The sequence below is a fragment of the Heteronotia binoei genome, chromosome 12, assembly GCF_032191835.1.
Source record: "Heteronotia binoei isolate CCM8104 ecotype False Entrance Well chromosome 12, APGP_CSIRO_Hbin_v1, whole genome shotgun sequence".
Lineage (NCBI taxonomy): Eukaryota > Metazoa > Chordata > Lepidosauria > Squamata > Gekkonidae > Heteronotia > Heteronotia binoei.
The window spans coordinates 46,567,612-46,621,530 of NC_083234.1; the positions used below are offsets into that span (position 1 = coordinate 46,567,612).

General features: G+C 44.8%; 1 protein-coding gene across 1 annotated transcript; it reads right to left on the reverse strand.

Moving 5' to 3' along the window:
- Positions 1-2,091: 2,091 nt before the first annotated feature.
- Positions 2,092-34,401, reverse strand: ARID5A (AT-rich interaction domain 5A). The gene is made up of 7 exons (XM_060250977.1): positions 34,271-34,401; positions 20,712-20,854; positions 11,514-11,703; positions 10,265-10,317; positions 5,641-5,738; positions 4,938-5,100; positions 2,092-3,919 (listed from the first exon to the last, which is right to left on the reverse strand). The coding sequence occupies exons 1-7, from the start codon at positions 34,272-34,274 to the stop codon at positions 2,393-2,395; spliced, it is 2,178 nt and encodes a 725-aa protein (XP_060106960.1). The 5' UTR covers positions 34,275-34,401; the 3' UTR covers positions 2,092-2,392.
- Between the last annotated feature and the right edge of the window lie 19,518 nt (positions 34,402-53,919).

The window sequence follows — 53,919 nt, forward strand, 5'->3', positions numbered from 1 at the left end:
TCAAAGGTTATGGATGACCTCTCCTCCATGACTGTGTCTGATCCCCTTTCAAATCTACACAAGATAGTGGCCATTACATCTTGTGGCAATGAGTTCAAGTTAATTATGCCCTGTGTGAAGAAGTGTTTATTTTATCTACTACCTCTCTGTTGTACTGACAGATCCCACATTCTAGTAGTATGGAAGAGTGAGAAGGCATTTCCCCGTACCTACTTACTTTCTTAGGAGGCGAGGATAGAGAACCAGAAGCCTGCCACAGACATAGGAAAATGGCTACTTACTGCATTGCTGCTGCATTCAGTGGGACTTTGCTCCAAGTAATCCTTGCAGGATTACAGCCAGGACAATGACTGATTCTTCACTGGCAATTGCTCCTTCCCCAGGCTTCTGCTTGAGCTGGGTCAAGGGATCGATTCCTCACCAGTTGCTATGCGAGCGCCTTTTGATCTGAGGCTACTTTCCATTCCCCTTACAGTAACTGGATTTGTTTTGGGGGGGGGTTCCAGTCACCGCAAGGAGAATGGGAGTTACCCATGGATCAAAGTCACCCCCACAGCAACTGTTGGGGAATCAATCGCTTGAGCTGGCTCAAGCAGAAGCTCCGGAACAGAGCCATTGCTGGTGAGGAATCAGTCTAAGTTTTGGATGTTTAAAGTCTTTCTAAGCCCTCTTAGCCAATTGCTTGTCCCAACCCAATAATCTCCAAATTGTGTGCTTAGCTACAAGGGAAGCCACCTAACTTGTATCATGGGAAAGGAATGAAAAGCAACAGTAAAGTGAAGGACACACTCACAGAAGAGGCACTCCTCTGGGCATTCTTCTTTCCGTATCAGCCTGTTAATTTAGCTGGGTGTTTTGCACTGAGTGAACCAGTCATGCTCACATGATTACCTGCCCTGAGAAGAGACTTCTTGCTGTGTCTGCTGGATTTGCCATTTGGCGCTTGCCTCCCTCCAGTCAGAAGGGGTGGCCAGCAAAGTGATTCACACAGAAATAGGACAGGGGTGGAGATGTCCCCTCTTACATGTTTGGAAGGACAAAAATTAATTCTGCCACAGATTCAGAAACATAGGAGCTTCTGCTATCCAAAGTCTGGAAATCTCTGCTCATGGTCTCATGCAAGCACCACCAATGAGCATCTCCCACCCCAGCCAATTAAAGCTGGAGGGCCAAGCAGTGAGAGTCCGGCTGACTGGGGCTACTTTCTTAAGTGGAGCAAGAGCACTAAAGATAGTGAATTTTGGAAGCTGCAGCAGAAAGGATGAAGGTCCTAGAGCACTGCCTTGGCAGCCAGGATACCAAATCTACACTGAACAGCAGGAAAGGCATCTTCCCCTAGTCCCAGGAACCATCACTGCCTTCTCCCCACCTGCTCAGTGATGCATCAGTGAATCCACTTCAAATGTACCTCACTATATCAAGCCTTAGACTTGTCCTTTTATCTTCACGGATTATTTTCTATATGCATCTTCATCTAACTGCAGGGTTTCAGAATGCTCTTCCCAGATGGGGAGGGGCTCAGGCTCAGTGACAACAGTATCTGCTTAGCATGCAGGTTCAAACCCAGGTTCAATCCCTGGCATCTGTAGTTAAAAGGATCAGGAAGCAGACAAAGTGAAAGACCTCTGTATGAGACCTGGAGAGCCACTTCCAGTCTGAATGGACAATGCTGACCTCAGTGGACCAATGATTTAATTCAGTGTAAGGCAGAATCATGTGTATGTTACCTACTTTGCATTCAGGTTTTCCCACTGGCTTGTAACTTCTCTGTATACATGAAGCTGCCAATATGGAGTCAGGCCACTGATCTATCAACATCAGTACTGTCTACTCTGACCATCAGCAGCTCTCCAGGTTCTCAGCTAGAGGTCTTTCACATCATCTACTACCCACTTATTTTATCTGGAGATACCAAAGACTGAACCTGGAAACTTCTGCATAGATGCTCTGTCACTGAGCCTCAGCCACAGCCTAACAAATGAGGCCACTTTCTGCTCCTGCAATTCTGAACAGCTACCTTGAAGACTGGTCACTGCTGGCAGCAATTGCTGTCCCTAAAAGGTATCAAACAAACTGAAATGGAACTGGATCCAGTGTTACCACAGATAAAAATCTCTGTTTATATGAGCTTTGTTCCCTACAGGGTTATTTTTTTTAACACAATATAGTTTTAAGTCATTTGCATACCATACCAGATACAAATATGGGTCAAAGTCTAAGAGTTTAAAAAAAATAGTACATGGTCCTGACAGTAGCATCTTGCCATCACTTTCCCAAACTGAATAGGACAGTCAAAAAGCTGAAATGCAGCACAGCTGCAGTTCAAGAGTTCATGTGTGCCTCAACCAAGATCTTGTGAGAAATGGTCTCTCCTGACATCCATGCCAGGTGGCTACAGCTTGGTGTTTCGGTGGTAGGAAGGTACATGGGGAGAAGCATACGCTGGCTGACTGTGCCATGTTGAAACTGGATACAGCCTGTGTCGTAGCGTGCTGTCGTAAGATGTGGGGTAGTGGACCAGACTCGTACCCAGTGACTGGCAGAGGTCTGAAGGCTGGACAGAAGCAGTTAATAATGGAGTTGGAAAGGCAGGGATTATAAATGGGCTGACTGACAATGAGGGGATCAATGAGGGCAACTGCCCTTTTAAATGATCCCCTGTGCTGCTGAAGTTCACAGGTAGCCTCAACATCGTCCCTTTGTACATGTCCTGAAGCTGAGGAGCAGGGGCAGCTGGGAAAACGGAACTTGACACACCTGCCTTGGGCTTAGCAACCCCCTGTTGGCCACTTGGGGAAGTGCCACGCTCCAGCCCATTGTTGGATTCCACTTCCTTGACAAAAGGGGAGACAACCTTCAGCTTCTTCCCATGAAGAAAGCTTTCATCCTCCAAGGATCTTTTGTTCTTCTGAGTAGAGCTGCCTATTTGGCTTGGAGAAACAGGGTGTCCTCCATTCTTAGGAGCCTGAGGACTGACTTTGGCCAGGTTGACAAAAGGAGGAGCCCAAGAAGCCTTGACATTCAGAAAGGGGGAGGAGCCTCTCTTACCACTGGGGTTGCGCATCTGAAGGGCCAAGTGTTGCTGGCTGTCCCCTCTCCAGGCAGCAGATGGCTGACTCAGTTTCCTACGGAGGTCTTCTGGCTGGTCCTCCATGTCTTCCTGCCCCTTCTGAGACACATTGCTCGATGACAAGTCTTTCCCAGACTGCTGATAGGCAGAGGAAGACTCTGTGAAATCCCTTAAGCCAGGATAATACTCTACCGGTCCTCGAAGTGGGTGGCAACTTATGGGTTTCAAGACATCACTTCGATATGTGTGGAAATACCCAGTGAAGACTGGAGGACCAGGTGAGGGGTGGGTCCCAGAATTTCCATCTTCTGCTTTCTGAGGCACCTGGCTCTCCTTGAGGCTTGGAGATGCCTTTAATGCGCCTTCATTTGCTTTTGAGGCATGAGGAGAAGCAGCAGGGTGACTGGAGCCATCCACTTCCAGCACAGAGTTCTGTGCTTCTTTGTGATGACTGATCAACGGATTCTTAGGGCTGGCCTCTGGCTCTGAACCCAGGACTTCTCTGCTTCTGGCCTTCTTATACTCTGGACAGTGGCTGAGGTGCTTCTCATGGCAGTACAAAGATTCAGCCTTGCTCACCTGAGCCAACAGCTTCTTTTTGGCCAAAGGAGACATGATGCCATGGTTCCCTTTGAAGTAGAAGCTGGAGAACAGCCGCTGGTAGGCCTCAGAGCAACAGCTGGCCCTGCAGTTGCAATGGCAGCCCTCGGGGGGCTGGCCCTCAGAGGGCTCCTTGCCATTTGGCAGGGGGAGAAACCTCTCAGTTTGTTCTGCAGGCTGATTCTGCTCAACACCGTTGGTAGGTTTGGAGGCAGAGATGACATCAGCCTTCAGTTTCTCTGGCAGAACCTGCAACCAAAGAGAATTTGCCAGGTGAATGGAGATCTGGCAACAGGAACTTGTGGGAACACAAAAAGGTAACAGGAGTTAAAAAGAACTGCTTCCACTCATGTGGGGAAAGCCTCCCTTTTCTCACTCTGTCAGATTCACCTTCAGGCATCTACATGCAGGGCCCTTCTATCCTACAAAATGCACCAAATGAATTTGAGTTTTATGCCCAAAAAACATGACTTCCACACCCCATGTCATTATGCATCTCTGCAGTGATCTTCTTCTGCTTGTGGGAGTCATGAGGAGGAGCCAGGTGCTGGGAGGAGTCTGAAACACTGCCTCCCAACCAGTGTTTCCTCTAAGCTTTTAGTATGAGCCAGCTCAGTTTTTTAGCCTCTTGTCTCACACATTTTTGTTTTAGCTCAAGAAAAATGGCCCCAGAGCAAACTGATTTATGCAGTAGCTCACAATTTTAATGCAAGTGGCTCACAAAGTAGAATTTTTGCTCAAAAGACTCCACAGCTTAGAGGGAGCACTGGTCCCAACCAATTGAAGTGTTCTTCATAGATTTCAGCAGGCATTGCCTGCTCAGTGCAAAGCCATAAGGTCTAGACTCTTGCTTTTAAAAATGGTGTGGGTGAGTGATTTTGCTGCTCAGGAAGCACAGTTCTACACCCAGAACTGCATTCTGTGGAACAGTTCTGACTAAACTTTCCCCAGATGCTCCAGCTTCTAGGCAATCTTGTCCAAGTGAGCCCAGTGGCAGTCCTCCACACTTCTTCTACCCTGATCTCCACCTTTCCAGTTTAGACCTTGTGCTGCCAGGATTTTTCAGTCTTTTGGCCTGGATCTTCATAAGCTACCAATTCACCCCTAAAAGTATGGCAATGATATTCAAAGGTGGAATTAGCTGCCACCACAAAGTGTGCAGGATATGTGATAGCGCAGAGGCTGGACTGCCCAACTTCATAGGCTATGTAATGGCACCTGAGGTTTGTGAAATGGAACTTCCAAACGTGACTGAGCATCGCCTTACCTGGTCCCTACTCTTCTCCTTCTTGGATCTCTTTTTCTCCACAGCACCATTCCCTCTGTCTGCCTTGGGCTCCTTGGAAACCTTGTACTGTTTCCGGGGCTTCACAGGTGGCAAAGGTTTGTCATCTTCACCTTTCAGGTGCCGCACATATGGGAGGACCAGCCTGCAAAGAGGATGCAGAATCCTTGAGATAAAAGGTTGTACATGCCAAAGACAAGCTATGTCCTCCTCACTAACTGCAGCACCAAGATGCCCCAATCCCTAGTTACAGGCCTGCTTACTGGGGGGAAAAATACACATATAGAATTGCACACAGAATCTGCCCTCTGCTGCAGAGTTTGCACTCCTCAGAACCTTAGCAGTCAATTTTTAATAAGTTACTTGTCCTCAAGGTTGTGAAAGGGGAAGGACCTTCAGTGGCATAGAATCTGCTTTGCATGCAGAAGGTCCCTGGTTCAATCCTGAGTATCACTAGTTGAAAGGATCAGGTAACAGTTGCTGTGGAAGGACATCTACCTGAGACCCTGGTGTGTTGCTGCTGGTTTCTAATTTTAGCCATGAAAGGAAGAAAATGGAGTTTGCAAGCCTGTGTGGTGCAGCAATCAGTGTGCTGGACCAAGATCTGGGAGACCCAGGTTCAAATCCCCATTCTGCCATGGAAACTTGCTCTCAAGCAGGCATAATAAAGAACAAAGTCCAATACCTCTCGTAGTGTCTCCGGGTACAAGTGGCAGCACTGGTGCTCCCAGGACTGCCCCCCAGCATGTCATACACATTCTTCCAGAGACGTCTTCCAGTGACCTGCAACAAGAACAAGTTGGGAGAGACTAGCATGAGGAGAGGTGGAAATTGTGTATAAAAACAAAGATAATTACAGAATAGTTTGGGAAGGATTATACCACCGTGTGTAGGATGTATGATCAATTTCCTGCACATTATTTACCCTGCTGTCATTTCATTGTTCTCTGCTGAGGTAATTCTTCATTATATCCCCACTCTGTACTATGCCTAATAAGCTGTGCTCACTCAGATTTTGGTCACTGTAGTTCTAGTACTTTGCTCATTTGATGTTATCGACCTATACTGTGCTTATTAAATGTGTCTTCATATGGAACATTATTGACTTATACCATATAATCTGCTTTGAGCCTCACTGAGAAAGGCAGACTATAAATACAGTAGATAAACATTAACAAGTACAAATTTAAGAAGGAGATAAATATTCAGACTTTCAAAGCTCAACATTTCAAACTAGCACTGAGAACTTTCTCCACCTATCTGCCCTTCAGGGGCTGAGGCCTGGACTAGACATGCAGCAGAACTGAGGTGGTCAGGTGACAGGTTGCTGAGGGGGGCAGAATGGACTGTACTATGTCATATAGCAGAGGGAGGGATGACATTTTTCAAAGCAGATTAATTATTCCCGCTAAGTGGAAAACTAGCACAAAAGGAAGGATAGAACCTTTCTTCCTGATGTGCTGGTTTTTAATATGCTGGGAGCTTTCACTTGAGGGACTGTTATACCCAAAACTTAAACCAATATAGTCCAATTCTTCCAACCCAGAATCCCATCACCTCATACTACTGCTTGTGCTGACCAAGCTTGAATTATCACTTCTCAAAGGAAGAATCAAGCCAGTGGCATCCCAAAACCATGGCTGGTATTTGGATAAGAACAGGAAGATAGAGAGGGAGTAATAATAGTACGGAGCTGTAAGTATTTATTATTCAGCTAGAACCCAATGTACTGCCCAATATAAAACACAAACAGGGATGCATGAAAAAAAATTCTCCATGTATGGAGGAGCAAAAATGTCCTCCAAGATCAATTCATCCTCATCCCAGCCTCGTGTATCCGTAGAAAAGAAACTGTACATAAGACTGATTTGCATTATCCATTTTCAGCTTCAGTTGTAAAAACTTGCACCCATGCACTTCTCTCTGCTGCCTCATTTGCTGGCAGCCTGAGGAATGCACACACACACAACCCTTGGCCTGGCTGGTTTTAGAGAAAGGCAAAGAGATCCTTGCCTCTTGTAGGAACCAACCCCTTTCCCCTCTCTTCCATGAGTTTTTAGCACTGTGCATCCTCGTGAGGGAATGGGGGTGAGGGAGAGCAAAAGATCCTACCCACATGCTTATAACACGAATAAATACAGGGCTTTTTTTGAGCAGGAATGCACAGGAACACAGTTTTGGCTGGCTTGGTGTCAGAGGGTGTGGCCTAATATGCAAATGAGCTCCTGCTGGGCTCTTTCTACAAAAAAGCCCTGTGCAAAACAATGGTGATGTCGGGGTGTGTGGCCTAATACGCAAATGAGTTCCTGCTGGTCTTTTTCTACCAAAAAAGCCCTGAATAAATATATATCAAAATGGAAAAGGGGGAAAAGGACAGAGGGGCACATTGACTTAAGAGAAGTTCCACCCAAGCTATAACTCTGTTTTGCAAACAACATTCATCTGATACTGTGTAAACTGCAATCTACTTCTCCCATTTCTGATTTAAGCACCTAGTTGGATAAACACTTCTATGCCATGCTGTGGCTTTCACTCCTGGCTGAGTATCATGTCACATGTTTCCCTAACTGGACACTACAACCCAGAATTTGCCAAGTTAGATACCCAATGGCTAACAGGCAGCAGACGGGCACTCAATTCAATGCCTGCTTTGAGGTTGAAGAGTCCCTGAAGGAGAAGCTCTACTAAAACAGACAACAAAACCTTCCTAAAGAGAAACCAACACAGATCAGACAGCCCCAGATTCTCCCTCAACCCCTCCCTGGGACAGTGATTGAAGTAAATTTAGGTCACTGAGTTTCCACTGTCAGAGCTGGCAGGAACTTTGCTGACTTGGAACTGAGAGATGCACAAGTTCCCCAGGAGCCGCTTGCAAAAAGGCTGCAATGTTACACCTGCCTTGATAGCACTGCTTCATTCTCACTGCAACATGCTAGGAAGCCAGCTCTTTAAATAACCCACTGATTTTTTCTGTGCTGAGGGGCATTGTCCAAAGGAGTCAATGCAGGAAACTGGTTCCAGCAAACTCATTTTTAAGCAGGCCAGAGCCTGGCAGAGAGGCTTGCAAACAATATTGTTTTTAGTCAGAGTTGCTGAAAATGCCACATTTTTAATCCTTATTCTGATAAGGTGCCATGAGATTCTTTGCCCTTTTACCTGCAGTAGACTAAGCTAGCTACCCCCATGATACCTGATCTAGCAGCTCCTGCCCTGGGTTTCAGAGAGTTTCCCTTTGCCCAACGAGGCTGGCCTCTCTGCTTTCCCAGCCCTGCATTCTACGTGGGTGCTGGCACCCATGACTTCCCTCAGTCTTCTATTTGCATGAAGCAGATGAATGGAGAGAATGAGGAGCACATGAGTTGAGCTAAGAGCAAAACATTACAGCCAGAGAGACATCTCTTTCAGTAATGGATATACCCAGGGCTTCAATTGAAGCAGGAACTCCTTTGCATATTAGGCCACACACCCCTGATGTAGCCAGTCATCCAAGATCTTACAGGGCCACCTGTAAGCTCCAGGAGGATTGGCTATATCAGGGGTACGTGGCCTAATATGCAAAGGAGTTTCTGCTACAAAAAAAGCCCTGGATAGACCCTTCATTCTGCTGAATCTCCCAGGGATGAGAACAAGCCAAAGGAAGTAGCTTCTGCTAAGGATGATAAACAACTTGGTACCCAAGGAATAGCCTCCATCAGCAGCCACCTTTCAAGGAGGGTTAGGTCCGTCCATGCAGCCATCCATTAAGGCAGACTGCTTGTAGTTAAAAAAGGGTGCCAGATTTTACTCCAGATCAGTGCGTGTGACACAGCTGCAAAGTGTGTAAGCTGGAACATCTCCGGTTAAATTCTTCCTTGAGCCAGGCAGCCTTGGGCAAAGCAGCATCAACCCCTGTCCTCATCTGCAATGGAGGGAGTAACAATACTGGCCTACCTTTGCAGAACTGCTAAAAGGACTTTCAAGATAAATGTGCCCAGCCCTGCACCACATGCAGCCCACCACGTCAAATACAGCCAGGCAGCAAAAACAGAGACCGATTCCTCACTAGCAGTTGCTCCACTCTTGGGCTTCTGCTTCCCCCAGCTCAAGCAACCAATTCCTCACCAATTGCTGCTTCTTCAAAAAGCAAGAGCAGGAAGCCACAAGGGAAATTGGAGACCACAAATCAAAATGTGCCCACCCAGCGACTGGTGGGAAATTGACTGCTTGAGCCAACAAAGCAGAAGACCAACTGCTAGTGAGGAATTGGTAAGAAAGACAGGAGAGCTTGCCTACCTGCACAGGACAGGTGGACAGTATTCAGACAGGTGTGTTTCAAATGGTGTAGGATTGCATTAGATATGCTAAGCATAATCATCATTGGGGATTGTCTGGGAAATTACAACACCCTAGAAGAAGCTGAGTCCATTGGGCTCAGCCCTGGATCGTAGTGATGACAACAGGCATAGGTGAGCCCTACACCCACTGCCACTGTTGCCATGATCTAACTCCAAGCCAAGAGGAGTCTGTAGGACAACTTGGCTCAGCTTTCTCCTGGGCACCAGCAGCCCTCCAGAAATGCCCCCAGTAACTTAAAGAGCCAACCTGCACCAGGATCATGATCCTCGACAATTCTCAGCAAGTTCCCCTGAAAACCTAAAACACAACCCAGATATCCAGCCAGGAAGTACCTCAATGAGGTCCCAAGTCCTCATTTATAAGGGAGCCTGGGTTGCAGAATCATTCAGGCTATGATCTTATCATGGAAGATGTTTTGATTCACCTAAAGGCCTGAGTTGAGTAACTGGAACCATCCCCCCCACAAGTTGCTTTCCAGACCAACGTTTTAAAGACAGATGATGGATAAAGGCTTGAAGACTCTTATCTCAGTTACTTCTACAACTGTATACAGTGCATGCACATCAAACCACCCAAAGGTTTGTTGGTAAGAACTACAGCCAAGTCATGCATCTACCCCATCAGAACATCCATAGATGTTAAGTCCTTACTGCTTCTAACTGCTTTCTGGTTTGCACACCACTTCCAAAGCTTTCACACTGATTTTGCATATAGACTGCAATGCCCTTGGGGCAGATTTTATTATTATTCTGTAAAGTGCCACATACAGTATCAGTTGAAATAGCCACCACGCAAATCTTTATTGTTCCCATTTTTCAGATGCGAAACTGAAGCTAGGAAGCATTCTAAAGATTAGACCCTCAATATTTATTTACTTGACAATCTATGCTGCCTTTCCATTTGAATAAGGTCCCCAAGGCCCAAACATCAAGGAATTAAAATATAAACTAACATTTATTTACTTTTTGCCTTACCAATTCATAGGCTCCAAGTTTTTCCACAACTTTGTAGATCCTGTACAGGTTAACTGGAGGCAGAAAGAACAAGAAATATATCAAGGAATCATTGAATATATCAATGCAGACCATTGGTCTCAGGTTGGGTTCCATATATGATGCTATTCTTTAGAAATGCCGATATCCTGTAGAATGGTGTTGGGTGCTGGACTCCGCTTCCTGAGAATTAAACTTTCAGTCTAAGCTAGCTTCTAGTCCCCACAGTTGCACAAGTGTGCATGAAAATACACAGGCAATACATGCTAAAAGACCCAGGCAAGGAGGCTGCAAAACAGGATTTCCAGTAGTTGGGGGTGACACATAGGTGCTAGTCCTTCTCCCCCCCTGGACAAGCAAAACCAGATAACTTGTGAAATATGGGGAAAATGATGCAACTTGTGTAACCTTCATAATTTAAAATTCTGAAACTGAGCATTTCTTAGTATACAGTTGCAGTTTTCTTAAGCCCAGTGACATACACAGCCCTAGTCTAAGCTTTCATGCAACTGTACACACTGAACCCTGTTGCATAAAAAGTGCAAAGTGGATACCTACTCCTCAGTCTGAGAACTGCTGGTTGAAATGTTCTGCAGAGCAGGGAGGAGTCCAGCTGTGCTGGCATTTGAGTGAGTCAGTCCAAAAACTTGCTAGAAGCAATTAAGCAATGCAAGTATTCTTGTGAACCAGACCCAAGAAATCACAAGACGACACAAGAGAGAAGGCAGTATGCCAGTGTGTGCACTCTATTACCACTCCAGGGAATAACCTTTCTCTCCCTCTACATTAGCCATATCCCTGCCCTTGAATTAACAAAACTGGCCAGCCTAGTCTTGGGGGGTGGGGGAGTGCATCACCTGGGACAACAGTGACAGCATCATTTCCAAACGGAAATGGATGATTAGTAGATGGAGCAATTGCAAATTGGCAGGTGCACTATTTAAATAATAACAAGGCCTTACCACATGCCTAGCAATCACAGCATGGACACCAGCCAATAGGTGTTTTTGCTATAAGTCTCACTTCTATTCCCAAAGGAGGGGGGGCACTATAACATCATGCCTGCTAGGTTACACCACCCACAGCTAGCAGTGCTCAAAGGCAGTGATTTACTGAAAATGGGAATGTTTGCTTTAGGTAACATTCACTTGCACATGTTACAGAAAGCAAGCCAAAAGGTCAGGGACCAGGAAAGAAGGAGCCCATCCCAGAAAAAAGATAAATGCCGTACTCTGTTTGAAGCCTAGATGAGGCACCCTCTCAATTGGTGTATGACGCTCCTTCATGAACTTGTACAGGTTGACCAGGAAAGTTTGTTCTTCTTCTCTCTCTTCATTCAGCATTTGCTCATCTCCAGATTCCTCTGTGAGATTCTTCTGCTCCACCTTGGAAACATCAGCTGGTTTCATTGCTGGGGCTTCCTGGGGGGAGGGGGGGGATACACATATCCAAAGAGTCACTAACTGCTATGACAACCTTGAACAGTTACACTGGGGACAATATGAAAACCCATTATTAGAACAGAACATATATTCCAGCAGAAGACCAAACATATTTGGCTCTATGCTAACCTTTCTCTCAAAGTACAAAGAATTCCAGTAAGATCTAACTGCTGCCCCCTAAACCAAAGCAGAAGGGCATAGTTACAATGCAGACTTAAACCAGCTTCCGTAATTTCCTTTCTCTTGGGGAACTGCTATTCTGTGTAGGACATTCTCTTATTAGAAAATTCTCTGCCAGTTCACCAAATTGAAATTCCAAGAAGTCTTTAGGGGAAGCTAAAGGACGGTGAAGGGGAAGGATGGTGGCTCAGTGGTAGAGCATCTGCTTGGGAAGCAGAAGGTCCCAGGTTCAATCCCCAGCATCTCCAAAAAGGGTCCAGGCAAATAGGTGTGAAAAACCTCAGCTTGAGACCCTGGAGAGCCGCTGCCAGTCTGAGAAGACAATACTGACTTTGATGGACCAAAGGTCTGATTCAGTATAAGGCAGCTTCATATGTTCATATAAGCTAAAATAATAAAACAAGTTTAGACTGTAGCTTTCCCCTGGAATGAGTGAAAATATGTAGAATTTTCAGGATTTCATTTAATCAGGATGGGCTTGAAATGATTCGAGCCCCATTTCAGCAACTAACATGGAAAATCTGAATTAATCTGATAATGCACATAATTTATACCACATCCCTTCTTTTTCACTGTAAGGCATCCAAAGCCAATTTTACACAGCAAACTTATTACACTTTTACAGATCAAAGTACATGGTGCATATGTGCAACTTGTAACAACAACAGATAATTATGCTGTTCTTAAACAGTGCTCAAAAGTTTTCCATTTGGGGCAGCTGTCTCAGTGCCAGTCCTGTGTTGCCACTAGACAGCATTCTACCAACCATCAGCTAGAAAAGTAATTTGAAAGTCCTCTCACTTCCATTAGGAGTCACTCTGCATATGGAAGACAGCTTCAAAGAGCCAACCTTCAACCAGTTTCTATTTTAAAAAAAAAATCTACTCCTTATGGGACCAAAATCATTAGCTCTTGGAGGAATAGAAAACAGATGGAATGCTGCTTTGGTTTTGAACAGCTGCATTAAGCCACAGAGCTCAAATCCATGACCTGCAACCCCGGAGTCAATTAGCAAGGAAAGGGACTCTTGTTTACTAAGCAAGAGCTGTGCTGGTTGCTTAACAAATTCCAGTCTCTGCCTTCCTTCTCTGCAACCTCCAACACATCTGGGCTACTTTACCTCACTTAAAAGGACCATGCAGCTCAGTGGTCAGGCATACAGAATGTGGTACTGGGTTGAAAATTCAGCCTCCTGGGTAAAAAGCGTTGGGTTTTGAAAATAAAGCAAGCCCTTATGGCTTTGAAAATGCATACTTAAAAGTGTGTAGGAAATGCCAGAGGTGGTGCAGAACAAAACTTCCAAAAGCTCCAGCAAGAACCATCATAGTGCTGTGCATGGTGTCAGACTATATCTGGGAAGACCTCAGTTCAAATCCCCATTCTACTGCAAAGATCACTGGATAATCTTGGGCCACTCACTCTCTTTCAGCCTGACCTGCTTCACTTACACGTTGTGAGGCGGAGTGAAGAAGAGTTGGATTTTTTTTTAAAGAAATGCTAGAACTACAACTCATCTACAATCTGAAAAAATTTACCCTAAAACAACAAACGCAGCCCAGAAACTGAGACAGATGTTTGCATACCAACATTTGGAGATCATTTGACTGTCGTAACACTAGATTTGCTTATTGTGTTAGCAATTACGCAAGATATGATAGATCTACAATCAGAACTGTAATTTCAAAGACATAGTTGGGGGAGGGCAACTTGAACTGGAACTGTGATGGGGGGGGTGCAGTTAATCCTTGCCCTCCTCCATAGTTTCCTGAACAGAAGCACACACAATGGCAGCTATTAGCACCATAATTACTCTGGGAGAGGGGGTCTAATCTATGAAATGGTGCAAGAGAAATACTTTATCCTCCCCTGCCCTTGTGCTATGGCCCAGATCCACCCTCCCCACGGCTGCTTTTAATTAATATTGAAGATGTTGGGAGATCCAATAAGAGTTGTCTAGCTAATATATTGATTTTCATTGTCAATGAGCCTCATGGTCCATTGCCTTTAACATCCTGATTTATCCACTGGAATTTATTTTTCTTTTAAATACTTAAAGCTATAAACTAATATTTATCGATCCAACAACTGCAAGATTGGGCAGAACAAGCAAAAGCATGTGGATTTGCTTTCTGCTCTTAATTTATACTGGTTGCAGAATTTAGCTCAACTCAAAGCAGAACAAATTCTTCCTTGGCACAGAAAATTAATTATTTTTAGCATAGAAGGCCTCAAGCATGGTGCAAGCATCACCATGGCTCTTTCTTCTGCATTCTTGCCCCTTCTGTTACACTCCTGCTCATGTAGGCACACGTAGCTACCCAATTGTGTGTTAAATCATGAGTCCATCAAACCCACGAATGTCTGCTCTGATGGGCAGGAGGTCCCTGTGGGTTCAAGGCAGGAGTCCTGCACTGCCAGCTGATATCTTTTCAGCTAGAAATGCTGGGGGTGGGGGGTTAACAATTGCACAACGTGTGCTTTACTGCCGAAATGCCTACACGGATTGGATTGCTTTGCTTTCTCCCTCTCCCCCCCTCCCCAGCTCGGCTGTTCAGTCCCATCAAGTGTTGTTTTGTGGTCGGAGGCAATTTATTAGCTCCAAAGAGTTACCAGCTTGTTCAGCTAAGAGAGAGAGAAGAGAGAGAGAGACGCCGAGTTTATTATGCTTGGGACTGGGAAGGAAGCCAAGTTGGTCAGAGTGCCGGAGATGTGTGAGAACACGAGAGGCTGTTTCCAGGAAAACAGAACAGCACAAATTCTCACTCTCACACCCCCTCCCTCCCTCTGCTAAAAACGCTTTGCGTTTGTTTGTTCTAAATTTTCCGGAGTTATAAAACTTGTTGCTATTTTTGGTCAAAGCAGCTGCTCGGCTCTCAGTGCTTCTGCTCCTTCCTATTCTTTTCTGCTCACGATAGACGTGTTATTTTAGCTGCAGCGCTATTTATGGGACCGGTTTTCTTTTCCAACGAAGCTCATTCTAAACTAGCAAAAGTGCCAGCCTGACAGCGTTGGGTGTCCTCTCTCAAGGTGTATCGGCTTTTAGCAGGATGGGTGTACTGTTTATCCAGCTTCTATTCTTAAGAAAGCTAAATTCTACAACTTGCAACAGATTATGAAAATTAAGAATGATTGTGTGTAGGCTGGAGGCAGATGATAGGCTTGTTTGTTTTCTAGAGACTATTGAATTCAACAGCACAATACAGGCATCACTTCTGGTGTAATGGCCTTCTCTGGTGTAATGGTCTGTCACTTCAAGAGTAGGGACAGGGGAGCAGACAGAGGAATAAAAAGCTCCCTGGCTGAAGGAGATGGGGAGACATCTGGCTGATAGCTGGGAAGGAGCAGTGAGCAGTTAGACTAGGGGTCTTGGCAAACAAAATACTACCAAGCCTCCTGGAGACTTGGAAGGTGACATTCCTGGCCCAGAGGAAAGCCAGATGGAACTCTTCCTACCTGACTCAAGCAGACCAACTTTTCCCCAGCTTAACCCTGCCAAAAGGGTGCAGTAACCAGAACCGGGTCTTAATGAACTGGAGAAGGACTCATGGTAGCAAAGTACCCCTTGCTCCTAGGTGTGAGCAGGTGGAAGGGATGAGCAGTGAACTAGCCACACTACAGGGTGGCAGCTAGCCTCTACAACTGTTACTGTCAAGGAGCCAAGTAATTAAAAGGCAACCTATACATCTCTGATGTGTGGACTTGTCTTTGGCACTGTGGAAAGAAGATGGCACCTCCTAAGGGAGATGAGGCCCCTGGTCTTGGGAGCTTCACAGGATGTTATGAGGATAAAATGGAGAGGAAGGGCACACTGCCTTGAGCTGATTGGAAGAAGGTGAGATACAGATACGTCTTCCCAAAGCCACATAGAATGAAAACGTCATGCCCACCTTCTTGTGCTGGGATGTTCAAACAGGTTTAGTCTGGATATGTGGCATGACAGCTGGCCAGAAACAGACAAAACAATTAGGAAAACATCCCAAGTGTTGATTTGAGTTGGCCAAGCAGATACTGGTTCTTGCACTGCGCCCCCTCCCCCCCAATCATGCCTATTCAAAGGAAAGTTGTATTCTGTTTTTGGTATTTCTGTTTTCAGATCATTGGAGGGGAAGCGCTGTGACTAAGGAGAGGAGGTGATGATCATCTGGAAAAGACAGTCACCACTGGAAAGGAAACAAGAGCTCTGATCTGCAGGAGCTTGGTTCCAAAACAACCCAAATTTTATGCATGGGGGAGGAAGGGGCAGAAAACAGGATTTTCCCCATTAACCTATTTCCCATGAGCAGTGCTAATTTCTTGGCAACTGAGAGTTCATTTCAGAAGTTCACACAAGTTTCTTCTCCAAAGCACACAAAAACAATTTGTTTTCAGTTTCTCTTGCTCTTGATTTCATCATCTCTGGTCTGGAAATTTTGACACCTTTTCTTTCTTCTTTCTCTCTTTCTCTCTCTCACACGCACTTCTTGTGCAAAATCCTCACTACAAACACAGTACTGTCTATTTGTCTGGCGGGGGGGTGCAGAACCCAACCCCCAATTCACTGACTCACCTGCAACTTATTTCAACCTCTTGAGTCAACATGTCAGAAGACAAAGTGAGTGAATTAGTCATTTTCCTTGGAGCCTTAATCAAGTAAGCAGTCCCTGGAGCATTAATCAAGTAAGCAGTCCCAAATGAAGAATCCAGAAATTAGGGCAGAGTAACCTCGAACATCAAAATGGTCCAGTGCAGAACTGATACTGGCATCACACACATCATAAATTTAGAATCAGGAGCTAGGAAGGCACACCCCCCACTTAAATGTACCCCCCTTTCCAGGGCAGGACAGCCAACTAGGCGAATTAGGCCATCACCTAGGGCACCCTGGGATGCAATAGCAGGAAAAAGATCTCCCCCCTGTGCTTCTCAGTCTCTGAGAGGCGCGGACTGACAGGGCAACCCCTTCACTGGGATCGGGTCACTGCTGATCTCTCCATTCTATCTTATGGGCCTGTGTGTGTGTGTGTGTGAGAGAGAGAGTGAGTGTGAGAGAGAGGGGGGGGTATCAAGTAGTTAGCCTTGCCTAGGGTGCCAAACAGTCTAGGTCTGTCCTTGCCCCTTTCCTATTCTTTGTCCTTTTTCACCAATATTCAACATTGTTAGCACCAATGTTAAGCATGCTGGTTGCTAACCAGGGTCCGTATCTTAACCTTGGTTAATATAGAAAACCTTGTTAGCATTAACCATGTTAGTACTGGTATAAGATGAACCATGGTTAAAGCCAACAAGGGAAGAGAGAATGCTTTGCTGAGGCTGGCTCCTGATTTGCCAATGACAAGTTGTAAGAAGTTAGCTTTACTGGACTATGCCTATCTTCTTGCAAATGCAGCTTGTTTCTGATTGACATCACCAGTTTTCCACCCAGTTGACCTCCAACTAATGAGCCTTTATTTTTTTTTTCTGTTCACCAGGTATCACCAGGAAATAAACAGGGTGCAGAGAAGATGCAAAGGGGGTGCAGGAAGAAAGTGAGGTGCAGAAACAGGCATCAACCACAACAGCAGCTCAACAAGGGGTGCTGGGGTGCCACCTAAGGCCACCACATTTGGCCACCACCAGTTGCCACTGCTGACCTTCCCTCTCACTGCACCATAACATCCTCCTTCCCCAAATAACTTTAAATACAGCATGGTAAGCCACACGTGCCACACAGGGCTTCCCAAACTCCTGCAAGATAGAGAGTTCAGAAGACCTATTCAGCATGCACGGTGTTTAGTAAGTAAGTAAGTAAGTAAAATTTTATTTATATCCCGCCCTCCCCCGCCACGCAGGCTCAGGGCGGCTAACAACAGCAAAACAACAATACATTTAACAAAACATTAAATTAACCCCAAACCGATTAATACATTAGTTAAAACAGTTACTAAATCTAAAAACATTAAGTTAGATCTGACAGTACCGTTATTAGTCGACGCTATGCCTGTCAGTTTGTGAATGATGGCGGATCTCCAGACTGGACCATTTTGATGTTTCTCTGTGGACTTGGTCAGCCGTTCATGAATGCCTGTTTGAAAAGGGTGGTCTTGCAGGCCCTGCGGAACTGATCAAGGTTCCGCAGGGCCCGCACCTCCTCTGGGAGTTGATTCCACAAGGAAGGGGCCGCGGTAGAGAAGGCCCGTGCATAGGTAGTCCGAAGTTTAACTTCTTTTGGCCCAGGGGTGGTCAATCTGTTTTTACCTACTGACCTCAGTGCTCTCTGGGGCTCATACGGGGAGAGACGGTCCCTCAGGTAGGTCGGTCCTCGGCCATATAGGGCTTTAAAGGTAATCACCAGCACTTTGTACTGGACCCGGTATACAATCGGCAGCCAGTGCAGTTCGCGCAGCCCCGGCCGTATATGCTCCCATCTTGGGAGGCCAAGCAGCAGCCTGGCCGCCGCGTTCTGCACTAGCTGCAATCTCCGGGTCCGGCACAGAGGCAGCCCCATGTAGAGGGCGTTACAGTAGTTCAATCTTGAGGTGACCGTCGCATGGATCACCGTTGCTAGGTCCCGGCGCTCTAGGAAAGGGGCCAACTGCCTCGCCCGCTTCAGATGAAAGAATGCTGACTTGGCAGTGGCTGTTATCTGGGCCTCCATTGATAATGAAGGCTCCAGTAAAACACCCAAGCTCTTTACCCGCTGCGCTGCCTTCAGCGGCGCACCGTCAAAGGTCGGGAGAGATATTTCCCTCCCCAGAGCGCCACGACCCACACAGAGAACCTCTGTCCTCGCTGGGTTCAGCTTCAGCCGACTCAGCCTAAGCCATGTTGCAACAGCCTGCAGGGCCTGATCCAGGCTCCCCGGGGCAGAGGCGGGCCGGCCGTCCATTAGCAGATAGAGCTGGGTGTCATCTGCATATTGTGTTTAAAGAGACCTGAGGAAAGAACGTTATCTGCTCTTGGGTTGGATTGTGGGGCAAAGCAGCCCCACCCCCCAATCCCCCACCCAAGTCCACTGCCTCATATTGCCTCATTGAAGTATGGGCCAAGAGCATCAGGAATATCTGTCAGGTGGGGAAGGACTGTATAGAGATACAGGACTCAGGACTGCTGGGTCTTAATATTAGTTATTTGTAAGTTTCTATAATATGCCAAGAGCAGAAGAATAGATGCTTTTGAGATGTGGTGCTGGAGAAGACTCTTGAGAGTCCCTTGGACTGCAAGATCAAATCAGTCAGTCCTAAGGGAAATCAATCCAGACTGTTCACTGGAAGGTCAGATGCTGAAGCTGAAGCTCAAATACTTTGGCCACCAAATGAGAAGGCAGCACTCCCTGGAGAAGATCCTGATGCTAGGAAAGACAGAAGGCAAAAGAAGAAGGGGACAGCAAAAGATGAGATGGCTGGACAGTGTTACTGATGTAACAAACACGAATTTCAGCAGACTTCAGAGGATGGTGGGAGACAGGAGGGCCTGATGTGACTTTGTCCATGGGGTCACAAAGAGTTGGACTCGACTGTGCGACTGATCAACAACAACAACATGATATCACTTCTTCCTGCATGGAAGTTTCCCCGTATTTAACAAGAAATGGATAGCACTTCCCTGCTTGTCTCCAAGTAAATTTCTTAACCTTCCGCTCCACATCCATGCCAGCACTCAAGGAGGTATATTGTTTTTAATGTCAAGCTGAAACTAAATTTAGGCATGGTTCAAGATGTGAAACTGGGATTTTCATATTTTTGGAAGTCTGAATGGCTGACAACTCCAATTCTAATTTTGACAATGCTTTAGTCCTCATTCCTCACCGTTAAAATCACATCTAAGCCAGAGGTGTCGAACTCATTTGTTATGAAGGCCAGGTCTGGCATAAATATCACTTTGTTGGGCCTGGTCATGTGGGCCATAAAATGTAACATGAGGTACCACAGATATAAACTTTATAAAGGTGATTTCAGATGTTGAATGGCAATAGCAGGTGAATGTCAATAGCAGGCTTGATTGGATTAGGTGTAATATGCAGAGGGGTAGTAAGCATGGAGATAACCAGTGTTGGTAATGAGACAGGAAACTTAGGTCTCATTCCATCCAGGCCAATTCAGTCTAGGAGGATGCAAAGAATAAATGGACAGAAGTCAGACATTAGCAACCACAACATTTGGCTGCTGACCTAAAAGTAGCACTGCTCTTATGAAGGAATTTCAAAGGGAGATTAGATCCCCAGTTGCTGGGGAAAAGCAAGCTATGGTGCATCTGCAGCAACAGCCTTGGAAAAGGAAGCAGGAAAAGGAAGTTGCTTAGTGGCAGGATTTGAGCCCTGCATGGGCCAGATGCATCCCATGGGCCACATGTTTGACACCCCTGATCTAAGCATTTGCAATTTAAATTCTGGACTTAGACTGGGAAACCCCAGGATCAAATCCCCACTCAACCATGACACAAGATGACCATAGACCAATAATTAATCTACTTCACAGAGTTGTTGTGAGGATTAAGAGGTCAAGGGTGGAGGTTACTCCCTTCCTTCTAGGGGCTCAGGTAAAAATGTATAATTATTATTAACCACAACAACTTAAAATACACATATTCTTTCAGTTCTTCTCCTCCCTTTTCTCTGTTGTATCCTCACCAGTGAAAATTTAATTTGGAATCTCTCTACCTATCTCTTTTTTAATGTACTTAATTTTTTGCCAATTTTCCTCTGAAAAATGCCATGGACATTCATATCTCTTGCTAAATATCTAGAGTTATTTCTGAAGACTAAATTTCAAGGTTAAAATGTGAGGTGAAATTTTAATTAGGATTCAATTCTTCACACTCATGAGGAGTTTTTAATAACTTGATTCACTCACCTCTTGATCCAGCTTCTCTGGAGCACTCTGACTCTCTTCCACAATGGGACTTGCTGCTGCCACCTCTTCTTCCGGAGCCTTCTGGGATTCACATGCAGCCATGGGCTCAAACTTCTTTTTCCTCTTCACTTTAAGGCTGGGTGCTGTGGTGAGGAAGGAAAGAGAAATATCATTGAGAAAGGCATCAGCAGAGGAAGGGTAGAGAGACCCAGGCTGTTATTCCTGTAGCAGTCAACCCATCCTCTGAGAAGAAGCTCCCAAAGACTCTCCAAAGCAGAAGGAAAAGCTGTAGGGCTGTTGAAATTGGGAGGGGTGGTTTAAACTTTAGATCTTTTAGTCAATACTCTGTTTCTTTCTCCTAACAATCACAAAGCTGCCATACTGAGACAAAGTAATAGTCATAACCCTGAAGGAGTGGGTGTCAGTAAGCATATGGGACCATTTCAAAACCTCCCTCTCCAATAATATAGATGTTTATTAGGCCCAAGCCAGATGTCACAAAGCAGTCAACAAACTTTGAATTTCTCTAGAAGTCTTCACCAGTTCTGGGGAACTCAAAAGCTTGCTCAACTGCTTTGTAATAACCTGAAAGATCCTTTTTGGGGAGCATAAGCCAGAGTATGCATGCACCCTTTTCAAATTCTTTGCAATCCCACTTAAGGAGTGAGGAAAAGTTGCTGCTGCAGCTCTCAAAATTGTTCCAGGGGTTAAAACTGAATATATGGACACCCAAATCTCCCTTTATAGAGTCAGATCAACCAATCCAAGATCAATGACCAGTCTGGCAATGGATTATCCTGCCTCACTGCCCAAGAGCCTTTTAACTGGAGATGCTGGAGAGCTGAACCCAGGACCTTCCAGAAGCAAAGCCCGCACTCTGCCAGTAAGCAAAGTCTCTGCAATTCCTAAAACACAGACACTGAGTGACCTTGCTGCGTTGCTCCACTGCATCAATCCAGCTAAGCCCACTGTAGACCTTCTTCTGCATGTTTGTGACCTTGGTTGGCAATTCCAAATACCACCCACCTGGGATGCAACATAGTCTAATCCATTTTCCTGATCAACAGAAGATCTTTCTTGTGTTGAACCCGGTGAGCCTATCAAAAGAAGTAGTCTTAAAAGAAATCTGCAAAGATCACCCAGAATGAAGTTTCACCATCCTAGCAACAGGAGTGGTTTTCGTAGAAAAAGAGGCACTCTTGTGACATAGTTTCTCGTTTGGAGACACAGCTATGAACACATGTCATAAACCATTAAGTCTGTCAAGGTTTCACTTTCTCTTTCAAAGTGGTTTCCTGAAGGGTGTGAACTTGGCTCCAGCAGCCACATCCTTCCCTCCTAGACTTTGCTCAATCAACCACCTTAGGCAATCCTCTGAGGCCCACTCTCAAAACAAGCTTCTGTTTGCATTCAGAAAACATCAGCATCCTCAAACACCTATTCCTTGTACCCATTCCTTGTAAGGTCAGACAAACGTGCAAAATGCACTAATGGTGAGAAATACTGCCAGATCCAACTTCTGAGCTGCTGATGGCACAGTAAAGCAATGGCAGAGGTATCAGAGGCACTCTAAGGCCCTGTTCACACAGCATGTTGAGTCCGTGTTAAACTGACTCGGTTCTGTTCCAAATATCTTTGTTCTGGATATTATCGATCAGACTGCCATACTGCAGTGAAACCGTCTTCTGCAGACCACACAACGGCACCATGCAGTTTTTTTTCCTCCACTATTATGTGCATGCGCGCATTGTGCACATGCACATAGGTTAAAACATTATGTGGTTATGCACATATCACTAAGTAGTAAAAAAAAAATGGCGGCCGTAAACCGGATGTCTGAGGCTCCTTTTGCTCTGGGACAGCCTTCAGACATCTGGAAGTTGGTTAATATCGCAGAAGAACTATCCAGACAGAGAAAACGAGGTGAAACCGGAGAACTCAAAAAATCACTGCAAAGGAGCAGGTAACAAAATAATCTGGTTCCGAGATGGATTGGGGGGGCTACCATGAGTTAATACCGGGTGGCAGATGTTGCTGTCTGATCAGCCACTTTAAATCCGGAAGGAAACAGCCACGGCATCTGATTATACTGTGCGTCTGAACAGGGCCTAAAGGTAACAAGATCCAGGCATACTGCTGCTCAAGCCAATTATGAAAGAGTTAGGGATCTGACCACCCTATAGTCTACAGGTCCAAGGAAACTTCTGTAGTTGGATTTCTTGAAGTTCTCTCCCAATCAGGTGATAGCACGTAAACTGAATTCCCCGGACACTCACTGGCTAACTCCTGCAGGTGATGACTTACTCTGCTCTCAAGTCCTGCACAGTCCCCATTGGGATCATCTCTGGCATTAAACTGCACTCGTTCTCAAGTGTCCATTCCAATATTCTCATCTTCCATCTGGGCTTTTAATCCCAGTCTCAGAAATATGAGAATATTTTGCTGACTGAGCAAAATACTCTCATATATCCAAAACCCACACCAAAGTTTCCAATTTCCTTATTTTTTAAAAAATGAGAAAAATACAAACATGAAATTCTACCCCAATCTTCAAGTGCTTTAGAACTGTTCTGGGTTTAGTAGGTGACAAATGCAAGTGTCTCATTTGTCACTGCCAAATGCTAAAGCAGAAATATAGTCAAATATCAGTTGACAAATACTGAAACAAAAAATAATATCATGTTATCATTGCAAGCTGAAAAGAGGCATCCAATTACTGAATGAATATTCATGTACTCAGAGGACATATGGAGAATGTTCCATGTCAGAATTTGTAGGGGGCATCTCAGGGCCCTAACTTCATGTTATACTGCCCATGTACACCGGGTTTCAGTCAGAAGGCTGCTGTGAGTTCCCCACTGGTAACTCACATTTGAATAAAAATCCTCAAGGAGGATCCAGGAAAGACAATCTCACTAGGTGGCCTTAGAAGAGCTACAAAGTGAGCCCTGAGAAGAACCATAGCATCATCTCCAGCTTCCCACCTGGGGTACAAGGGACCAAATACAACCCTTGCTTACAGGCTGGTGTAAGGATGAATGTTTATGAAAATCTTTCAACAAATGCAAGCCCATTAATTATGATCATTATACTCCATCATTCTCCCAAACAAAAAAGGTACTTATAATGCACTTTTCCTAACTTCACTCTCCAACTGACTCATATTGAAGTAAATATAAAAGACTGACCACACTTAACATCCATCTTCAAGACCACCCAATTAAGATATTTTGAGAGAACATCCAGGGAGCTTCAAAGCTATCAAGCTATACTTTGAGCTTTCCAACAATATGTACTTTCCAAAAGAACCCCAAATCACATTGGTTACTCATTCAGTGAGGCTAGATATGGGGATTTGCCCAGGGAGAAGGTACAACTGCTAAAGCAGATAAATTTGAAGGAATCTATGTCATTTCAGGGGAGACTAAACATCTTATACAGACCTAGGAATGTATGATACTTTATATGTGCAAGCAAGACAGAAACCTTTCTCAAGGAGCTAAAAATCTAAATGAGTATCATCCCAACCACTGCTGGATATCATAGGCTGATGAAGAGTGGGGGCTGGGGATACCAAATATGCTCATCACCACCCTAGCCCCCGCCTCCATTTTTAACTATCCTTGTCCCAGCTCCCAACTTTCCATCTTTTATTCAAGCCAATTACAAAACACCCACCAAAGCTTAAAGAATTACATGCTCACACTAGGGAAGATTAGTAATGGGGCACAGGAGGCTTTAATCTCTCCAGGTCATCAGCTTGCATCTTGCATGGGTCACTAGAAACTGGAAGGCTGAGTTAAGGGGGGGGGAGGGGATGACCATCCAACAGAGCATGTCTTATGCTGTGTTACTCCAGCCTAAATTCACTGAAATCAGCCTGGAATAACTGCATAGGCTGTGAGGCAAGTCTGGTTTTTCAAATCTGCACCTCAGAAGTCATTGCTGACTTGCTTTCTCTCCCCCAACCTTTTGCTGACTGCACAACAGAGAAACTGAGAACCCAATGGATGCTGGAAACAGAATCCTTTACTCACCGAGGTTATCAGAGTTAGGGCTAGGAAGACTACATCCTAGACCTGCCTCTAGCTATATCCACTGTTATCAAAATTAAATACAAACATTTCGCATCATAATGTAAAGGAGAAGGAGAGATTTCCAGGTAGAAGGTAAGGAAAAAAAGATGTGAATTTTAAAGCACCATCTGAACCCCACCTGACCACTGCAGACAAGAGAGACTTGTCCCAGGAATCAAAGCAAAGTTGTAGACTGACATTGGTATTAAGGATGAGAGTCTAAACAGACCTGGCCCATGGGCATAGCCCAATGGGAGATTCTTCTATACTTCTTGTGAGAAACTTGAGTGGTAAACAGTTCAGGCATTTGGAGGATGGGCACAGGAGTACAGAACTAGAAGTCACACCCATTAAAAATACCACTACCTTTATCCATCACAAGGAAATTTGGGCTGTTTGCTTCAAACCTGTCAAACAAAAATTTCTCTAGATGGAGTAAGATTATTTTAACATAACTGCAATTATCAGGGCTGTGAGTTAAGGAAGTATACATTTTTATTTGAACCTCTATTGGCCCTGCCATTTTATCCTAGCATCAAATTAAAATTGAAGCATTAGAGTTTCAAACTGTTTCTTGGAGTCTCAAGAAAACAGAGCAATGACTCAGGGTGAGGGGCCAGAATCCACATGGGTGACTATTTCCTGCATACAATGAAACAACCTTTCAGTATTACCCACCTCATGGCCCCTCATCAAGTGCTATACTTGAGGCATCCAATACCAGAAGCTTCTTTCTCTGACTTGCTAGGAACCACCCAAGGCAGGGGCCTAGGGAACCACCAAGCACCACTGGCTTTATCCCTGTCAGACAATGGTGCCTTCACTTATAGGCTCCTCCCTCTACGACCCATCCTCTCAGCTGGCAAATCTGACCTTTGACAACATTTGAATCTCCTTCCTGAATGTTTCTGTAGCTGATTCTTCCCCTACGCTCACTCAACTCCATTCCTGAGTCACCAAGCACAAACTGACTGCCCCCTTGACCTGGCAAGCACCTTTCCTTTATTTCCATGAAATACCACCTCCCCCCCTTCCTACATACACACACAAAAGCTCCCCCCTCTTTCATCTTTAGGTCTGACCCTCAGGGAATCAACAAGCCTAACTATAATAGGGAACAGAGAAGAAAACATTTTTCAAAGGGGCAGCCTTTGTACACTTTACCACAGTGTAAATTCTTCATTACTTCAAAAAGAGCATAAACCCTGAGCATTTGTTAAGATGCCCATTGCTCTAAAAGGAAAACTGGCCTGAAACTTTGATTAGTAGGCTGTGTAATCAAACAAAAGGCAGATGATCAATCAAAAATCCTCAACTCATTTCCCAGACATACTTCAAAGATGCCTAGCCCTTTCAGGCTGGTCCCAGCACACACCTCCAACCCTTTCTGCATTCGTGGGATTAATTCCACACTGCATAATTTGCTTAATATAGACACAACAAGGAAGGCAAGGGGGGAAAATAATCTGCCGTCTCCACTAAATTCTCTACTTGAACTGCAAGGTACCAGCTTTCAAGTTCATAACTCCTGTTGCAGCCGTGAGCCCTTTTAAAGGCAATCCAGCAGGATTGGCACCAACACAGATCATTTTGCTATATTAAAAAGAGGACTCTTCAAACTCTTGAAAACAACAAAACACCAAGCCCTGAACTGTTGCCAGCCATCTCTACCCCCGCATCCACTTCCAGCTCATGTTTGCTCAAACGGTTTGTATGTCAGTCTCTTCCCTGCGGGGTCAGTGAGCTCATACAAAACACTAACATACTGTACAAAGAGAGGCAGCGAAGGGGGGCAGGGAGGGAGGAATTTTTTTTAAAAAACCCTTCCAGTTTAATGTTCTCTGAGTATGAGATCATGGCACACGGCAGCCAAAACAAGTCCAGCTTCTGAGAGGATTACTGGACATGATGACAAGTTCGGGAAACAAAAGGGGGGAGGAACCAACTTTGAGCCCCTTTCATCGGACTTACAGCAGAAATTAAGAAGGGGGGGGGGGACACAGGCAGGCGCCTGCAATACACGGGACTCAGCAAAAAGACAACAAAAGAACAGATGTGAATAGACTGAGGGAGGGGCAACAAGAGAGACCCACAAAAGCCAAATAATCTACACTGAAAACAGAGCTGGTAGAAAGAAGAGACTCCCTCCGGATTGACCCTTTGGATTTTTTTTGGCTCTGCTTTTCATTTGCAAGAGAGAAGGAAGAAAGTTCTGCCTGCCAGCCTACTCCAAAATAATTTGCCTTTCTAATGACACTTTTATATAACACAGAAACCTTCCCAACCCCTCCTAAATATACTGGTTATGGACTGACCACTAGCAACCAATAAAGGTTCATGTTTTTAAAAGCATAATAAATTAACCACTATCTGCCAACATTGATGGCAGCCAACAGAGTTGGAGGTTGCCCCAAATGACATGTTCCCATTGGTATGAGACAAAAAAAATCTCTCTCACACAGGTACTTTCATTCTTGAAGTCTAACTTTTTCCTTCGGCCACATCCATTTAGCAATGCTTCTTTCCCCATCTTATGCTGTATCAGACTCACACAATATACAGATTAGGTTTTGTCGCCACCCTTTATGTAATGATCAGATGTAAGCTGCCCCATGCCATGTTCCCATATGGTGGGGAATACTATTTGACTCACTGGGAAAACCCATGTGTTTCCAGTGGGCCAAACAGCATCACCCCAGGCTGTTCCAGATCAGGAAAATGGGGGGGGGGGTTGTTCCCTCCACCTTTTCCCAGTTGTTTTGAGACCATTTTTACCCCCAATCTCTTTCTAAAAGCCAATGTTGAGTTGACTTTTTTCATCATGTGTAATGTAAGAGCTCTGTGGCGCAGAGTGGTAAAGCTGCAGTACAGCAGTCTGAGCTCCCTGCTCACGACCTGAGTTCGATCCCGGCAGAAGCTGGGTTCAATAGCCAGCTCCAGGTTGACTCAGCCTTCCATCCTTCCAAGGTTGGTAAAATGAGTACCCAGCTTGCTGGGGGGAAAGTGTAGATGACTGGGGAAGGAAATGGTAAACCACCCCGCAAAAAGTCTGCCGTGAAAATGTCGTGAAAGCAACCTCACCCCTAAGTCAGAAATGACTGGTGCTTGCACAGGGGACTACCTTTACCTTTTTTAATGTGTCTGTGAGTTTCCTTTGACTCACCCACCTTCAGCCCATTTTTTCAATAATTGGACTGTCATCATCAAACCACACTCTCTCCTCCTCCCCTCACCTGAAGACAAGCGGTTTCTTTTTCTATTCTTTTTAAAATCAGAACTGAAATATCAATATATATAATTTGCTATGATAGTTTAAGCAGGTTCGCTGAATTCTCAGCTTTCTTTTTTTCTTTTAAGTAAGCCTCTAGCCTTGTAGATATATAAGGAAAAATCCACAAGGGATGATGACAGCACCCTCACTTGAAAATCCATATTATTTAAAACATGTTTAGAAGAAAACAGACTCCACAACTATGAAAATGCAGAAGAGGAACCATGCTAAAACTGATTGCAGTGCTTGTGGATCTACTGCCAAGAAAATCAGGAGTAAATAGAACATCCGGAAAAGTCCTCATAAAGAAAAGCAAACTATAAGTGTGTGCTCTCTGATATGTGATGTGGCATGATCAGTCACCCACAGTCTTTACCTGTTTAACCTAGTATGGCACATAGCAGTTCTGAGGATGGGTCAAGTCAGGAAAAAGAGGGGTGAAAAAGGGATAACCCCCTCTACCTTGAGCCATGGTCCAGAATGAATCAGGACCCACACAATGATTTAAGAATGAACTCCTGATCATGGGACTCCAGCATCACATACAGGCTGGCCCCAAAATGACCACTTTCAATAATCCCTCCCATTGCTGACCAAGTCATTTTCTCAAAGAAACAATAAGAAAACTCAAATAACCCCTAAGTATGTACAGAGCTCTTCCTGCCCCTGAGTAACTGCAGCATGTCCCCACACCCTTGACATGAAGGAACAGGGCAAGGCCTGCAGCCACTCTTCTCAAAAACAAAACACTGCCCCAAACCGCCTTTGATGGGAAAGCCTTGCCACTAGCTTGAAAACTCAAAAACTGGACAGTGCAAGACTCCTGAGAAATCTTAGACTTGTCCTCAGCTCCCTTCACAACTCCTCCTCATTGCTTCACCCAAATTCAATGAAGGAACACACGTGCACCAAAAACCCAAACACACCAAGAACAGAAGCATGTCCCTTGCCTGGAAGAACGTTCCCCTTCTGCCATGCATGGGTTATGGAGTTTGTTTATTGACCCATGTGAATTAATGTGCAGAGGCAAGAGAAATAGCTCTTCAATTCTGACTTTCGTGCACCTTCCCTATCTAAAGATTTCAAACTCAGAGCATGGCTCTGCATTTCATGCTTGTTGGGATGCCTCGGATCTCTTTCACGGTCCTGAAAACACCTGTTTTGACAAAGGGGGACGTTCCCTTCCCCCTCCCCTTGCAAAGCAGCTGCCTGCAGGAATCTCTCTGTGGCAGTTTGCTGGTTTCTTAGTGAAGGCAATGAAAACAATTAGGTTTTTTGTGCTCTGCTAGTGAACAGGGAGGGGCAGGACACTCTCCAGCTCCTCCTCCTCCTCCACCAACCCCCAGCAAAGAGAACGGAATGTGCTGACCTCAACCCAATTATTTATCTATCCATCTCACAGAGATTCACAGCTTTCAGAGCAATTGCCCCCTAAACACCCTCCAGAATTGTGGGTAGGAGGGTGGGGGTGGATTATTATCATGCCCATTTTAAAGATGGGGGAAAGCATCAAAATAGTAAAAGGAAATAAAATTGGGGTATGGAGAAAGATCATGTTTTTTTCTTCATCTCTCATAATAAACAGGTCACTCTCAGAAGCTGGCTGCTGGTCAAAAGAACTAGCTTTTGCATACAACATGTAATTAATGTGTGGAATACACGGCCACTAGTAATGGCGAGAAGCACTAGGTTAGAAGGTTTTATAAAGCAGATTAGCGGGCAAATCATAGAGAATTAAGTCCACAGCCCAAAGCGTTTAGTGAAACCACCATGGTCAGAGGCAATATACCTTTAATTTTGATTATCCAATATAGGGATGCATGATGGGGAGGGATGGTGGCTCAGTGGCAGAGCATCTGCTTGGTAAGCAGAAGGTCCCAGGTTCAATCCCTGGCATCTCCATTTAAAAAGGACCCAGGCAGGTAGGCATGAAAAACCTCAGCTTGAGACCCTGGAGAGCTGTTGCCAGTCTGAGTAGACACTACTGACTTTGATGGGTCAAGGGTCTGATTCAGTATAAGGCAGCTTCATATGTTCATATGACAAACATCTCACATGAAGCTGCCTTACAGTGAATAATACCCTTGGTCTGTCAAGGTCAGTATTGTGTACAAAGGCCAGCAATGGCTTTCTAGTGTCCCAGGCAGAGGTCTTTCACATCACCTGCTACCTGGTCCTTTCTACTGGAAATGTCAGAGATTGAACTTGGGATCTTCTGAATGCCAAGCAGATGCTCTACCACTGAACCACAGCTCCTCCCCATCATATTCATGCCCTGCTTTTGGGTTTCCTGGAAACATCGAGCGAGCTGCTCTTGGAAAAAGAGAACACTGAACTAACTACGCAAGATCTATACAGCCCCAGCAAAACAATTTCTTACAAAGTCACTTGTCTCAGAAATTATCCCACAATAGCAAGTCCACAGAGCTCTCCTCTGCGGTCTCTTAAAAAGAAAGCCGCTCTGTCTTTCCAGAGAAAGCCATTTTTGAAACAAAGAAAGTCCCCAGCAACTTGCCAAACCATCAAGTGATAAAATGGGGAAACAAGATTGTCAGTGCCAGTAAATTTTAAAAATACGCAAACACACGCACATAAAGGAGAAGTACAACAGATCAGTTTCAAAACTTCACTGTGAATCATAGAAATCAGAGCAGGCATAAGAGCCATGAGCTCACTGTGTTTGCACTTGGAGCTAGGAGAGGGAAGATGCTCCTGTTCAGATCAGGCTCTGGTCACTAGAGGACACCCCACCCCCCAGCAAGCATATCCAGCCTCTCTAGTGAATTTTAACCAAAGAAATGGCAAAAAGTTATCGCTCACACTTTACCTGAGAGGAAATGAAGAACATACAAGTCACAGAAACTGTATGTCACAGCTGCCTCATAGCATTCAAAAGACAATCATAGTGCCAATCTGTCCTTAAGTAGGGTTGCCAACCTCCAGGTCAAGCCTCAAGACCTCCTGGGATTATAACTGATTTCCAAGCAACAGAGATCAATTCACCTGGAAAAAATGGCCCCTTTGGAAAAGGGACTCTATGGCATTATGACCCACTGAAGTCCCTCCCTTCCCCAAACTCTGCCTTTCTCAGGTTGTGCCATCAAAATCTCCAGATATTTCCCAACCTAGAGCTGGCAACCCTACCCTTGAGGTGAGAGGCACATTCATGACTCAGTTTCCTCAGGTGCTGACTTTGTACCTTCTCAAATCCACACATTATGCGCAATATAGGAGACCCACACATTTCTGATGAGAAGGTATAATCCATCCTTGCCACTTCCTCAGTCTAAACTAAAGCAGCTATTAGCTCTCTATGGGAAGGAGATATAGCCCCCTTCCCCTGCACCACTGCTGTCATCCAGTTCAGACGACAAATGCCTCCAACAAATGAAACAAACAAAAAAGACAAAGACCCAATCGCAGATTTCATAGGAGAGGGCAGTTTAGCTTTCAGTTCATACGGAGTTTAGCCTTCACCCTCATATGGAGGGTGATTAACATGTGGAATTCACTGCCACAGGAGGTGGTGGCGGCCACAAGCATAGCCACCTTCAAGAGGGATTTAGATAAAAATATGGAGCATAGGTCCATCAGTGGCTATTAGCCACAGTGTGTGTGTGTATATAAAATTTTTTTGCCACTGTGTGACACAGAGTGTTGGACTGGATGGGCCATTGGCCTGATCCAACATGGCTTCTCTTATGTTCTTATGTATTACTGTGATTCTGCACCTGCAGGAGCACAGTAAGAGTACCAGATGTGAGACCAAGCACAGAATTCACCTTCCTGAGAAACTCCATTTCCATTTCAAAAAAGCAATGACTTTAAGGCCATCCTTGGAAGTGCTAAGCAATGACAGCTGGATTCTCAGAAGCCAGAGAAGGGGGCTGAATAAGATTTTCAGCCACGGAGAATGGGGTTTACAGTGTCCTTGTCCTTTCAGTTAATAGCAAATCCAGAATAAATTATGCAAAAGAGCACCAATGCAAGAATTAAGCAAACTTCTGCAATTCTAAATTTGGCATAATTATGTGGGCTGCAGAACTCGCCTGCCTGAGATCCTCAGTGGAACAGGCTTTCTCGGGAGGTGGTGGGCTCTCTTTCCTTGGAGGTTTTTAAACAGAGGCTAGATGGCCACCTGACAGCAATGAAGATCCTGTGAATTTAGGGGGAGGTGTTTGTGAGTTTCCTGCATTGTGCAGGGGGTTGGACTAGATGACCCTAGAGGTCCCTTCCAACTCTATGATTCTATGATCAGAGTTTTAATTCTAGGGTGAACTATGCACAGCTCTTACTGAAAAGGCTAGCCATCTATTGAGGACTTCATACTTTGGGGTTGTCAGGCAAATGTTCGCAGAACTCCTGAGAATACAGGGCCACCCTTGCTCAAGGGAGAAGAGCTAAGCGTGTGAACAAATATAATTCGTTCAATAACCTCCCCAAGGACTGCAGCGCCAGTCTAAACTAGAACAGCAAGGCCCAGTTGGCATTTTAGAATTTTCTGGCTGCCAGCCAGCTCTAACTTTGCCAACAATGACAGTATGTGATTATATTTCACAGGGACTTGTATTCTCTCTCTCTTTCTTTCTCACACAAGCATCAAATATTTCTCTCAGTTCCAGAGTCTGCTGCCCTGAACAGAGGAAGAATGTGTGCACATGCTCAGTTCCTCCATGCTGATGAGTTGTTCATAAAAATTGCTCTAGAGAAAGGGGGGGGTGTCAACAACCCCCTAAATATTTCTTGGCTCATGCAGAAGCTAAGAGCCCGTTTGCATCTTCAAAGAATGTACATCAAGCCACATTCAGGAAATGATCGAGCACAATGGAACCAGACCTGCCTGTACACTTCATTCAATATTACATTTTTAACTCTTTCAAGGGTGCCCAAGCGGAGCACAGGATGAGGCAAACAGCAGCTCTGCTGGGAACTGGCGGGGAAAGGGTGCCTGTTGTTAACAGTTGACACAATAAATTAGCTGAGAACACTGAGAGATAAAAAACCACAACAGGAAGAGGAATGACAAAATCAGCAAAGGGTGCTGAAATTTACCTAAGGGGGAAGGAGAGAGAAAACAAGAATGAGCTCAAAATTATTGGGAAGTCCCTACTAATCAAGAAGGATTTCGCTGTTCTTTTAAGTGCCGGGAAAACACACAAAAAGGAAAAACTTCAGACAAAATTTTAAGCTACTTCTGGCACTGCTAAAAAGGTCGGATCACGTGCATGGAACCGACACGCTCCATGTTCCGAATACCAAGTGTGTGTGTGTGAGTGTTTTGTGGTGGGGAGGATGGGAGGGCTGTTTTGTTTGAACAGTAAACTAAGACAGTTTCAAAAAAAAAAAAATTGGGCTGCCTTGCCAGATTACACTCCCTCTCTCCCCTCTCCCTCCCCTTCTTCCACCTGCTCAGAAATGCAAACTCAATGACTTGAACAACTTAATCGCAGATCATCCTTGCCAAAATTGACACGCTGAGCCACATAGCGCTGGAAAGGCGAGCATTTGCATAGAGACCGGTTAGATCGTTTCCTCTTGAAAAATCAAAGCGCTTCACTCCCCTCCCCCAAATCTTACTCCCAAAAAGCTCCCCCACAGAGAGAGATCGAGGCAAAAAGACAAAATGCACACGAATCTCCTTAAATTCGGACGATTTGTTGTGAAACACGAAAACCTCTGGAAAAGCCTAAAAGGTCTGCAGAAGAAGAAAACAACTCCCCGCCCCCCCCTCCCCCGCAGATCGAGGAATTCTGGACAGCTGGTACATTACTAGATTTTAAACGTCCCCGTCCGCTGGCCTGGCTGGACAGACAAGGCAGAACAGCTCCAAGAGACAATGAACAAATCAGGGAGGGAAGCGTGAGCTCTTCTTCACTCACCTCCGCCACCCCCGTCATGCACGTAAGATTACAGGATCGGAGAGCCCTACCTACACTAGTTTGTGCGCTTTGATGAAAGTTTGGGCAAACTTGGCGAGGAAGCCTCAAAGGCACAAACACAATCCCAGTTGACCCCTGCCGGTTGGCTTCCTCACTTCCAAAGCCGTCCTGTCACTTCTAAAGTCCTCCACATTAAAGAAAACACCTGCAAGCAAGGTTCTAGTCCGCTGGGCGTCCCGTCTCCCCAGATCCTGGTACCCAATTGGGGAAAGCAGAGCACACAGCTTAGCGCCCAACACTAGGTTCTTTTCCCCCCTCCCACCTCGCGCTTACCCATTGCCCGGAGCGCAGATCCTACCCGGCTTAGCAGCAGCCAGCTCGGCTTGTCCCATGTGATCCCAACTCCACGGTACAACTGAGCCAACAACTCTCTCACTCCGCTAAATTCTCGCCTGGCCCCAGCACCCGGTGCCTCGTTTGCGCTCTGATAGGGCTGTGTAGTGCTCTGGGCTCAGACTATTAGCGAAAGAGGCCATCAGTCAGAGGTATAGTCTCCGCCTGCTCTGTCGTGATGGATTCTGGGAAGGGTAGTTCTGTGGGACATCTCCAGTAATTCTTTAAAAATTAATTTCCGTTGACCATCAACTATTGCAAAACAATGTCAATTAAAACATGAATGGAAGAAAAATTAAAGTAGCCCACCTCAATGGTGAAAAGGCAAACAATGTCTTACAGTAGCACCCCATCCTTTCTCCAATCTCCAGTGACTTCAGGCTTGTTTTAATGGTACAGGCTTGTTTTAATTGTACACGGCTGCCCGCTTGGATCTTTGTACAGGTTATGTTTATTGTTTTGTTGCTTGTGGTGAGGAGGACTGATATGTGGGAAACCGCTGTCTTTTACCACAGTCTTTTAAAACATCTTTTATTTTACTACAGCCTTGTAAGGTAGGCCCATAAACATTATGGTCTCCCAGGTTGCTAGGGTTGCCAGCCTCCAGGTGGGTATACAGCCAAAGGCATCCACGTCAAGAGAAACCTCAATAATTTAAATTATTTATATAATGAAAAATTATTTGTAGTTAAAACACATATTAAAAAAGCATCAATAAAGTCCAAGTAGAGACCACGCCCATATACAATTCAAGTACTCATAGCCGATAGTCCATTCTTTCAATTTCAAAATCCGGGATGTGATATAAAGAGCTGTAGAGTAGAACAGAGTCCAACGCTCCAAGTCCTCTTTTAGCCAGTGGAAAGGATGAATGCAGCAAGGCAAAGGGATGCGCTATATGCCCTGTTTCACATAAGGCTTCTACGAGCTTCAAATAACACTTAACAATTCATAATGGTGACCAGTGCTCCAACCATTCTGCAGGCAAGAAATGGCTGTAACATCAATAGCGTAACATCAACTTGCTTGCATTCTGGTGATAGCAGGTGGCGCAGTGAAGTTCATGAAATTAGTGCCTTGCCTTAGGCCAATCATGATTTCATAACAGATGAGAGATCTGAACTCACATTCTCAGTCACCTAGGGTTGCCAGCCTCCAGACAGGGCCTGTAGTTGTCCTAGAATGATCACTGATCCTCGGACTACAGCATTCCGCTCCCATGGAGGAAACAGTGGCTTTGGAGGGCAGGATCTATGGACATCTCATTCCCTCTAAGCTCCCTTCTCTTCCCAGACTCTACTCTCCCCAGGCACTGCCCCAAATCTCCAGGAAATTCCCAAGACAGACTTGGCAATTCAGTGTTTCCATGATCATACAAAGATTCAGAAAAGAAAAACAGACAGCGCCCTCCTAAGAACACATTCAGGTGAGTAAGTACGCCCCATTGAATAAGCTTGAGTAGAATTCTGAATACACCTGATTAGCATTGGTCTCAGAGCTAAAGTTGCCAACTGCAGCCCGGGAAATTCATGGAGATCTGGGACCAGTGCCTGGGGGAGTTTGTGGACAGAAAAGAGCTCAGCAGGGATGTGATACCATAGAGTTCTCCCTCTGAAATTGCCATTTTCTCCAGAGGAATTGACCTCTGTCATCTAGAGGTCAGTTGTCATTCTGGGAAAATTCCAGGCCCTGCCTGGAGGCTGGTAACTCTATTCAGAGCCTGAGAAAAAACTTCTGGAACAGCTGTTTCCAGGGCTACATGTTGGCAAAATCCTGGCTCCCACAGCTGTCAAGGCAGGAAATACCTAGAGCAGGGAGAACACCTGGGCAATAGCTCCTGTTATAGTGGAGAAAATGCAGACTGATAACCAGAGAGGCCACAGAAACACCATCAGAAGCGGTCGCAAGTCACCAAGCTTGGTTCCAGCTGTTGGCATGTCCTGGTATCATCCAGTGTCCTCCCACCCCCACTCTGTCTCTTGCATCCAGCATCCTTTCTGCTCTTCAACCAGACCTTGGCTGCCTCTTCTCCCAGCTTCCAAGAAATAAACAGCAACTGCCCAGGAAGGCTGGTGAGAAGGCCAATAGCATACAGGAGGATAAAGATGCAGATCTTTCTCATTCCTAACAGACCTGTGGGGAGAAGTGGCTCCAGTCAGCCCACCTCTGCAGCAAATGAGGGCTCACTACTGGTCTCTTTCCTGGAGTCCCGGAAAACCTGAAGCCAGCCTTGGCTACTCCATACATACATATAACTGTCAGCATACATAGGCTGTGATCACACACAGTGGCGGGGGTGGAAGTACATTAAACAATGCACTTTCAATCCACTTTCCAACAGTATTTTACTGGGTGAACTGGCAAAATCCAGTTGGAAAGTGGATTGAAAGTGCATTATTTAGTATGTGTGATCGCAGCCAGAGAGTCTCCCTTCTCCAGAAATACAACAGAGATGCAGCAACTCTCAGGAAAGATGTAGAGACTTCCCACACAACAGTAATCTTCCATGTGGTAAGAAATTTTAATATTACACGCATGGGGGTGAAAAGCTAACTACAAGGATAAGCAGAAGCTAATGGCACCTTAAGGACTAAGATAACCTTATTCTAGCATAAGCTTTTGTGGGGTAGAGCCCACATCCTTGAACGTTATGAGTGTATCCTCATCACACAGTCATTTTGTGTAGGAGGTATTTAAAAAAAACAGGGAGGCCAAGGGACCACCAACTGCAAGAAGTTAAAAGTGAAATGTAAATTATGCAAGATTCAAATAATCAGGCAATATACAGAGACTAATTATGCTAAGAATCAATATCTGCAATGGGTGGGCAGTTGCAGGCTTTAATAAAGCAGCCAAGCCCCATGGCCCCCTCACCCAAAATTGTATCCCCTGCCCCCCCCACCCAAAAATTTCTGACTACAGGGCCGGCTTTATTCAGACAACCAGCTATAGTCAGGTAAAAGTTCTAGCTCTGTGTTCAGGCGGGGGGGAGTTCATCCATTTTACACAAAAGTCACAAAGATGGCATTTTCAGCAGTAGACAGAAAAACCTGTAGGAGAAAAATAGATTGTGTGACTTTGTTGTCCATCATTATGTGCCCAGAATTGAGTGTTAGGTGCTGTTAGGACTGGTCTCGGCATGGGATGACAGTCCTCTTTCTGGTACCTGAGACGTTCAGGGCTTTCTGCATACAAAATGTGTGCTCTCCCACTGCGTAATCACCTTCCCATTAAGCGCCTGTTTCTTCCTTTAATATCCAGGGTTGCCAATTCCCAGGTGGGGACAGGGGATCCCCCGGTTTGGAGGCCCTCCTCCCCGCTTCAGGGTCATCAGAAGGGGGGGGGGGAATGTCTGCTTGGCACTCCATTCTTCCCTATGGAGACTTATTCCCGTAGGAAATAATGGATAATTGATCCATGGCTATCTGGGGGGGAGACTGTTTTTTGAGGTAGAGGCACCAAATTTTCCATATAGAATCCAGTGCCTCTCCCCAAAACACCCCCCAAGTTTCAAAAAGATTGGACTGGGGGGTCCAATTCTGTGAGCTCCCAAAGAAGGTGCCCCTATCCATTATTTCCTATGGAAGGAAGTCATTTAAAAAGGTGTGTGGTCCCTTGAAATGGGATGGCCAGAACTCCCTTTGGAGTTAAATGTTGCTTGTCACAGCCTTGCTCCACCCCCAGTGTCTCCTGGCTCCACCCCCAAAGTCCCCAGATATTTCTTGAATTGGACTTGGCAACCCTATTTAATATCTATGAATCATTTTTCAACTGAAAAATGCCCTGGGCTTAGTTTCCAGTGTAAAGAAAGAGGAAGTTTACTTCTCACAATTTTTTTGACCCATCCAGGCCCCACCATTAGATGCGAATAATGCCTATATTCAGCCCCTCCCCATGGGGGCGACATTTGGACTTTAGGCCTCCGCCACCAAAATGCCTTGGCTTGGGCTTCCTCGGATTTCAATCGTAAACAGACTACATTTCCCATAATGCATTGCCACAAGCTAGGGCGGGGTGATTCTTTGAAATACATGTGAGCGTAAATTTCTCGGGTAAAAAAAAAGTGGCGGGGGTGGAAGAGAAGCGGGAGAAGAATCAAAGCCTCAAGCGTCATGTCTAGGAATAGAACGGGAGTGCTGCCAAGTTATTACAGAAGATGAGTAATCCACTTAAGTCATTCCTCTAAACACCATTCCTTGTAAGAGAATTAAAATATCAGCTTACATCACCAAAAGCAGCTCAGAGAGTGGATGAAATCCGTACAAGCATTACACCCGGATTGCAAACATGAGTAAGATTTGGAGGGCAAGCGAACAGACTGTCCAGGACGCAGATTCCAGAGCGGAATGAAGAGGGTTGAGCGCTTTCCAAGCAATAATAACCGGGCAGAAAAATACTGTCAAGATATCACAGCGAGAAACTAGAAACAGAGGCTGGAGAAAGAAAGTCTGCTCTAAAATTAAAACATAAAACTGCACCATATATCATCGTTGCCTGCCCCATTTCCCAAACTCCTGACATTTAAGGCACATTTCCCCCCCTAAACTTAGAAGCTGGAGGATCATGTCATTCTTGTACTCCAGGAAGATTTACTACCTCACCAAAGTAAAGTACATTTAAATCCCATTGATTAAAATTGAAATAACTTCCAGTAGGGTAACCAGATAAATCTGTCCTGTGCCATCCTAGATGAATGGATTGATTGTGGCACCAACATTCATTGGATTGTGCTCCCTTCATCAGACACCGTGAAGTCAATTCCAATAGGAAAATGACATGTGTGTGCTTTCTCCCACTTAAATTAATGGGAGAGCTCACAGGGACTGGACTAATCGTAGCATGTAAAAATGCATCGCTGGCACTCAGGAGGCTACACACTGTGTTTACTTTCACACACACTAAATAACACACTTTCAATCCACTTTCAATACACTTTGCAACTGGATTTTACTGCGTGAAATGGCAAAATCCACTTGCAAACAGTCTCTGAAGCGAATTGAAACGGCATTATTTAGCATATGTGAAAGCGCACACATGTTTCTGCATGAATCACTAGTTTTGGTGCGCTTCTCAGTAGGCTCATCAAATGTCATGATGCTTGGATACTAGACTCGGGCAGAGCCTTCAGGTTCAACAGCAGAGCTTGATGTTGCTCAATGATCAAAACAGAAAAAAAATTGAGTCTCTTCTAATGACTCTCCAGTACAAGATTATTCTCCAGTTGCCTATTTCTATTCCAGAAATATGGTGTTTTTTAAATTATATTGTTTTTTCCAGATCAGGGATCCAAAGTGGCTCTTCACATAATTTCCCCCTAATTCTCACAACAACAATAATCTTGTGAGGGTAAATTAGGCTGAGAGATTGTGACAGATTCAAGGTCATTTGGTGGGCTTCCATGAATGAGTGAGGTCCTCTAAGCCAGTTATCCCAGTCTGCATTCTAAGCACTATGCCACACCAGCCTCACATATATTTGATGTTGATATTCACACCTTTCACTCATTCTCATCCATGGAAAGTGAGAGAGATAATAAGATTAAGCTAGCAAGAAGCTGTAAAAGACAGTAGTTTAAACTTTAATATGTTGGAAAGAGAGGTCATGGCTGGTACGTGAGAGTAGGCCAAGTAGGCAGCCGTCTAGGACGTCATCTGGCCTAGGGGGTACCGCCAGGCACTACCTTTCCCATGTGAAGCATATGTGCTCCGTGGAGCCTGCCTTCCCCTATGGGGCACAGACACAGCCCGGCCAGTTTCGCGAAAGTGGACAGCACCTGTGCAGTGCGCTTCTTGGAGCCCAGCAGGGATAAATTAACCAACTGTAAAAGCTGAAGAAGAGCCAATTACAGTTTCTAAAAAGTGGCTCCTGTTGAAGTTGTATGCTTTCACTCATCCTTCCTACTCTATTTTGACAGAGCCATAGCTCAGTGGTAGAGCATCTTTCTCTCATGCGCAAGGTCTTGTCCCTGGCCTCCAACTAAAAGGATTGAGTAGAAATGGTCATGTGAAGATCTTCTCCCTGGCACCTCCAGCTAAAAGTATCAAGTAGAATTCTCACAATTTTTATTGCTTAGTCTCACAATTTTTTCTTTAAATTAAAATTTAAAATAAAAAAATTGTAAATTAAAAATGTAAACAGTTTCAAATTTCTTCATTTCTCCTACAATTCTCTGGTTTTTTTAAATTTCTGGGGGTGGGGCGCTAGCGGGCAGCTCGCCTAAGGTACCAAAAACCCTATCACTGGCCCTGAGAGAGGCTGTGCATGCCCCCTGCCCAGCAGCCGTCTTCCACTTCAGATGGAGTGGGCTGCTGGGTAGGGTGCGTGGCGTTGTTTCTTCACTCTGAGCAAATGGAGTGAAGAAACAACGCCCCACACACACCCTGTCCAGCAGCCCTCTCCCACTTCAGAAGGAACTGAGTAGGGGCCCTGGAGAGCAATAGTTTCTTTGCCCCAATTGCTCAGAGTGAAGAAACAACTGCGGCCCCTGCTCAGCTCCCTCCGAAGCGGGAGAGGGCTCCTGGGCAGGGGGCATGGCATTCTTTCTTTACTCCAAGTGACTAGAGTGAAGAAAGAATGCCGTGCAATACAAAGGTCAGTGTGAGCAGGGAGGGGGTGCCCACCCCTGCAGCAAAGTGGTGCCCTAGGCGGCTGCCTACCTCACCTACTCCCACACGCCGGCTGTGGTTGTGAAAAATACCTTGCTTCTGTTCCTTTGGTACCTCAGCTTGAGAGTAACACCTTCCCCTGGGACACCCTGAGAAGGAGGCTAACATCTTGAAACTATAATTGTAACTGGAAGACAAGGTCAGAGCAGAGACTCAGGTAGGGACTCAAATGGCAGCCTCTTCTTACAGTGATCGCACAGGATTTTGTCTTGTCTCCTATGCCATTTAACTGATGAAAGCCCTGGGAAAGGCTATCAGGAGCTTTGAAGAAAAACGTCATTACACCTGACTGTAGGGTTTTTTTCCTCCAGCTAAATTACATGAGACTATGGTTGTCGTGAGTAAGGAATATTTGGAGGCAGTAAAATGCTAGGATTAGAGCCAATTAACTGAAGGAGACTGCACTGAATGAAGTGTGCTGTTGATCAACAATATGGCGATTTAGGGGCTGTACTTACAGCCTGTCTTCAAAGAGGTTGTAGTGTCTCTAAAAGAGAAGGCTCAGAACTTTGGGGTGCCATTAGATTCAGGCTTATAAAAGGAGGCTTGGGTCTCCTGTATAGCACAAATTTTCTTCAACTGCAACCCTTCTTTGACAGGCATGATCTGGCTGCAATCATTCATACCCTGAGCACATCCAGTGGGTTCTTTGTAGAGCTGTCTCAGAAAGGTGGGCCTTCTTGCTAGTTGCTCCCCAAATTCAGAATTCTTCTTCAGAAGACTCCCAACCTTGGGGAGGAAGTAAAAGATGGACCTGCAGAGGCAGTGTTCCCTCTAAGCTGTGTGTGTGAGCAGCCACTCATTAACACAGGAAGCCCCGCTCAGCAGCAGCAGGGTCTTGCTGCCCGTTGCCCGTTTTAAGATTGCAGCAGTTATATTCTGTGGAAAAATTGTAGGGAATATTACCTGCAGGTACTCCAGAACATCTAAATCATTCTTCTGAATACACATAGTGCACCACATAGCATTTAGATATTTCTGCCTCTTGCAGTGAAACAGGACAAGTTGCTATTTCAGCCACAAACCATCTGTTAGACTTACCAAGCTGGCCTGTCTGTCACGCTGGCACTTCCAGGTGTGCTGCTGAAGCAGCGATTCAAATAAGACACCTTCCCACTAATTAACTTGGGCATGGGCTTTCGTACAAGGGACAAGCCCAATTTTCAGTTATCATCTTAGACAGGACAAGATCTCTCTTTTACCTTTGGGGCCCACAACTTCTTACTTATTTGTCTGAAACATTTATACCTCCCATTTCTACCATTTCTTGTCTCTGTAGCTGCTTGTGATCAATATGTTGAAAACAATTCATGGCAGCTAATTGTGGTTTTCAGTATATAGGAAAGGCTTGTTATCTGGCGCTCATGGGGAACAGGGGATGCTCGATAATAAAATGTGCCAGATGCTCAAACATATTGCTCTGCTCTAGCACCTTCCCAAAGGAATCTGCAGTGGCCAAATCTCATCCCATTGGGAGTGCTATGGCTTCAGCACCAACACCTGGCTGGATCATTCCCTTTTCTTAATAACCACAAGCACACCTTACTCAGCAGGGAAACAAATAAGCCAGAAGCCCTCCAGCAAAGAGGGTCCTGACAGCTCAAGGAGGAAGAAGGCACTTGAGGATGATGTCACCTCCAAGCACCAACTGTTAGAAGCCCAGCAATGGCTAGAGAAATCAAGCTTGCTGCATGGAGAGGCAGGGGCGGCATGGCATGCACATTGAAGATACAAGGCTGTAGCGGCTGAGGAGAAGCTTGCCTCTGGCCAATGCTGGTTAACTGCACATTCTGAATAATGGAGTGCTGGTTAATAAAGTGTTTACTGTAACACTGAAAGTTCAGGTTCTGTATGATAAGAGTCTTTTTCTCCTTCTGTAAGTAGCTCTAAAAAGTTATTCCAAGCCATTTCTCATTCCTGTTCAGTTGTTCTCCAGCTACAAGTTTTTAATTCATAGGAAAGTTTCTTGCTGTTTCCAGTGCAAAGTTTCCAGGTGGGGCCTGGAGATCTCCTGCTTTTACAGCTGATCCTCAGAGGGTGAAGATCAGCTCCCCTGGAGAAAATGGCTGCTTTGAGGGTGGATTTAAAGGTGTACTGATGGGTTCTCTTGATTGCAATCTGGCAGTTTTAAGTATGGCCACAATAACCCCCTTGATGATCTACTTGTTTGTTTCATAGATGAAGTGAATAGCTGGACTGTTTTGTCCAGAATTTGCTCAGTTAAATGATAGAGTTCCCAACTGACCAGGGGAGTCTACTGCTGAAGCTTTCCATAGCTAGGGCCACTGATTTTTGAGCTGAACTTCTAGCGGTCCCTTTAGTATCAGTTTGATCTGCAGCAATTGTCAAGTAACATAATGTAGCTTCCTGCCATGAAAAGCTTCAGCTGCCCATTTCTGTATATGAAACCTTGTTTAGAGAGACAGGACATTTTTTTGGCTGACATGTTGCACACCCTATTCATCCTAAAACAAGCTTGAGTAGATTAAGCTTCTGCTAAAAGGGGCTATTGAAAAGGAAAGATTGGCAACCTTACTGAAAGGTGCCTGGTTATAAGGCTGTGATCAGCACAAATTACAGCTGCCTATAGGATATCTTGGGCTCAGCCTAACTCTTAAGAATCTAGAAATTTCAGAAGAAGCAACTCTGTGGTCTGACTGTATTCTCTCTTGCCTGGGTCAAAGAGATTGGAATATGACTCATATCTGAAATGTTTCATTTCCAGAACTGCCTGGGCTTTCCGGAGCAATTTTATTGTGGTTTGAGGTGTCTGACCAAATGAGTGTGTGGTACTTTCCAATATCAAAATGAAAGCTCTAGTATGCAGGTAGCAGAAGCCACTTAATAATATTGAGGCTCTTGTACAAGGTGCTTGGAGCAACATTATGGGTGCATCCATACATTGTTGGATATTGTGCGCAACAGCAGCCAATGTTTCCTGTGTGGACAAGGCAACCTAATTGCAAATGGTTGCAATGCACAATTGTGGTGAAATATCCAGCCATGTGCAGATGCAGCCTGTGTGTTGCAAGGAAAGGAGAGCCTTTGCACAGGTGCATCTCAGTTTCTGCATCTGGTAACTGTAATTTTTTTTTTTCACTAGCCTTACTCCTGTGCCTTTAATAGTAGCCTGACATATGGAAATTCAGCATGAAGAGCTTTCCTCCATCTCTTTATTCATACCAGGAACAGGCAAAACCTTTCACTTCCTAAACTTCTGCACAGCAGATTAATGAGAAAGAAATTGGAGCAGGGGGGTTAAAAGAGCTGGCAACCCTAACAGAGGCTTGTACTCAAACAGCAGAATATGCCACTTTGATCAGAATAATGTTGTCATTTCTTTTTATTGGCCCTTGTTGTGTATTGGTTGTTTTGACTGCTGGTTTGTTATGTTTATTAGTTGACCTTGAAGCATAGTTCATTTTCCTCCAGGACCCTAATGGCAACATTCTGATTGGAAATGCAAATAAAGGATCCTGGAGAGACCAATAGGGCGGATTGCTGCCCCCATAAGGGGGAATGTTTAACTCACGCCAAATGTATATAAGGAGTTGCCTGTTTCTGTTCAGTTCTGTTCTTGTTCAATAAAGGTTGTTGCTTACCTCAAGCTGGCTGAACTCACTATGTAATAGCCATTCTCCCCTGCTGCTTGACACAGAAATTTAGCAATGGAAGTCATTCCTGGATTGGGGGGACATGAAAGAAAAAAGCAGCCCCTTCTAGGGCTGCCGTTAAAAGCTAAGGAACAGAATTTAAAAGACATGATCACCCAAAGTTAAATGTTGGGTGAGAGATGCCAGCTTTTACCAGCTCTTTCCTCTCTATCTAATAGTATTCCCAACAGGTACAGTCTGCTGTACAAAGACACAAGAAAGGTTGTATAGGATTTTTTTTTTCTGATCAGTTGGCAGCCTTAAGTGGAAATTGTTTTAGTGTTACAGTTTTAAAAACTTTTTCCTCAATTCTAGTCTCTAGACAATAGGAAGCTTGCAATTTAGCAGCAGTTAATTGGCTGTTCCTTGGTTCCCATTTATTCAATGAGGCTTGTGCAGGAGAACTTCCAAATGGACCTGGGAACATTTTCAGGACAAGCCTAAAAAGGATATCAAATGTTGATGGGAGCTCTCCTTGGCCATGGGACACTGTACTCATTCTCTTCTGGACTTTTTTTGTGCAGCATTGCTACTGAAATTTGTGAAATGCTGAATTCTTTGCCAGCCGTTAAATTCAGCTTTTGCGTGTTACTCTTCTAGACCTGAGACTTTAAAAAGTCATAACTTGAAAACAGCCACGCCAGTGCAGCCATGGCCCAAGTCAGCTACTTGCAGCATTGGGACAGAACATGAACTGTGATTCTGCCAACCTTTGCTTCTGTTACTGGAGCTTAATCTAATCCCTTTGTTCAGTCATTTCTTACCTTTGCTTACTGCCTTTCACAAAGCAGGGTTTTTTTCTTCAGTTAATTTGCTAGTATGGTGCTTTTGACTTTGAGTCACACATGGGGATTTTTTTCAACCGTTTCAAAAACATGGTCAGAATATCAAGGGGATTCTTAAGTAGAGCGATAACAGAGTTCTGTGTGTGTATGTATAATACCATGTTTTGCACCAGATTAGCCAAATTGATCTACTAGAGCTTCAGAACCCACACCTTAAAAATGGCCTCCTACAAGTTAATCAGCTGAAGCTTTTGTTGACTGATCTATATGGATTCTGCCTACCTGTCCATCATATCCCCTTAAGAAGGCTCACCAGGGGCTTCTGGTAGCCTTTTACTCAGGTAGTGATTAAATACACTGTGAAGTCTTCAGCCTGAATCCCATCTGTTAGAAAGTAGTGGATTATCTGGGTCTTCACTAGAATGCTCTATGGGCTGCTGTAGAACAGAATGCTAGACAAGATCGGTTGCCTATTCCTTATTTCAAGCAACTGTGCAATATTTATATCAGAAATACTCATTGGAAAAAGAGAGGCAACACAACTGCAAAAAGTGTTGCAAGTATAGTATGTTTTCTTGACATGTAGGTGATGTTTAGACACATTGAAAAATGTAACTTTCTTATAGTTGTATAGGATGTTTTGCTGTTCTTTGCCAGGCAATCTTAGCTTTGGAAATGATATCCAAGCCTGTGAGGCCCTTCAGCTCTAGGATATTTCCTTATGAGAGAAGCTGCAACTTCTGACTTATGGTGACCCTATGAATTAATGCCCTCCAAAACATGCTATTGTTAACAGCCTTGCTCAGGTCTTGCAAACTGAAGGCTGTGGCTTCCTTCATTGAAGCGATCCATCTCATGTTGGCTCTTCATCTTTTACTGCTGCCTTCAACTTTTCATAGCATTATTGTCTTTTCCAGTGACTCCTGTGTTCTCATAACGTGACCCAAGTACAATTAAATTCAGTTTAGTTCTTTTAGTTTATTGAGACTGTTCAGGATAGATTTAATCTGGAACCCACTAATCAGTGCATGTGCCCCAGCAATTTCCATTTGTCAAAGATCCTCCCAGTTTTCCTCCCCGTGTCCCTGGTTGTTCTTTTGGGGGAGATTTCTGAAGAAGACTTTTCAAAATGTTGTTAATGTATAGTGGTGTTGGTAACCTGAAGACTTCAACCCCCAAGCCATGGAAATTAAATCTCTGAGAGGTAAGGATAGGTGCATCTTGTGTAGCATGTACATGCATGGACACTAAGTCACACGTGTTGTGCACTGTCATCCATTTCACATGCTGCAGCGGGGCGACATTCATATTGAAGCACCAACAGCATGCAGTGGAGCATGCTATATTTAAACAAGAAGGGACAAACACCCTGTTTGTTTTTAAATTAAAGTCAGACAGGTTGTTGCAGGTGAAATCAATGCAACAAGCAGCAGGCAGGGAAAAGCCTTCCTCAGTGTGCAACAAGATAAGATGTATGGGGAGCTGTTCAGTAGTAATTCTTGGTGTAAGAATAGGGGAGTTGTGTCACTAGTTTCATCTACCAAGAGGTGTAAAGTATATCATTAAGGCCAATTCATAAATTACAAAGTTCTCTTGTCCCCCATATGTTCTGTTGGCAGATACGTTCTGCAAGTTCCATGCTCAGAACTTAGTTCCTTGGCACATGGGGATCCAATTTGGATCAGGAGGACCATGGTGCATGGAGACAGATGCACAGATTTAGCTACCCTCTTCCTGGTGCAGTTTTCCTGACCTGAAACAGCTCCAGGGAGTTGCTATTTGACCTGCCAGGGAAAATTAGATGTAAGCCATCAGTACATATTTACTCAAAGGCAAGACTAGGTTTTTTTCCCCAGGTATGCCATCCAGAAAGAAAATAAAAGAGGAAGTCTCTTTTGCAGTTATGTCCAGTAACATATTTTTGTGTGTATAATGGGGGATGTGGGGGGTTGTCTTTCATTCAGGGTTGTCTTCTTTTAGGCTTTAAGACAAGAATCAGCATTTTCAACTCAGCCCAGAAAAAAACTGACCACCAATTACGGTTAAATGTCCTCCAAAGCTTGGGACCTATTGGGAAGTGTAAAGAATTGGATATTTTGGATCTAAAGAAATGCCTTGTCTTGAATGTGAAGCTTAGATGAAGCTTTCAGCAAAAATGGGGTCTGAATCTTCTGGAGGTACTTGTTTAGCTGCGTGTCTGAGAATTATTTAACTGCATATCTGAGAATTAAATTTGGACAGGTCATCTTCCTGTGAAATCTCATTCTTTTGCTGCTGGAACTGTGGATGTCTCCCTGAGGAAATAGATGAGCAATTGGATTACAATTTTGAACCTTACCTGCTGGACTTTTGGGTTTGACATTCCACTCCTTACTGTGATTGTTCCATTTTGTATTTATTATGTACTCTCTATGATCCTTAAAATGATATGTATCCTTATGTTCTAAGTAATTGTAGTGGCGTAGTTACCATAAGAGAACTTTTGAGACATAATTGCACAGAGGTGGTACCTTTTCCCTCTTACCTATTCTTCTTTGAGTCTCACTTTTGTTGCCAAACTTCCAGGTGATGGCTGAAGATCTCCCAGGATTACAACTAATTTCCAGGTGAAAATTGCTGCTTTGGAAGCTGAACTGTGTGGGATTGCATCCTGTGGAAGTCCCTCCCTTTCTCAAACCCCACCTTCCTCAGATTTCATCCTCAAAATCTCCAGGTATTTCCCAATCTGGAGCTGGCAACTCTACCACCAATGATGTTATTTTGATCCTGGTAAGATGTGTTTCCTGCAAGCAGTCTTTCGGTTGCATTTTGAGCCAGCTGCAGTGTCCAGACTGTCTTTAAAGACAGTACCACACAGAACACATGCCAATAATCTAGCCTGGTTTTAACCAGAGCATGGATAACTATGGCAAAATCCCTAGTTTGGTGCAGGATAGGGCAAATATACATTCTTCACCCCAGCCTGGCCCCTCTCTAGTCTTGCTCTGGGGATCTTGAGCCTACAACTGACAGGGATGGGAGTCTCTGTTTGACTCAGGAGGAGTTTCAACCTCCTTTGATAGCAAAAACGTGCTTTCTTCGCATACCAGGGGCTTTGACTCAAATCTGACTGCCCAGTCAGAGTGAAAGAGAAATTTCAGTTGCAAACAATCAGAGATTTCAGTCTTGTTCAAAATTAGAGGAAGGAAGGGCAAATATTTACCCAGGAGGGTTGCTGTGGCTATTGAGTGGTTGTCAGGATTGCCAACTGTTTTCTAGCAAGGCCTTTGCACATGTAGAAATTGCCTGGTGAGCCAAAACTGGGTGTGTTTTCCCCCCTGTCATGGTAAGGAAGTGACAGGAGAAGGTTCAACTGCTAGATTTCTATCAGGCAACTGTTACAAATACAGGAGTGTTGCCAGAAAAATCTAGGCAACTAAAGGTGCAGTGTCTCCTCATGCACAGTATTATCTCACTATAGATGGCTTGCAGGGTTGCCAGCTTTTTGAAATGTCCTTTTATGCCTTTTGCATACAGTGCGGTTTCCAGTGCAGCTATTAGCAAGTGGTTCTGCTTATTCCAGCTTGCACTGTGAAAAGCAATAAAGCATAACCTGATTTCTGCAGCTCAAGCTGGTGTTAAATTCTAGTCAGTTTGCAATCTGACCCCACTCCCCACATACACACTGCCTCATAATTGCAAGTGCTTCTAAAGTGCTTTCCTTTGGACGTCTTATTTATTAATGAATGATGGGTGGTTTTGCTGTTAATTACAAGGCTCAAAGGGTTGAATATAAACTCATGTTCTATATGGGAAGGCTGAATCTAAGAGAAGAGCAGGTTATCTAAGGCCACTTAGGGATTTTGAGAAGAAGGCAGCATTTGAACCAGGGACTCTCCAGCTCACATGGACTTGCCAGACTTTGAATTATTCCCTGTAGTTGTGCCTTTAGCACCAGAGGAATCAGCAATAATAAGCAAGGAACCATATTTCTCTCCAGCCAGGGAAAAGCTTCACCTGATTTCTGCAGATCAAGCAATTGTTAAAGGCACAAAAGCAATTAGTTGGCAACCCTCGCCACCACACTGCCCCATTCTTTATTACTCCGCATCTTTCTATCTGACGCATTGGACAGGATGCCATCCTCATGGCTGGACTTCCCCAGCACACAGAACGAGGAGCCAGGTGGAGGATTCATCTGAGCCAGCATGGAGTTGTCGGAACCATCTTCCTTGGTCTCTTAGCCCGTCTGTGCTTGGCTTGCGGATGGAAGGAGCTATTTCTGGACTCAGTGCAGGTGTGTAAGACAGCCTCATCCATCTCAGCCAGCCAAGGTGCCCCAAGGCTGCCATGCAAAGCCTGACATCAGGGCAAAATTTGCATGTTTGAGCCATTTGGCAGAGACCTTGCTGTTATAATTAACCCTTCAGAGACTCCTTGCTTTGGATTTTACTTGCAAACAACTTAGTGGCAAGATGAAAGTAGCTTTCTCCCAGGAACCAAGAATGGGGCTTTGTGAAAAGTTATCAAAATGAAATGGGGAAATTCTTGCTTGGCTATACCACCACAGCCTGTAAATACGGGTTAATGTTGCATGTATGAATGTTCCAGTGTTAAAATTCCATGAACATAGAAAATTAGGTTATCTGGAAGAATCTTAGCCTTCTGTGCTTGCAGAGAGATTTGCTTTGCTTGTTTAAGATAACATCCCAACATGCAGAATGTGCCCATGTCACCTGCTACTTGAAGTGCTATAGGAAACTGAATGAGTCAGGCTGCATTAATGGCTGTAAGCAGATAGTAATCTTAATACCTGGCAATTGTGCAGCACTTATTACGTGTTCCAAGTGCATTGCATACATTGTCTCAGCAATCCATATAACAGGATTGTAAGGTAGGTCAATATTATTGTCCCTGTGCAGCAGATGCAGCTCAAGAAAGAGTAGCCTGCTGGAGAGCTGAGTTGATCCTTTCAGATATAAAAGAGGAGCTCCAATTGTTGGGATAATAATGACATGCTACAGTGGACACAGGGATGCCTACGAAAATGGCATGCTCATGTCCTCTCCTCTCTATAACAAGCATCATATGGTGTGCTTTTCTGGTCCCATGGTTGGCAGAAGTCATGATTGTCTATCATGTTGCAAGAAGGGATGTTACCTAATTTTGCAATCCCATTGCACCAACAGCCTTTTGCAAACTGAATCAGTGAGTCTTTATTCACTCTTCCTACCAAATCTTTTCCACTAAATTTATGAAATGTTAAATGTTTTTGCATCATGTCAGGGCTGGCATCAGCATAGCCTAGGGTGACGCAACTGCCAAGGCCCTGCACTTCTGAGCCACATGCCTGTCCTGTTGCTGACTGGACACACTTCCTCTACCCACTTGCTCACTAGCCAGGCAACTCCCCCCCCACACAATGCTCCTGGCCCATATGGGCTGTCCAGCACCATCAGGGGTGGTGCAAGTAGGCAGAACATGTGGCAGGCAGCACACAGAAGGAGGGTCAGAAACAAGCAAGGAGGAAAAGGGTGCATAGTTGGGCGAGGAAGAGTCAGATGGGCAGGAAGGGATTGCAGAGACAGGTTTGTCCGCTTCCAGCTTGTGGCTGGATGCCTCTCACTATTACAACTGATCTCCAGGCAACAGAGATCAGTTCACCTGGAGAAAATGGCTGCTTTGGTAGATGGACTCTGTGGCATTATACCCCATTGAAGACCCTCCCCTCCCCAAACCCTGCCCTCCTCAGGTCCCCCCCCCCCACCCAAATCCCCAGGTGTTTCCCAACCCAGAACTGGCAACCCTAAGTCGTGGGAAGGAGACCCCTGAACAATCTCTGCACAGGGGCCCCAAAATCTGGAACCAGCCCTGAGAGTGCAGAAATGGAATTAAAAATGGCACCAAAGAAGCAAACCAATTGGGAACACTAACAACAGCAGTATAAAACATCCCCTTCCAACCCCCCTCCCCCCCAAAAAAAATCTCCAGGAACGGCATGTTGTTATGTCCCTAACAGGGTAAGTGTTATTGTGTATATTCTTTTCAGTGGCACCCCTCCTTCCTGTCCCCTCAGCTGCTTCATTGTGCCTTTTTTGGTGTGGGTACTGAGGCATGCATATTGGCATGCTCATACCTGATTCTCTCATCCCTCTCCTTTGATACGGATTTTCATAAACAAATACCCAGTAATTAGGGTTGCCAAGTCCAATTTAAGAAATATCTGGGGGCTTTGGGGGTGGAGCCAGGAGACTTTGGGGGTGGAGCCAAGAGACATTGGAGGTGGAGCCAAGATCAAGGCTGTGACAAGCATAATTGAACTCCAAAGGGAGTTCTGGCCATTACATTTAAAGGGATGGCACACCTTTTCAATGCCTTCCTTCCATAAGAAATAATGAAGGATAGGGGCACCTTCTTTTGGGGTTCATAGAATTGGACCCCATGGTCCAATCATTTTGAAACTTGGGGGGGTAGTTTGGGGAGAGGCACTAGATGCTATACTGAAAATTTGGTGCATCCACCTCAAAAAACAGCCCCCTCAGAGCCCCAGATACCCGCGGATCAATTCTCCATTATTTTCTATGGGAATAAATCTCCATAGGGAATAACAGAGTTCCCACCAGACATTCCTCACCCCTCTCCCCACTTTCTGACGACCCTAAAGCGGGGGGGGGGCCTCCAAATGGGGGGATCCCCTGCCTCCACCTGGGGATTGGCAACCCTACCAGTAATGCATATGAGTGCTAAGGCTGTTCACATCCACCTGCACACACTAATCCACTACCTGTTTGCATTCATTCTCAATCCATTACAGATGCTTGCAGTCACAAAAATTCATTTCAGTTTGGCATATAAGGTTGCCAGCCTCCAGGTGGGGCTTGGAAATCTCCCACTTTTACAACTGATCTCCAGCTGGCAGAGATCAGCTCCCCTGGAGAAAATGGCTGCTTTGAAGGGGGCTCAAAGGTGTCAAACATGCAGCCCGAGGGCCGGATCAGGCCCCCAAAGGGCTCCTATCAGGCCTGCGAGCAACTCACTGTCATCTGCTTCCTTCTCTCTCTCTCGCTTCCTTTTGCATCATTGCTTGCTTTGCCAGGCTTGCTCAGAGCAAAGCCTCTATTTTCTCCATTGGCTACATTCAGCACATGAAGCAACTTACATGCAAAAGCTTGCGATGTCCAGACATGTCATGCTTTCCCCTGGGTCTTAGGCGCAAAGCATTGACCATGAGATTTATGTAATCAATGTAAATAAATCAAAAGCAGGTTTGCAATTTACAGGCACACACCTGAGCAATACCTGAACAGCATACTCAAGATTGCTACAGCACAGACATTCCCTCCAGGTTTTGATGCAATAATTCAGAGCAAGAGTTGTCAGTTACTGTTAAATAAAATATTGCAAGAGTGTTAATCTTTTAAGCATATCTTAAGGTTTTTTTTTTTTTTTAAAATTGTGTTTGTGTTCTTTATAAAGTTTAAGTCTCCACCACCCAGCATTACATTTTATGATACACATGGCCTGGCCTGGCAAGGTCTTATTTATATCAGATCATAACAAATGAGTTTGATAGCCCTGCTCTATGGCATTGTACTAATCTGAGGCCCCTCCCCTCCCCAAACCCTGCCCTCTCCCAGATCCACCCTGAAAGTCTTCAAGTATTTTCCAGCACAGACCTGGCAACCCTAGCAGAAGGACTTCCACATGAAGCTGGGGCACAATCCAGTGGGGGCAAATCCTTTGTGGATTTCCAGGCAACAAAAACACCTTGGTCTAGCTTTTTCTGATGAAGGCAGTCCTTCATATTATGTTTCATTAATGTGATAACTGTAGCTGCTTCCCCAGAGGAAGCAGACATGCAAGTAGTGTAGTAAACCTGAAAGTATTAATGATAACCGAAGATCACATTCTGGTCTCTCGCTGTACTGGCCAAAACCGCAAGGAGGAAACTCACACTAGTAATCAACTAAGAATACACATTGCTTTGAGAAAGAGGAACAAAGATTGACTTCTGTTGGCTCCCCCCCCCCCCTTTTCTTTCTATTTTCATCCCTAGTTGTTATAAAGATAACTGTAGGGAAGTTGTAAGGCCCAGAAGACAACCAGAATAACATTGAGAATATTTATGCAACAATAGCTCTGTAGTGCCCAGAAGACACCTTTTCCTTCCTCTTGTATTTTCCCCACAGATTTTCTCAGAAAGCTGGACAGAATGCATTGGTAGTTACTGCTTTCTTTGTAGCTCTGTCTCCCTCTAGTGGCAAAGAGCTAAATATGCCTTCTGTGCTAAATATTTAGCAGGACTTTTTTTGTCATAGGATAGGACTAAGAAACAAAAACCAGAATAGTATTAGGGAGACAGAATCAAGCTTGGCTCTCCATGGCTGGGATCACCAGGGACAAAGAGCCTGCATTTATGAACTTTGTTTTGGTGAGGGTATATATGATTGATTATATATTGATTGTCAGAGCATTCATCTATCAAAACCAGTATAGTCTATGCTGGT

What these genes read in the sequence shown, in the direction of transcription:
- ARID5A (XM_060250977.1), bottom strand. An exon ending in TCATCTAGGCTTCAAACAGA is followed by an intron (nt 10,318 to 11,513) that starts GTACGGCATTTA and finishes TTCTGCCTCCAG; the next exon opens with TTAACCTGTACAGGATCTAC. An exon ending in ACCCGGAGACACTACGAGAG is followed by an intron (nt 5,101 to 5,640) that starts GTATTGGACTTT and finishes TCCTCTTTGCAG; the next exon opens with GCTGGTCCTCCCATATGTGC.